This window comes from Acomys russatus, chromosome 8, assembly GCF_903995435.1.
Source record: "Acomys russatus chromosome 8, mAcoRus1.1, whole genome shotgun sequence".
NCBI classification, from domain to species: domain Eukaryota; kingdom Metazoa; phylum Chordata; class Mammalia; order Rodentia; family Muridae; genus Acomys; species Acomys russatus.
The window spans coordinates 51,323,200-51,395,288 of NC_067144.1; positions in this window are offsets into that span (position 1 = coordinate 51,323,200).

Genomic DNA, 72,089 nt, shown 5'->3' on the forward strand with positions numbered 1-72,089 from the left:
ATAGAATGAGCTTGGTAATGTTCTTTCTGTTTCTACTGTGTAGAATAGTTTGAAGGTCTTGGAAAATTCTGTGCTGAATCCAGCCTGGGCTTCTTTCAGTTGGGGGAATTTAATGACTGCTACTATATCTTTAAGAGATATAGGTCTGTTTAATTTGTTTACCTGATCTTGATTCAATTTTGGTAATTTGTAGCTACCAAGAAAATTGTCCATTTCATTTAGATTTTCAAATTTTGTGGCATATAGGCTTTGAAGTAAGACCTAATGGTTCTTTAGATTTCCTTGGGGCCTGTTGTTATGCCACCCAAAGACCAACACTAAACAAAGAAAGAGAATTTTAGACTAATTCCCTTATGAACATTGATGCAAAAATACTCAGTAAAATACTTGCAAACTGAATGCATCAAAAATATCATTCACAATGATAACGAAGTAAGCTTCATCCAAGGCATGCAGGAGTGGCTCAAAAACAGAAATCCATCAATGCAATTCATTATATAAACAAACTGAGAGAAAAAGAAACATACATGATCATCTTCTTAGAAGATGAAATAGCATTTGACAAAATCCAATACCCATTCATGTTTAATGTCTTGGAGAGAGCAGGGATACAAGGCACATTCCTAAACAGAAAAGGTAATATAGAGCAAGTCTATAGCCAACACCAAATTAACTAAATGGAGAGAAATGTAAGTCAATTCTACTGAAATGAGGGACAAGACAAGGCTGTCCACTGTCTCCATACCTCTTCAATACAGTACTTGAAGCCCTTGCTAGAGCAATAAAACAATTAAAAGAGATCAAAGGATACAAATTGGAATGAAAGAAGTCAAAGTATTACAATTTGCAAACGATATGGTACTATACCTAAGTGGCCCTAAGAATTCTACCAAGGAAATTCTACAGATGATAAACTCCTTTAGCAAAGTTGCTGGATACAAAATCAATTCCAAAAATATCAGTAGCCTTCCTTTATACAAAAGACAAACAGGCTGAGAAAGAAGTAAGGGAATTTCTAACCCATCATAATAGCCACAAAAACATAAAGTATCATGGTATAACCAAACAAGTGAAAGACCTGTATGAGAAAAAAAAGTTTGAAGAAAGATGTTGAAGAAGATATCAGATTAACATAGTAAAAATGGCCATCTTACCATAAGCAATCCAAAGATTCAATGAAATTTTCATCAAAATGCCAACACAGTTCTTTACAGACCTTGAAAGAACAATTCACAACATCATTTGAAAAAAAAAAAAAAAAAACCAAACAAACAAACAAAAAAAGAAACCTAAAGAGCTAAGACAATAAACGATTTTCTGGAAGTACCATCATACCTGATCTAAAGCTGTACTATATAGCAACACTAACAAAAACTACATGGCACTGGTATAGAAACATATATGTGGATCAATGGAATCTTATCAAAGATGCAGAAATAAACCCGCATACCTATGGACCCTTGATTTATGACAAAGAGGCCAAAACCATACAATGGAAACAGATAATATCTTCAACAAATTGTATTGGTCTGGTTGTCTACTTGTAGAAAAATGCAAATAGGTTTTTATTTATCATTCTGCGCAAAACTAAAGCCCAAGTGGATTAAAGACCTCAACCGAAAATCAGAAACACTAAATTTGTAAAACAAGAAGTGGGGAGGAGCCATGAGCTCATTGGCACAGGAAAAAACTTCCTGAATAGAATACTAATAGCTCAGGCTAAATGGGACCTCATGAACTGAAAAGCTTCTGTAAGGCAAAGGACATTGGTCAACAGAAAAAAAGGACAGTCTGGGAAAAGATCTTCACCAACCCTATGTCTGACAGAGGGCTAATATGCAAAATATATAAAGAACTAAAGATGTTAAGCACCACCAAACCAAATAATTCAATTAAAAAATGATGCACAGAACTAAACAAAGAATTATCAACAGAAGAATATTGAATGGTTTAAAGAAGACTTAAAGACTTAAAGAAATCCTCAACCTCCCTAGTCATCAGGAAAAGGCAAATGAAAATGAATCTGAGATTCTATCTTACACCTATCAGAATGGATAAGATAAAAAACTAAAGTGGCAGCACATGCTGCAAAGGGTGTGGAGGAATGGGAACATTCCACCTTTGCTAGTGGGAGTGCAAACTTATACAACTACTATGGAAATCAATCTGGCATTTTCTTAGAAAATTGGCAATAGTTCTACCTCAAGGCCCAGCCATACTACTCCTGGACATATACCTGAAAGATGCTCCACCATAAAACAAGGACATTTGCTCAACTATGTTCATAGCAGCCATTATTAGTAATATACAGAATCTAGACACAAACTAGATATCCCTCAACCAAAGAACGGACAAATAAACTGTGATAAACTGTGTTACATTTTCACAATGGAATCTATTCAGCTTTTAAAAACAAAGAAATCTTGAAATTTGTAGGCAAACGATTAAAACTAGATAAGATCATCCTGAGTGTGGTAATCCAGACCCAGAAAGACATTAACCAAATAATACAGGATAACCACACTACAATACACAGACCTAAGAAACTAAATAAAAAGGAGCCTAGGGAGAATGCTTAATTCTCATTCAGAAGGGCAAATATAATAGACATAGGAAGCAGTTGAAAAGAAGTAACAGGAAGAGAGCATACCATAGAGGTCATCTGAAAGACTCCACCCAGCAGGGGATCCAAGCAGATGCTGATATATACAGCCAAACTGCAGGATGGAGCACAGGGAGTCATATGGAAGAGGTGGGGAATAGAGGGACCTGAAGGTGGTCAGGAGCCCCACAAGAAGACAAACAGAGCCAATAAATCCAGGCAGTGGAAGAGGGTGATGCAGAGACTGATGCACCAATGAAGAACCATGCATGGTATGGACCTAGACACTCTGTTCAGATATAGTCTATAGGCAGCACAGTCTTCTTGTAGTTCCCATAATATGTGCAGGAGGGACTACTTCTCACATGGACTCTGACTCCCATAGAGTAATCACTTCCTCCTGTTGGGGCAGCCTTACCAGGAAACAGAGGAAGAGGATACAGACAGTCCAGATGAGACTTGATAGGCTGAGGTCAGAGGTTAGGCAAGGAGAGTTCTTCTCTCTTAGGACTAGGGGAGGGGTGGATAGGGTATGAAGGAGGGAAGGAGAGTGGCACTGGGAGGTGACGAGGGAGTAGGCTACAAAAGGGATGTAAAGTGAACAAACTTAAAAAATTAAAAAAGAGAATCTATAACAAAAAATATAGTACACTTACACAAAGGAATATTCCTTAGCTATTAAAAACAAGAAAATCAAGAAATTTGCAGGCAAGTGGATGGGACTAGAAAGAATCATGCTGAGTGAGGTAACCCAGAACCAAAAAGACACACATGGTATATAGTCACTTATAAGTAGATATTAGCCATATTACAGGATAACTATATTACAATTCACAAACCCAAAGAAACTAAGTAATAAGGAGCACCCAACAGGGGCCTTTCTTAATCTCACTTACATGGGAAAAGAGAATAGACAGTGGAAGTAGGTGGAGGGAGGAAATGAGAGCAGATGATCAGATAACTGAGAAACTTTATATTTTATTCTACCAGTTAACTACTGGAGCTTAATACCCTAAAAATGTACTAAATCACACAATATGTGCCAGGTCCTGGTACAAGGTATTTCTATGCCATTACATTTATTCCTAAAAACAAAGCCTCATGACATCATGAGGCACTGGTAAACATTTCTCTCAGGGGCTATGAAGTGATTAGACACACTGTTAGCTTAGCAGATATCCCACACACACTCTCAGGTAGAATCACAACATAGGCACGCCTCCTCTTCTCTGTAAACTCACTTTTTAACTCCTCCACACCTTTGAAATGTTATATTTCTATGAAGAAAAAGCCATCAGCTAGTCATGTGCAATGAAAGGTAATTCAGTTGTCCCACAGTGTTCTTCTTTTCTCCTTCGGATATAATGTTTCATTTATTATTAATTTCAGGAAAAAAATCGATGGCTCCTTACACCTTCTATCATAAGAGATCTAACATTTAGCTAGTACAGACTTTTTAAGAGAAGGAAAACACCTACTCTTTTGGCTGTAAAATTTGGACAGAATATGTAATCATAAATAATCTCAACATTTGCCAAAAAGTGCTTTGTCTTAAAAAAAAATGCTATCCTTTTACCTCCATGAAAAGCAAAGAGTATCTGTCTCCTTGTGATTCATTTTGCAAACTGTAAGTCATTGCCCTTCACAAAGGAGGAAAAAGATGTATTAAAAAAAAGGCCATGAACACTATTCAAATTCATTGCTTCTTCCAGGTGTTCGTAATTGAGTTGCCTCAAGATCAATAGGAAACTGCCTAGGATACAGAAAGTCAATAGCTACTTCCAAAGTCAGCCCTCTCTTGTGTAGGTGTCTGTAAAGAAAAAATCAGCTGCTGCTTCAGAAGGAATCTGCATCTGCATCGCAAAACTTGGAGACGAATCACAGAGCTTTGGATCTATGATAATCTGAATTTTACACGAAGATTCCTCTTAGAGGACATGTGTTAAGCAAATAAGGATCTTTTGATATGTTCCAGAATCTACCCTGATACTGCATGAACTACATAATTGATTTCATCTAAAAATATGAAATTAGAAGGAAGGTTTTCACCCAAGGTTAGCATCATTGCATTCTCGAATGCTGGAATACTAGCTACTGTTAGATTTTAACAAAGGTCATAAAACTGTGCCTTATCTATCACAAAAATTAATTACTCTGATTTATTTTAATGCCAGAAATATTGAGTTATATCATTTAGATTTTGACTAGTAGTTGAGATTAAATGTGGCAATGCACTGAACACCTAAATAAAGATAGTGAAATTCTGATATTTGTGAAAGCCTGGGTCATTTGTAAGTGTAAGAACATTACTACTTTCTTAATAAAAGACATCCATCTTCCCAGGAAAAGCAAACCATTTGAACTGTGCAATGCTCACTTTAGTCCCAAGACATCTTTTAGGGTATTCTTGGCAGTCTACTGTAGACCATCCTCTCCTCTGTGAAGAGTGGAGAGAATACAGCTTGCTTGTTTTTGTGTCTGAACCCTGTGTCTACAGAGGAAATCATCATTCCCCAGTAGAGTCATACTTTTAGAGAAGACAAGTCAAAGCAAGGAACATAAGTACAAAACACGTGGACCAGCACTGTGATAGCATGTATTGGCATCCGTTGTGTTTCCTTTTTGAAGCCCCTTAGTTCCATTTGTCTCTAATTCTTACCTGAAATTAATTACACAGCATGATAATATATCATGTTTTACTTTTTAAATGTATTTGTGAAAGACACACACGATTTAAAACTTTTTTATTTTTAAGTGACATTTTCTTATTGTGTTTATTTGACGAATATCTATTGCTTTATTATTTTTCTTTAGTTTGGGCACAGTTTTTAGCTCAGGTTGACTTACAATTTTACATATTACTTTGAGGTTCCATAAAAGTTCTGATTTGACTGCCACAATCTTCCATATTCCCTGATAACAGGTGAATATCACCTAGGTAAGATCTGAATATCAAGGTTTTTTAAACAACAGACTAAGGCCTATTTATATCTTTATATTCACCATTGCTTAATACGATGATTTTATTTTTTGTGTTAATTTACTGTGATAACTCACAACTTAAAAATATCATGTTTTTAGTCTTTAAAAAGAAAACATTATCAAGTGGGACTGTGGGCCTGGTCCCCATCCCTGGAAATGGATAAACTATATCATCAATGCACAAGATACTTCTGCTTTAGAGTGGTAATATCAAAGTAAGAAACTATTTTGATTATGAGTTATGGAGATGAATACATGGATAATGGGCTTGCTGAATAAGCACAGAGGCCTGGGTTCAGGTCCCAAGAAACCACAAAAAAACCAGAGGATGTAGTTGGCATTCAAGTAATCCTGGCACTTGACAGAGGATACAGGGGAGTGCCTGGGGCTTCAGTTTGCTGGCCATTCTGTGAGTCTTTCATGTAATGAGAAAAATTGCCTCTGAAAGTTAAGATGGAGAGCAATAGAGGTAGACTCCCTATATTAATACTGACACCCTATATTGACCTATATCATACATATAAGCATGGTCACATGTTCCTGCACAAATGAATCTACACACTCAAGGACCATAAATACACATACATATACAGGCACATGCACCCACACTCACACACAATCGCATAATATTTTTGCAGTTTTTACTTCCCTCCATCCTTTCTTATTACTTGCAAATACTGAGGCCCCATGAAGTGAGAGGATACCATTTTTTATGAACATGTGTGATCTAAAATATGAATTCAAATTGAATTATAAAATCTCATTTGGACTTAAATATTTTAAAAAGTTAAATTGTATTTCTGGGTTTCTTTTTTTTTATTTTTATTTTTTATTAATTTATTCTTGTTACATCTCAATGTTTTTCCCATCCCTTGTACCCTCCCATTCTTCCCTCCGCCCCCCCCCCCACACTTTCCCATTATTCCCCTCCCCTATGACTGTTCCTGAGGGGTATCACCTCCCCCTGTATATGCTCATAGGGTATCAAGTCTCTTCTTGGCAACCTGCTGTCCTTCCTCTGAGTGCCACCAGGTCTCCCCCTCCAGGGGACATGGTCAAATGTGAGGCACCAGCGTACGTGAGAAAGTCATATCCCACTCTCCACTCAACTGTGGAGAATGTTCTGACCATTGGCTAGATCTGGGTAGGGGCTTAAAGTTTACTGCCTGTATTGTCCTTGGCTGGTGCCTTAGTTTGAGCGGGACCCCTGGGCCCAAATCTGCCTATCATAATGGGTTTCTTACATAGAGTTAAAAAGTAGTATTTAGGGGAAAAGAAACCTGGCCTTAGGAGAGGCCAGTTCAGAGAGGATAAGAAATATGTACTAATGAGTACTGAAACATAAGGATGTTCTGGGAATATAATAAGTTTCAAATTATCTTCATCCTTCCTGATATGGTGTGTTGTAAACTATACTGAAAACCCAGGAGAGGGAACCCACTTTAGCTACTCTTTTTTTCTTTCTCTTTTTAAATATTCTTCTCTCATACAATATATCAGGACATCAACCTTTCCTCCCACTCCTCCAAGCAGTGCCCTTTCCCCTCTCTCCACATTCACAGCTCCTTCATTTCTCTTTAGAAAAGGTCAGTACTCCCAGTGATCTCAACCAAACACAGTAAAACAAGATGCAATAAGATTAGGCACAAACCTTCATATCAAAGCTAAATGAGGCAAGCCAGTAAGAGGAAATGGAACTCAAGAGCAGGCAAAAGAGTTAAAGACAGCCCCCCACTCCCATTGCTAGGAGTCCCACAAAACCTCCAAGCTAAACTACCACAACGTGTACGAAGAGAACGTACCATAAACACATGCAGACTCAGTCATTGCCTCTTAAGTCTCTGTTCGTCCCTATGAGCCCTGCTTAGTTGATTCTGTGGGCCATCTTCTCCTGGTGTCCTCCACCTTCTAACTCCTACAATCTTTCCTTCCCCTCGTCTACAGAGTTCCCCAAGTTTCGCCTAACGTTTGACCGTGGGTCTGTTCCCATCAGTTGCTAGATGATGCCTCTCTGTTGACTACTGGTCAAGGCATTGATCCTATGAGTACAGCAGGCTATCATTAGGAATCATTCAATTGCCTTGCTTTGTTTTGTTTTGTCAGTTGTGTTGGTTCTATCCTGGGTCTCTGGGGGGCATTCGGCTTCCAATTTCTAGCCATCTCGGCAGAGCTGGTATAACAGCACAAGAAAGCTCAAAACAAACTGCTTCAGTGTTGCAGATAAGTTCATGGAAGACCCAGGCTTGCTGTTGAGAAAAACATTCAGGAAAAAAATCATCACCCATGAAACAGTGCTATTAGCACACAAAGGATGACAAGAACAATTGAAGATGTTCCTCAGACTCTTCTCAGAATAGCTTATATAACACTGTGTTAAAAAGTTATAGCTCACCATACTAGGATTTCTTCTGCTTTTAGAAAAGGTAATTTATCCTTTTTTGAATTCCCTTGCATATTATTTCATATTGGAAGCCTTTACACTATTTTGCTTTTCACACAAAGAATACCTTTTAAAAATTGCACAATTGACTTTGGTGAAACAAATGGTCACAATACTGTAAAATAAAATAGAAACAATTATAAAGAATCAATAAGAAATGTAATTAAAACAAACATTTATACAAGATAATATGTAAACAGTAAAACTACTTTCCAATATAAGCATTTAGAATAAATTATAATTCCTCACAACTCTTTTAAAAATCAATGAAATTATTTTATTGTACTATTTTATAACTTTTAACTTTTAAATTTTATTACCAATAAGAATCATGCATTTACCGAAAAATACCCCTTTTCCTTAACATTCTTTATTCTTCATTTTGTAAACAAAACAGGAGACCCTGGAGACTAAATTATCTTAATTAGATACAATTAAAGGAGATTGCTTTATCTGTTAATTAACAAACTTGGGATTTAGCAATATTGCTATAAGCATCATGTTGTGTCTTTCTAAGATATTGTTATATTTGTATATTATTCATTTAAATCTGCTGTGATTTCCACTAAATGCTAACCTCTTTTCTGGTTATGGTCCGATCCACATTTCAGCAAAAACAATTATCTGACCAAAGACTTAACCTTTCTCACCCCGATGGAAGTTTGCATTTTACAAAATGAACTATATGAGAAATCTGCTTGGAGAAAAATAAGCTCAGAAATGCTTCTTGTATCCCGTGTTTCCAATGCTGTTTGAATATAAGCAATATTTCAATGCCTTATATTTCATTAAGATAAGTGATCTCTCAAGAAGCCATGATCACTGTTCTCAGTCTGAGACTTAGAGTTAGCTCACCTTCTCTCCGGTCTAAGTTACCATCATTGAGCTAAACACAGGCAGCACAGGGTCTCAGGATCTATGAGGCATGGTGAAGAACTGCTTCAACATGTTAGCAGTTCAGTGTCTGCATTGCGTTTCTTTACGGAACTGTCTCTGATTTGTTTTACTCTATTTCCATGGAAAAGGAGTTCAGTATTTTAAAGCATATGATAAAATCCTTGCCTGGAAGCCACTTATTGACTTTTTAGTGAAATAATGCTTACATACTCACAGCCCGTGGGGAACAGCAGTGCCTTCTCTGATCTTATTGCCACCGTCCTCTTATGGCCTGAATCCTCTTCACATTCTTTCCACAAAATCTATCTTCTTAAACACACCTTTCTTCCTGTCATTCCTCTCCTCAAAAGCCTTCAGTCATTCTCCAGCGCCTAGAGCAGTCATTCCCCAGAGTCTTACAAAGGGTTGTAAATCCAATGGAGACACCATGTACTGAAGGTAGAATAACTAAAAACCTTGCAAAAATACTACTACTATGTTCCAAATAAATCCAATGGCATTACTGTAATAGTAATTATTTAAAACAGCTCAATTTTGATATTTTTAACACTTTATATATTCCTCAGAAAATAATGTTAGTATGTTATTGTTTTAATTATTTAATTTTTGTCTAGTCAGTTTTACACAAATTAAATGACTCTTCAATAAGATACATGAACTCACACATGCAGAAATATATCCTCTTAACACATGCTTATGCAGACACAGCATACAGACAAACACACATGCCCAGGCAGACACAGATTACATGCAGACACACACACCCAGCAGACACAGCATACAGACACACACAAGCCCAGGCAGACACAGCATGTACAGACAAACACACATGCCCATGCAGACACAGCATACAGACACACACACATGAGGTTGCACTTAATCATTGTTATTATGGCTGCAGCTGGGAAAATGATATAAGAAAATTAAAGGGTCACCTATTTTTTCATGTTTGTAGAAAAATCACTATGAACTTGTATAGACAATGCAAAAAATTAAGAGTAATACATAATTATTTGTACTACATTGATTATGCATGCAGTGAATTTTACCTCAGGCTCTTCCACCATAAAATATGACTGTTTCAGCAGTGATACTAAACAGACATTTAGATACTAAGAAATTATCTATATTATGCATATATGAGCCAAATTCTATATTAATGCCATTTAGAATATTTTAATAGGTTGCATGAATGAGAGCACAAGGAAACTTAATTTATTTAAATAATAATAATATATCAAAATCACAAATTATGAATAGAAATAACTACACTATCTTAATTTGAATGGAAATTAACCTTATACTTAGTTTTAAATGTGTTCTATATGCTAATATATTTATCTGAAACAATTTTAGTCCCTCTAAAGTTGGAGATTGGGAAGAATTGTAAGGGCTTGTTTAAAGGTTGTGTTCACAATAAACAATAGGGAAGTTTCACCTAGTTATTATAACTTAACAATATGGCTGCACTCAAGGCAAAAGAATATGAAAAGGCAACTCTCACAGCATTCCATTCCCAAAATGAAGAACTGCAAGCAACAGAGGAGTGCAGAGAGCAGTTAAAATAGTTTTTCCCTAGTTGGTTTCTTTTTTTAAAATATATTTTGTTAATTTATTCATATTACATCTCAATTGTTATCCCATCCTTGTATCCTCCGATTCCTCCCTCTCTCCTGCTTTCCCCCTACTCCCTTCCCCTATTACTGTGACTGAGGGAGACCTCCTCCTCCTGTATATGCTCATAGGGTATCAAGTCTCTTCTTGGTAGCCTGCTATCCTTCTCCTGAGTGCCACCAGGCTCCCCATCCAGGGGACATGGTCAAATATGAGGCACCGGAGTACATGTGAAAGTCAGTCCCCACTCTTCACTCAACTGCAGAATGTCCTGTCCACTGGCTAGATCTGAGTAGGGGTTCGAAGTTTCCAGCACACACAAAGACATATGCTCAACCATGTTCATAGCAGCCTTATTCATAAGAGCCAGAACATAGAAACAGCTTAGTGTCCCTCGGTAGAAGAATGAATAAAGAAACTGTGGTACATTTAAACTATGTACCACATAGTTTAATAAACCACATAAACTATTCAGCTATTAAAAACAAGGAATTCCCCAAATTTGTGGACAAATGGATTGAACTAGAAATGACCATAATGAGTGAGTTAACCCAGAAACAGAAAGAGTCAAATGGTATATACTCACTTATATCTGGACACTAGCCCAAGGGGCATGCCCCATGAAAATCTTCACTTACCGGGAAAGTGGGACAAAGGGGAAGACATCATATTGTGACTCTAAGTGAGAGAAGCATGGGAGAATAGGGGAAGTAGAAGCATCCAGAGGGTCCTAGAAACCTACAAGAAGAACACTATGATGGGTGGATCTGGGCTCAGGGATCCTTCTCAAACTATGGCACCAGCCAAAGACAATACGTGCAGTAAACTTCGAACCCCTACTTGGTTTCCTAATACCCAATTGTTAGTACAGCAGTCATGTAGAGCAGTGGTTCTCAACCTGTAGCTCACAATCTGTTTAAGACCATTGGAAAGCACAGATATTTACATTATAAGTCCTAACAGCAGCGTAATTACAGTTATGAAGTAGCAACAAAAATAAATTTATGGTTGAGGGTTACCACAACATGTGCAATTGTATTAAAGGGTCACAGCATTAAGCAGGTTTCTATCTACGGATGTAGACTAAAGAGATTGGACAAGATATATATATACATTAGATAGATATACAATAGATAGGTAAAGACAGACATAGATAGACAGAAAAATGTATAACTATAGCAAAGAAAAGCAAGCTGTGAATTTGAAAAAGGAATAAGATGCCTGAGAACTGGGAGTGATGGAGGGAGGAAAGGAGAAGGGAAAATTAGTAAAAATATCTTTTAACTTCAGAAAACAAACAAACGAACAAAACCAAAAAAATAGACCTGAATACGTATTGCACATAAATTTTCCTTTCTAAGCTATACACTATAAATTATCACAGGGGTAATAGATTTAAACTCTTCCCTTTTCCCTGAAACAAAAAGTGAGTTGGCCCTTATTTTGCCTTGCTTATAACTAGGGGCTGCCCGATGTAGCCCACGCTAGCCTTGCACTTTGCTTCTACTCCTGCCTAGGTCTCCCTAGTATTGGGATTCCAGGCACACACTGTTACATCTGGCTTGACTTTTTCCCTTAATGTCTATTCACTTAGATGTGTTGATGGTAATATATCGTCAAAAATGCTTTCTGAAAAGGTGGTAAACAATACACGGCTAATCTAGTAGAATCAATGTTTCATTTGTTTTTCCATGTTCATTGAATTTCAGTTTAATGTCTTAGCACTTGGAATCTTTGGCCTTTAGGTGATGAAAGCCAGTATGTACAATACATGCCAGGCAGCCTGATGAACACAAATCATAAAGAAACAATTAAAACAGCTTGATTGCCTTATTGTTTAAGTCAGATATATGAATTTTCTTCCATCTTTCAATGCAATTGCTACAAATACAATTTCTTGAATGCATTGAGTAATCCTATATTTTTCTTAAGAACACACATTAAAAGCCTTTGGAGTCTTTTTCTTTGTTGTTTCAATGTTGTGGGCAGTAGAATGCTCATACTAGAAAGCCTTTTAATACTTAAATATAAGGAGGCACAGTAAATGGCCACTCTCTGTTTTTCAGACTAATAGAAGGCTTTGCATGAGGAGGAAAACGCCACCCACGTGCTATTGTCTTTTGCCTGCAGACTAATCATTCTTGTGCATTGTCTTTCCTGATTGATTTGTCATTTGGTGGCAGCAGAACTGTGTGTTTGAAGCTCTTTTGTATAGATTTAATCAGGAGATGGAAATCACACCTTTGATTGACACTAATAATTTATAATCATTTGCACTTGCTGGGACAGCTGAATCTCTTTAAGTTTATGAAAAGAAAAGCCCTTTACATTTCCTGATCCTATTCATTTCAAATCAATTTAGGCAGGTAGCCACAGGGGGAAAGCTGACAGTTTGGAATTATGTATTACTGTATTCTAAATTTTCTTAATAGTAATGTAAAAACATATTAATGCTTATGCATAAACATGCCTTTAATAATTCCATTAAAATTTCAAAGTAACATTTAGGACTACAGTATTGCAATGCAGGTTGTTAAAGAGTACCTGATAGTACAAAAAAAATGACAGTTTTAAGCTTCTAAAGGATTGATGTCTAAAGCAATTTGGTGTCTCTAAAAACATGCAGACAAAATGTCGACCCTTCAAAAATGACCAAAATATGACAGATAATTACCACTGATCTGTCACAATGTACAGTGCGGCATTCTGCTAAGTATTTTGCCAACTTGAGGTTTCTAAAATGTGTTTAGTTATATTAAGTAAAAATTGTTTCTATTTGTTCACTCATATGCTACTTAAAATATATACTGAGTATGTTTGGCTGAATAGAACACTACATTAAGATAGATAGTACATCTGAATCTGTCTGACATATAACATAAATTTTTTCTTTTCTTTTTTGAGATTATTTACATCTTTTCTACTTTTTCATGTCTCCCTTTAAACTCTATAATATAGCCCTCCTGCTTCTCTCAAATTCATAACCTCATGTTTCATTAACTGGTTTTATATACATATGTGAGTATGCATATCCATATATTGCTAACTATGTAAATTCCAATGCATCAGTCTGTGTAGTGTATATGTATGTATGTTCTCAGAGATGACAGTTTAGTATTGGATAGCCAGATGTGTTCTTTCCTGAGGAAGATTATCTCACCCACTGTCAGAATTTCTTATTTGCTTATAATTACTTGTGTAATGTTGTCATTGCTTTCAAGTTTATCAGAGAATCCAGTTGTGTGGATTTTTGAGTGTATGGTTGTTACTACTGTTCCCTCTACTAATTGCTTGAGGAAAAAGGTACAGGGACAGGTAATCCCCCTCAGGAACAGTCATAGGGGAGGGGAATAAGGGAAAAAGGGGAGGGAGGGAAGAATGGGAGGACACAAGGGATGGGATGGCCATTGAGATGTAACAAGAATAAATTAATGATAAAAAATTAAAAAAAAAAAGAAAAAAGGTAACATGGATAGCATGATTTTTTCCCTAAAGTATGCTGATCTCCCTCTGCTATCATCTTTTAATTCTTTCATTGAACATAGTGTTTCCTCAAGTGGCATTTTCATATGTGTCACAGTCTGTTTCCGCAGATATTTAGATTTCCTCATTTCTGTTCCCAGGGATCAAGCCTATTTTGCTTAGTTTTGACTTTTTTGCATAACATAAGACATGTCTCTGAATACTGCAGGTAAGAGGTACTTATTTTTAAACAAATGATAGCATTAATAATTCTGTAACAACTTGATGGTATGGAGATTTGCAGATTTCCAGACACAGTTGTGAAAAAAATCACAATTGTCCAAATCACCAGAAAGCTACCCTAACTGAACGAAGTCTTGGAGTGGACCCTGTTTTTGAGATCTCATTAGCTGTCGTTCCACATGCAATTGAGAAGAGGTCATATTTTAAAAGATTAAAGGCTTATACTTATTATGTGGATATTAGAATATATCAGTACATATTCAGGAGAAAGTCATTTTTTATTAATTTATTCTTGTTACATCTCAATGTTTATCCCATCCCTTGTATCCTCCCATTCCTCCCCCCCCCCCATTTTAGAGACTTGATACCCTATGAGAATATATAGGGGGACGTAATTCCCCTCAGGAACAGTCATCGGGGAGGAGAAAGTCATTTTATATCGGAATTATAATCAATCTTTCTTCTTCTTTTGTTTTTGTTATTGAAGGATGAAAGATTTGCTGGCAAACAACGAGGAACCATGATTACTTTGAGAACTGAAGGTGGGTGCTGAAAAGGATTTCTATACTTCAGGTATAAAAAAGGGGTAATAAATAGCCATATGATTTAAAAATAACCACACACTCTCATCAAAAAACCTTGTCATAAGTTGCTTTTATTTAAATCATTATAGGGTATATGAAACATTCATAGTTTCAATACATTTCTATGGGTATTTTCTAGCTCTCAGTATCTGTATTTTCATCTTTATCTGGCTGTATCCTTGAAAGGATCATTTGATTATTCAAGAGATGTAAGTGACGCCTCACCTTTAATTCACAGATGCAACTCAATCTAACAAATGCTTAGCATAAAAAAATATTCTTAGGTCCGAGACCTCTTTTCCATGGGGAATTTGGATGAAATGTTTTAAGCTCTTATGTAAAATCTGCTTTTGCAGTTTCAGGCTGTTTGTAAAACTTTTTTTTTCTTTTAATTTCACAGATAGAGGGTGCTTGGGAAATTTTCACTAGATACTGTGAAGACATGAAGTGAAAAGAGAAAGTTATAAGAAAACAACCCATAAAAATATGGTGGTGTAATGTATTATTCCTACCAAATGCTTTGCCCTTAGTGAAAATGAAAATGAATTCTTTATCACTATCCCTTTAGTACAGTAAGCATGAATCTCTTTCCATGTATGAAATTATTGTGGTTTTGACAGTATCTCATAAATAGAACTTTATAGAAGACGACATTTTGAGATTGACTTTTTTATATCCATATCATCTTCCTTGGAACTTCAACTCCATGAATCACTCTTTCTTTTTATTTATTTATTTATTTTATTATAATGTATTCAAATTACATCCCTATTGTCAACTCCTGGCTCTTATTTTCCCTGTTCCACCCTCTCTCTTTCTTCTACACTGTTTCCCTCCCCTAGACCACAGTCTATCAGGTCTCACCAAGGTTGTCTGCATCCTAATCCTCTTTGTTCCCACAATGCTGCCCTGCCAAGGGGGCAGTGGTCAAATAACAGGCACTAGAGTTCATGCCAGAGGCAGGCCCTACCCCACTCCCTTCCTGCCGCACATACATGGTGGAGAATGAGCTGTCCATTGATTATATAAGAATAGAGGGTCCAGGTACTTTGCATGCATTGTCCTTGATTGGTGCATCAGCTTGTGCAGGTCCCCTTGGTCCAGATCCTCTAGCCTTGGTGGTCTCCTTGTGGAGCTTCTGCCCCTCTGAGTCTTTCCATCCTACCCAGACCCAGAAGAACATGCATGGTATATACTCACTTATAATAGTCATCCAACATAGATGTCCTCTGAGAGACTCCACCTTGCAGGGATTTGGCACAGATATTGGGGCTGGCAGCTGGACTCTGGGCTGAGAGCTGAGAGTTGTATGGAATTGTGAGGGGTGTGGGGGGGATGAAAACAATTGTTCTTCCATATATTTTTTTCTTATTATTTCTTTTCATTCATGAGGAATTCATAGGATAAGTCTCATACTTGTTAATTCTATTTTTTTCTAATAATGCTGTATTTCCCTATTTTTCTCAGACAGTTTCTCTAATTACAGAATCCATTATTGTGAGTTCGTTGCTTTCAACACTAGAGCTAAAGTTTATATGGGAAGTCTCCCTCTGCTTTTCAATCATCCTTTATTTGGAATATATTTTCTTCTGCCACTTTTTTTCCTTTCTTCTTGGATTCCTGGAGTGTTGGGAGCATATGGCTTCTCTGTAGAACTTTGAAGCTTTCTCTGTATCTTTCTTTTTCAATTTTATTTTCCACTCTTAATTGTTAATATTAAATAAATTCTATTATTCTGCTTTAAATTTTATTAGTTTTATTCTTTATTCTGTTTGAAACCACCATTTAAATTTTCCTGTCGTTCTTAGTTTTTCACTTATATGCTTCCAATTTTGTTCAATTTATGATTAATAAGTCTTTGCTTATATGATTTTTTATTTAAAGAAAATTGCAATTGATTATAGAAATATTTTTGGTGACTATTGTAGTACTTTTGTCTGATAATTTTATGCTCTGAGTGAAATCACCAATGACTTCATTTAATTGTCCACTCTGAAGGTGTACTTATCTGGGTTCTTAGATGATGTGTGGTTTACAACTATCCACTTGACATTTTTGTGTTATATTAAGATTATAAATTTTTTTAAAAAATTTGTCAATGTGTCACACAGATGTTGGCCAATTTTTTTAACAGTATAACTTTCAGAACAATGTAGTATTGATTCAGTCCACATGTTTTGCTGATTTAAAATGCAAAAACACTAATATGAGATTTAAAAATCATAAAAATCATATATATACACATGATATTTGGGATCATTTGTGAATAATATAAATGTTTACATTTTTGAATTTTATTTAATTTTAATTTTTATTTTTACATATACATTTATATTATTACACATATATACAAGAAACTATCTACAGCAAGAAGAACCACAAAACAATCAGGAATTATATAAATGTTACATTTATAGTGTTTTGGCCATTTGTATTTGGCAACCTTGAAGGAAACATCTTTCCTTTCTTGATGCATATAAAAATTTAATCATTTAGTGTTTAAAACATCACAAAAAATTCATTACTGTAAAAACCTTCAAAATCCTTTTGCCCAGTCCTTTTAAAATGCTTAGTACATGGCAGTTATTTAACCACCCTGAAGAACAGTAGAGATCATAATTTCTTATCCGTTTCTAAATGGGCATTAGGTCTCATTGATCAGGCTTTTTTACCTTCTTGTCCTCATTTGCCTTTACTCCTTTTTGTTTAAAAAATAACTTTTCATCCTTGTAGTAGCCCCATCTCTGCTCACCTCCCAGTGCCTCCCTCACTCACTCCCTCCCTCTCCCCTATCCCCCTCCCCTGTTCCTCAGAAGAGGAGAGCCCTCTTCTCATTCACACCAACTCATCTAGTCTTATCAGGACTGAGTGTGTCCTCTTCCTCTGTGGCCTGGCAAGGGAGTCCTGTCAGGGGGAGGTAACTGAAAAGTTGGCAAGAGAGTCCATATTAGAGAGAGCTCCTGATCCTTTTACTAGAGGACTCAAATGAAGCCTGAGCTGCCCATCAGCTACATCTGTGTAGGGCGCCTATGTCCAGTCCATGCAAGGTCCTTGCTTGGTGCTTGAGTCTCATCAGGTCCCCTCTGGGCCCTGGTTAGTTGGCTCTGTTGATCCTCTTATGAAGCTCCTGTCACCTCCAGGTCCTTTACTACTTGCTCCTACTTTTCCAAAATGTTCCCTATGTATCACCCAATGTTTGGGTGTGAGTCTCAGCATCTATTTCAGTGCACTTGGTAGGTAGATTGTCTTTACTTTGTACACACGAACTTTCACACATCACTTATGAGATCAACATTGCTACTGTTTCTCATATGAGTAAGAGAATGCCTACCTTATTTTAACGTAATATTTAGTACTGTTCATTTTCTAGAACAACATACATTTTTATTTTTTTAATTATATTATTTACTGTGTGTAAATGGCACTGTTACTTATACAGCCATCTGCTTATTGTGTAGTTAACTTATATTTCTTGACTATTATGTATAATGTGGCAGGGACACAGAAGTGGACCTATTTCTGTGATATATTCTTTTAATTTCTTGATGTACATTAAAATAATTCTGGGTCACATTATAGTTTTTCATTTAATGTTTTCAGGGAACTGCAGTACTGTTTTTTACAGTATCCATATGTATTTGTGTGTGTATGTGTGTGTGTGTGTGTGTGTGTACACATACATATGTGAGAACTTAAATGCTTAACTATAGGATGTACTAAGCATTAAAAGAGCTGGTCAAGAGGATTTTGAATGTTTTTATAATAAGGAAATTTTTGATATTTTAAACTATAATATTACCCAGAATTATTTGAATTTACATCAAAAGAAATTCTATTGTTTCTAGAATTTTCTTAAACTTTAAAAATAAATTCATTGACAAATACGTTGTTTCCAAATATTTTCTCCCTCTTTGTGGACTCTGTCTTCAGAATGCTGAGGGCTTTTTTTTCTTTTGTTTAGATGCTTCAGAGTCCACTTTACTCTTTATTCTCAGTCATCTTTTTAAAAAATGCTTATTCCCATAATTGTTGGTCTTGTCATAAAAGCCTTGCCTATTCCAAGTTTTTGAAATAGTTTCCTGAATTTTTTATAGCTCTAGCACTTGTACTTGTTTAAAATTTTGATTTGATCCATGTAACAGTTTATAGATTATGATTTTAGCTGTAGTTGTGCCTACTACGTGTTGCTCTTTAATTTTCCTCTTTCTATTTAGTGAAGACATGGCCTTTCTTCAGTTTTCTCTTAGCACCTTGCATGAAAAGCAGTGATTGTTACATCATATCTTTACCTTTGCTTTTGCTATTCTTACTTTTATTTACAGGAAGGAAGTTGCAAGACATTTTCCTTAGTTCTACAACAAATTCTATTGATGTTTTGATGGGTATTGATTATATGATTATGAACACTTTAACAGTGTTTATATTTCCAAGCCATAAATTTGTGAGTGCTTTTTGCCATTTTCAATTTATATCCTCAAATTTTAAAAATTGATTTTTTGTTTAATTATGGTTTTTAATATTAAATATTGGATTGATAACTTTTTCAATTTAATCTTACTTAAAATTTTTCTTCATAGAGAGCATTCATCTCCTCAGTTAAATTTATTGTGCCAAATCTTATTTCATACTGTTATTGTAAATGATAATTCATTTTTGATTTTTATCTCAAGTAATTGGCCTTGGCTGTCTTGGAACAAACTCTGTAGAACCTGCTGACCTGAAATCATAGAGATCTGCTGGCTTCCGCCTACCTCCTGTCCCAAGTGCTTGGATTAATGGTATGCTCCACCACCAGCCATCTACTCCTATTTACTGATCTCCTCATTTATTTAGACAGTTTGTATTATTTAGAACCTAAGAATCATGTATGAAAACTGATTTCAGTGCTTTGATGTGAGGAGGGAAAAGATTGCTTTAAGAGTGCTACTTTTCAAAAGAAACTGAGTTTGTTCCTGGTATTCATTGCTTTTTCCATTGGTGTGATAAAGCAGCATAGCTAAGGCAATTTGTAGAAGAAAAAAACAGTTTCCGGGTTTACACTTCCAGAGAGCAAGAGTACACCAATAATGAAGCATCATCAATAGCATCAGCTGAGGCGACGGGAGCAGTAGCAGGGGAGCTTCCATGTGGCGACAAACTAATTCAAGGCCCAAGATTTATGCGTGCACCTCGTATTCAAACCATCAAATCCTGCAATAGTTTGTAGTAACTTCTAGTTTTTCCATGGAAAAGGGGTCAGATGTTCTCATATTTCCCCCCAAAATGGCTAAGAAATGGAAGAGAACATTAATGTAGGAGGAGTGATCAGTGAGCTGCCATTGGCTTGAATTAAACTTCTTAGGAGAAGTGACGAAGCTGGTTCTTATGGCCTGCTGAATTTTGTGGTATTGCATCATACAGAAACACAGACTAATCTTTTCTTTGAAAACATGGTCAGTAGTATTTGTTGGTTTGGATTTTCTTTTTAGATTTTGTAATATATATATATATATATATATTATAAAAACTATGGTCCATGTACATCATGTGCATGTCTTGTGAGAAACTAGTTTAATAAAATTATTTTTGCATCTCTATTTTGACAGTGATAATATATGTAAGAAGAGACATAATATTTTCAATATAATATGATGCTGACATATCAAAGCTTTGAGATTTTAGATCACTTTATATTTTATTTCCCTGTTTAGATACATTGCATTGAATACTCATGTTCATGTGCAGTTGAAAAATACTGTGGAAGAAAAATTTGCACTTCTATGTCATGATTGAGATTCAGAAGTTGTGTCAATGCAGCTTTTGTTACTTAATATTAATAAATTTAGAAAAGAGCATCCCATGTTTAGGTTATATGTATAACTATATAAAAGTAAGGAAGACATTTTTAATAATTCTCATTCTGCCAAGGTGTCTAAAGTGTTTCAGATTTTCTGCACTTTGAATTTTTGACACATTCCTATTCAGTGGGACCAATTAAAAATAGAAAGGGAACACATCATAACTTGCCCAATTAGGGAACCATGATACTGTTTTCCATTTGTTGATTATGTACATGGCAATGTCATCTCAGAAATAGAAACAATGATTTGTCAGAATATGTCTCCACGTTCTGTATTCATTGCTTTCTTTTTCTCCACATGTATGGATTCCTTATGTACTAGTCAACCTTTACCACTGCACATGGAAAGTAGAATATAAAATCCTAAAGCACAGAATCATTATAGCACATATGTGTATTTAGCTTACTCTAATGCAGTTCATAGAATTACTTCTTTTCATCAATAAAGGTAAGGAAATTCTGGTTCTATCAACTATAGAATTATGCATACATAATATTGAAAAAGAATGACTTCAAACTCAGTTAAAAATTTTAACCATTTTTTTTTATCTTTAATATAGCCTTATATTGTACTCTGTTTAGTAGTTCTTGCTTGTAGCAATATTTTAAACCAGCAACATGGCAAGATATCACATGCAAAGTCCTTTTGGTCTATGTGATCTGACTGGGATGCAGATATGCTCTGGATTACAGTATGATCTAGCTGGAATACAGATGTGCCCTTAATACATATCCCAAACAATGAAAGTAAGGTTAGTTTATATAAGAAAGCAGTCATGTTTGATAGTAACCCCTAATTGAGTAACAGGAAAAATAGTAAATCAGAGAATGGTTTGACAGAATGAGTCAGAGATTAAGATACACACAACTCTCACAAGTACAGGACAGGAAGGTGAGGCTACTTAATAGCAGGAAAGGTGGGGAGAGGGAGGCAGGTTTTACTGAGAGTTTCTTACCAGAACAGTTTTACAGACACATTTTGCAAAGAGTACAGGCTAGACAAAGGTGAAGACAGAATGAGCCAGAGAATGAGGAAACAGAAGATTAAAACATATTACCAGAGTTAGTTTAAGGCCAGGCAGAGTGATTCAGTCAGAAGCCAAGAGGAGCTAGTTTGAATCAGTCAGCTTGAAGAGGAATTTAGGCCAAAAGAGCTGAATTGAACCGGGCAGCAAGAGTTCAAAGAGAATGAGAACTGTTTGTAAACAGCTCTCATCCCCTCATCCAAGGAAATAAAAATAATGGTCTATAATTCAATCTCATATATTAGAAAAAGATTCAGACATCTGAAACATTTTCTTGCTTGGATAATCTGATAAATCTTACTGATTAACTAAAAAAAATCTAATTTTCAGATGGTAGGGAGAAACACTGCTTCTTTGTCTCCAAGATTTCTACCTACAAATTCTTATAGCTAATGCCTTTACTGCAGCATATATATATATATATCAAAGGCGATTTTGCATATTTTAAAATTTAAAACCTTTTAAATGATGAAGAATGCTTTGTATTATTATGAAAGGCAATAATCCTTTCAGGAGAAAAATCAAGGCAATTAGGGAAAGAGAAAACATGGCAAGAGAGTTTGAAATTCTGTTATTAATAAAAATTCACAAGGATCTAAGAAACATGTTAGAAGTCCAGGGAAACACGTTGAATTCTGGAAATCTGAAGGAATCAGATTATCGACACATGACCATTTGCTGATATTTACTTCTGAATTTTACAAATGAAAGTGATAAGTAGTGTTATTATAATGCATTAAAGTGATGATAGTGCTTCATTACCAAAAAGAAACTAATACCAAGGAAGTGGATGGAACAAGGTGTTGGCTAAATCTCTCTCACCATGAGGCCACTTTACGTGACAATAGTGTATGCACTGGTTGGCTTTTTATCAGCTTGATACAAGCGAGAGTTCCTGGGAAGAAAACAATTCACTTGAATTTCCTCCATCAGAGTGGCCTATAGACATGTCTGGGTGGTTTGTTTTGATTAATGACTAATATGGGAGGCACACACTCAACTGAAAGTGGTACCAGCCATAGAAGATGATATTGAGTTGTATGAGAAACAATGTCTATTACCTATGCTGCCATTAGAGGCCATCTGAGTGTCCATGACCCATGTTGCAGTGAAAGCCAGGTAAAAGTTGTTTTAATTTCCACTGATGAGATGAGAACCATACTCAAGCTTCACAAATACATGGCTTGGGCTAAGCCTTCACATTTCTAACTATCCCTAGGCCTGGAAGCTTGTAGCCTCCATACAATCTAATCTTCTGTAAGCTCAGATCTTAAAGGCTTCAGCTTCCAGACTCTATTTGCTAACTTGAAAACATTAATGCTTTCAACCACCAAGACCTCCTACTGAATAAGCGCACCTTTTCTACTTCTTTTTTAACTCTGGCTGGGTGGTCCATCTCAGATGTTATTGCCCAAAACTCTACTCCAAGCTGACTGATTTTAATCGGCTTTTCTCAGCTTCTCACTGAACTGCTCAGTTTGGAAAAAGGGTCTCTGAACTCCATGACCTGAACTGCATGAACTCAACTGCATTTAACTGAACTGAAAAAAAATTATACTGTGCTCACTAACTCTACTGTACTGTCTCAATGAATTTCCCGCTCTTTCTCTCTGCTCTGCTCTTAAGTAACTTCTTTTTCTTGTCTGTTCCTGTCTGAGAAATGGGAGCATCCTATTTCTGACTCATTCTGTCAAATCTTTCTCTGACTTGTCATTTTGTTTGCCCCTCCATCAGATGTCATTGCTTGCAATTAAAGGTGTGTACTAAATTCCAGACAGAGGGATTAAGAATATGTAATCCATAGTATTAAAGCTGTATACTAAGGGTATGTCTGTATTCCAGCTGGATCACAGAGGTCTAAGATTTTGGATGTGATCCATTGCCAGAGTAGCCATGTTGCTGGATTAAAACTCCTCTACCAGGCCTTTTTGGTGTCCACATTCTGTGCTCTTGTCAGATACCATGTTGATTTCCATGATCCATGTTACCACCAAAGACCATGTTAATGTCCATGATCTCTGCTGCCATCTGAAGTCATGTTGATGTCCATAATTCTGGATGCTGCTGGGGAATAAATTGGTGCCCATGGCTTGTATTGCCACAGAAGTCATGTTGATGCCTGTGGCTTGTGCTGCTACTGAAAGCTATGGTGGTGTCCATGGCTCAAGTTGATGCCCATGGTCTGTCATGCCACTAGAGAGATGCTGATGTTAGAGGCCATGCAGATGTTCGTGATCCATGCTGTCACCAGAATGCACATAGAAGTCTATGATCTGTGTTCCCACTGAGTAAAAAGGCCAAGGACATTTCTTTTGTCATGATCATAGTGACTGCAAACTCAGTTGAGAAAGAGAAAATAGAAGGGATCTATAACAATAGCTGAGTAGGTATAACTATCAACTATGAGGAATAGCATTCAGTCCTCTCTGATTCTGTTTATGGTCAGTACTATGGGGCAAAACAGAAAATAATATGAAATTGGCTCTAGTTCAAGATAAATAGATTGACTTTCAAGCAGAGCAACTCATTTCCCAGAAAACTGCCTATCTTTTTTTCAAATACAAAATTGACTATTTTATAATATTTGACATAAGAAAGGACAAATATGACTTCTTCCTCTAGATAGTCTTAAATTAGGACCTCACAACTGGAAAGTGGAAGAATGGACTATTAGTTGCATGGTGACTTGCTGTAGAAGGTTTGGTTTATATATTAACATGTTTTTGTTTTAATCTCAGATGTGAGATATGGCAGCTGCTTCAGCTTGCCCACAGCTGATAACAGCCTCTTGAGAGGTTATGTGATGTTTGTCAGCTGTGAACTACCTCATGTGGGGGCATGGTCCTTGTCAAGGGGATAAAAACCAGATCTAAAGAGAGACTGGAGGCTTGGAAGAAGAAGGCTGTTGGTGCTTCCTTCTGCTGCTCCTAGTTGCTGTTGATGCAGAGAAACAAGAAAAAATCAGAGATATCCTAATGAGGATTGGACTTGCCCCAAAGAACCCAGTGGCCCTAACAGAAGGAAGCATCTAAGGAAAACTATGTCCCTTCTCCACACTAATCTTCTTTCCCTCCTACCTGGAGTGTTGGAAAGGATTGGAGTGGAGAAGGAAGAAGGAGACTTAAAGAAACCAAAAATAAATATAGTTTGTTAAAAGCACACTAACAGTGATCAAATCTAGAACATGGTCTTTATTAATAGGGGTAGAGGAAGTGATCTGTGGAAAGCTGTGTGCTGTGGGTTGTCTTATTGTGGTCACGCTGTGGTAACACAGCATATAATTTCTTAGAGATATTAAAATAAGAGGCATGGCCCCAAAAAAATAAAAGTATGTAAGTGAAAACCTGTGTTGTTGAATGATACTGGAGTTTAAATTTGCAACAAATGAAATTTTGGTTTATTTAAGAGAATGTGTCTTTTCACAAGAAAAGCAATACTTAGTTAATTTTTACCTTTTAGAAGGAACAGATTAGTTTTGTATTATACTCACTGAAGTGTAAAATTAGTTCGTGGTTACAAAAAGTTAAAAAAAAGCACTGTGAACTACAGTGGAGAGAATAGTAATTAATCGGTACACTTTCCTTTACTTTTAGAAAGATAAGGCACTTCAAAAGAAAATAAAAGAATTAACACTGTGGAAAATAATCTATAGAGTAAGGCCAGAAGGACTCATTTCCTTTATAGTAATGCTGTAAGTTATGTGATTTGAAGCCAGGAAGGAACTCAAGTGTTGCATTGCTAATAAGGACTCTCGTTTTTTATTTAAATTATTTCAATTATTAATTGAAAGTATTCCTAGAGTACTTATAACTAAACGGTCATAGGTAATATTGAATAGCTACTTAGGAGGTTGACACAACTAGCTGATAAGCTACAGATGAACTTTTTGTTCTTGGATTGTACAAATAACAAAATATTGGTTAAATTTAATGAGTCAACATAGCCATGCAACTATACCCAGATAATCCATCAAACATTATTCTGGATGTTTCTGTTACTGTATGTTTGAATTCACGTAGAAATTGGTGAACTTTGAGTAAAGAATATTAACCTTGATTATGTTAGTTGATCCTCATCAATTAGTTAGTTAAAAACCTAGAAGCAAAATATTGATCTCTGTCAAGGAAGGGAAAAATTTCCAGCAAACTGTCACACTTTATCTCCACTGTGGCCGTTGGTTTTCGTGTTGACTACTGGTTTTCTTAGCTTTTAGTTGAGCGACCTCTCATTTTTGAAGGGTGGACTCCTCAAGCATCTACCACAACTGAAACAATTATTTTTATTTAAAAAAAAAAACCCTCTTCCTATCTTTTTTTCCTTCTCCTCTCTTATCAAGCATCTGTGTATTATTGATCTGCCTACCACCTGTGGTTCTCCCCATCTATCTACCCACCTGTGTGTTCCAGACACCATGAAACTGTTTCCATATACACAATGACAAATAAAATAACAAAACAAAAAAACCATCCTTTCTTGTCTACCTCCAGTTTCTTGTTCAAAATGCTAGAATCAGAAAATATTCCGAAATGTTAAGAAATTCTCATTTCTCTTGTACTACATTAGAGCTACAGAAATCCTTGCTCACCCTAACCATTTCTCTATATGATTTACAGATGACATTCCAGTGTAGATGGGGAAAATCTCACAGGTCCTCACTCCAGATAAAGACTTACAGGCAATTAACACTTACTGATAACAAACAGTCAGCCTTAGAAACAAGAGGGATGAAAGGATTCAGCAGACTGCATTTATATGTTGATTCATTTGTAAGACTGTGTTATGGAAATGGTTAAAGACCATGAAATCAGGAGGAAAGTTGGTAATGTGACTTGAGACTGGGAGGAAGGAGGGAAGAGATATAATTTCTCTTTTAACATATACATTTATATTATCACACATAAAAAAACAAACTACATACAGCAGGAAGAACCACAAAACAATCAGGAATTATATACATGTTATATTCATAGTGATTTGGCTATTTATATTTGGAAAACTTGAAGTAAACATCTTTCCTGTCTTGTTGAGTCTGAAATTCTGAATGAAAATCAATATCTATTATATCTCATCTCTCTTAACCTAAAACATATATCTAGATCTAAAAACATCTTAACCCCTAATCAATTAAGTTTAGTTGTAAGACTAAACTATCTGGTTTTCAACCCCTCAGAGACTTGAGAAGGAATAAAACTTAATTACCTGAGTGAACTGGAAGTGCAGGGTAGCAGCTTTCAAAAAGAAAAAAGAGAGACAGAGACAGTTTACTGCCTGAAGAGTCACCCAAAACTGTCTCTGATGTTGGAACATCATCATCTATGCAGAAGAACCACTTGCTAAATAGTTATAACAAAGCATGTTAGTATTAGTTTTCTTGTTGCAGTAATTTTAAATCTTTCAGCTTATACTAAATGTAATATAAATGTAAAAATGATACCTAGAACTTTGACACTGAGTAAAGAAAAACTGATTAAAACTCTTTGTCCAATGTTAAAATTTACTTTTGATAATCACAACCATCTAACAGGGAAATGACCAACTCACGGAGCTCTACCTCCCACCATAAGACACTAAGTAAAACTGGGTTTCCACAATGCCCCATTAATTAGTATTTTCACCAGTGTTTTTTGATGACATTATGATAAACTTTCACAAATATAGTACATTTAAATCAATATAAATATATTCCCTTACAGTTATGTAAATGTCTACCATGGTTGCATCAGGGTGAAGATAATTGTCGAGTCAGGGATATGCTCCTTAAAAATTAAAGGTAATAGCAGTTTTCTTCTCCTTTAAACTTCTAAAGGTTATGCATTTCTCTGATCCAGAGAATCTTTTTTTTTTTTTTATTAATTTATTCTTGTTACATCTCAATGTTTATCCCATCCCTTGTATCCTCTCATTCCCCCCCCCCCATTTTCCCATTATTCCCCTCCCCTATGACTGTTCCTGAGGGGGATTACCTCCCTCTTTATATTCTCATAGGGTATCAAGTCTCTTCTTGGCTACCTGCTGTCCTTCCTCTGAGTGCCACCAGGTCTCCCCCAAGCCAATGTTTCTAATACCTGTTGATTCTTTAGGAAGCACATCTTAAACTCTAATCGTAATAGGAATATTCTTTAAAGGAGTCATGCCCTTAGGATGTGCCCACACAGAGTCAAAGATGGTTTCCAAACCATAATTTTCTTTACCTTAATTATTATTATGGTCTCTCCTTTTAGAAAACTTTGAAAAGGCTTCATGGATGAGTACATGAATATCTATGGGAAGCTGTTATTCTGCTTCTTATATACAGAAAATGGAAATACATAAAGCTATATAAACAATGATTGTGTATTAAATGGCACTTCGGAGATATATTTAAACACACACATGTATATGTGTGTGTGTGTGTGTGTGTGTGTGTATTCACTTATGAGATAAATTAATGGCAGTAAAAAGAATTTAAGTTTTATAAGAAACAAATACTCTATTTTAATACATTTCTTTAGTTTTTAAACCAAATAATTTCTACATCTAAACTTCACATAAAGTACACATATATGAACACATATTTATTTTTTGTTAATAATAGCACCTGATAATGTTAATCATATAATAGTGATAATAATTATCATTTACCAAATTGTTGATTAATGATAAAATTGTATTCAAATTATATGTCATCTTTAATGTTACCAAATCAGTTGCAGATATATGATCATCACTATCTATTCAGACTACTGCATTTTTTCAGAGTGTATGAATACTAGTTTTTATATTTTAAGTTTTTAGAATCTCAATTACAAAACTAAGAACAATAAGTAATAGGAAAAATAATTTTAAAAATTAAATAAACATCTTTGTTTTAGTTACTCCTATTAGAGTTGGAATGGAAACAAAAACATGATTCCACATAAAAGAGAAAATACATGGAATTGCATTTTTCTTTGAGATTGCCTGACATTGCTTTATATTAAATATTCTACATCAATGAATTTCCTACAAATTACTGAAACAATTTTAACTTCATTTTTCCTATCATTTCTTCTGTGTCTGAACAAATTGGCTCATTATTTTTACCATGTTATACCTCCCTAATTTAATAGCTGTAAAGTTTTTATATATGTAGAATGCTCTTTCTTACTTTGGCTGCAGAAAATATCTTCCTATGTTTAAGGTTGTTTGTATTTGTTTTGTTGTGAATTACTTCTCTTGGAATTTAGAATATTTAATCAGTTGTACAATAGGGAGTTTCTCAATCAAAACAAAGTCTCTAAATATGATCCATATAGTCTAAAGTTTAAATATTTTGGTTAATTGAAACATGCATGAAATGGAGGAATTAATACCATTGAATAAAAAAAATAGTTGTAACATGCTGAAAGTGACAATAGCATATACCTCCTCACAACAACTGGTGAGGATGGCATGACTATGAATGTGGAATAGGAAGAACATGTGATGTTTACCTTTTTGTTACTCATAAATACTCTCCAGCATTAATTAAATCTAGTAATAGTGATTTAGGAATCAGAATAGAAAAACAAAACTTCAGAAGAAGAGAAATGCATTTGCATTTCAATTAAGATAAGAATTATAATATTTTATAGGTTCTTAGTTAAAAGCTATGATCTATTTTAATTAATCTGCATCGATATTTTAATAGACAAAATAAACTCTTTGAAGACGTATAGTACCAAACATGATGGTCCCCTACATTTTCCTTTAGTATAATTCATTTCTGTTTAAGTGTGTTCACATATAATAGAAACATATAAAATTACATTTAAATCTCTATGAGAGATAATGGGCTTTTCAATTTGATATAGGGCTGAATGGATTACCTTAAGAGATTTATATTACTTGGGATAAATAGCCTTTTACATAAAAGTCATTTATTTGTTTTCTTCCATAGAGTAGTCCCATGAGAGGAGTGTACAAGTCACTCTTCTATTGCACCATGGTCAATTCATTTGACTCCATTGTTCTCCACTTTCCTTGTCTGTAAATACCTATTTCTCCTTGACCTTTCTTTCAATAGCAGTCGACTGAGTTGGCCACAAAGGAGACATAAAAAGCACAGGCACAGATGACTGCAGCTTGACTGTGAGAATTCTGCTAACAGTTAACAAACCTCTTCTCCAGATTACTTCAGCTATGGTTCAGTGAGGGCTCTAGATTAACCTTGATACATTTTTTCGATTTTTCTACCATCTAAATTAAAATTGGTCAGCAGCACATATGAGAAAGACTTTAATATTTATAAACATAAAGTTTTCCTTATGAGCTATACAGTTTTACATTTAAGCAAAGATTGATATGTTCTAATAATATAGAATGAATTTTCAAATTGTGAATTTATCGAGTTAATTACTATGAGGGTAAACTGGAAAAATGATAGCGTGCATGTGTGCACGCGCAAACACACACACACACACACACACACACACACACAGATACACACACACACACACACACACAAACTAAGACCATGCTTTGAATTATTTAAGTATTTATAGAATCTTGATGAATTTCACATCATGCACCACAATTCGTCTCATCATTCTGTTCCTTGTATCTGCTATCCCTCTACCCTAGCAACTTCTCTCCCCCCACCCCCTGCAAAAACAAATACATAAATAAAATTTAAAAAGAAACAAAGCAAAATAAAGCAAAACCAAAGAGAAGAACATCTTGCTTTGGAAGCTGCGGTGTTTCAGTGTATGTCACACAGTACCCCCTTTTGTTCAAATGTCTTTACTTGCCAATATTGCTCTATGTCATGGGTTTCCTGTAGTTCTGGTTCTGCAGGTTCCATCCATTTATGCTTTCTAGCAGGTCATAGATGGGGTAGATGTTGATCCTGGATCAGGCCCTGCACCATTTTAATATCTTTACTACCTCATTTACTTAACAGTTAGTGAAGTGCATACTATGAACATTATATTGTAATCTATTTCAAATTCATTTTATAACACCTAGAAATATTATTCTTTCTATAAAATAGTCTTATTTGGTTCTGGTTTTTCATACATATAATACTCATATTTATATATAAACAATGCTTTTCTTAATGAAATTGCATATATATATATATATATATTTGCATGTAGCTATGCAAGGAGGAGAAAACAATGATGTTACTGTATTTTTAAATCTCAAGAAGAAATTATTTTTGCTGTAAAATTGTCTTAGCAGGTTCATGTTTTTTCACATATGTCCATATTTATATATAAAACAAGCAATGCATTTCTATAATTAAATATAGTATGTATATCTTTTACATGTAGCAATGTTAATAGAATAAAGAAATTCTATATATTTATAAATAATTGTAAATAAGATCCCATATACAGGTATTTCTATATAGTCAAATTTCCATTTTTATTTAGATCCAGCATTGTGAGTAAGATTGCTGGCATTCCTATCAAAGATAGCACATTTCTCAATATATAAGCTAACATATTTATATTTATATTGTTTTAAATAATTGATTTTTAAGGAATGTACTAACGGGACAAAGAAGTATGGCAAGCATTTAACCTTTCATAACAAATTACTATAATTAAATATGTCCACAGCCACCTTTTTCCCAAGAGAAATAATTTTTCCTGAGAAATTATTTCCGTATTTCACATGCTTTCATTGTGAAAAGTTTTTGTTTTATTTTGTTTTGTTTTGTGTTTGTGATTGATAGGTTAGTTGGCAACTTTGAATATTCATATTATTACCTCATGGTTTCCCATGTTTCTGATAAAATTCCAACTTTAAATCTTACTATAGTCAATTGTATGTAGGAAATGTTTTTACATTTCTTTCATTGTTTTCTCTTAGTTTTTATATCCCAGAACTTCAACTCTTTATGTTTTTATACTTATTTATTTATCATGTGTGTTTATATGTATATGAGAGAGAGAGAAAGCAAGAGAGAGAGAGAGACAGAGAGAGAGAGAGACACAGAGAGAGAGACAGAGAGAGACAGAGAGAGACAGAGACAGAGACAGAGACAGAGAGTGTGTATGTTGCCATGACATGATAGTGGAGATCCGAGAGCAGTTTGTGGGAGTCTCCTTCAAACCAGTAAGGTCTATAAATGGTTATAAACTGCAACAAGGATCTTTATGTATTTGCCCATTTTGCCAGCCTTCAACTCTCTTTTAAATGAATTCAAAATTCTTGTGTTTCTATACTTGAAAATGATAGAACTTTGTGGATATTTACAGTAACAGTTTGCATCAAGTTTGTTAACTGCAGAAGTGCTTTCTCCAGATCTTTTCTTTCTCTCTCCCCTCTCTCTGGCTTTTTCTCCCTTCCTTCCTCCCTCCATCATTCCCTCCCACCCTTCCTGCTCCATTCTTTCTATCTTTCACTTTTTCTAATTTACAGAGAAAGCGTGGTTTGAGTTCACTAACTACAAAAAACAATGGACTGTAGTTCACCACATGGGAAAATCTGAAGTTCCAGCAATTCCAAATGGAATGGATGAAACTCACTATTGCATGTTATGGGAAAAAACATCTAGATCATAGCACTTCACCTGCCAGGTAAATATTTATCTGCTCTCTTTTATTCTGACATCACCAAATTGATGAGTTAATGCACTTTATATCTCTTATCTGGGTTCTATTAATCTTTAGAATTTTTTCTTTCCATTCGCCAAATACACCCACACCTACACCCACACACATACACACACACACACATATATATTTGGAGATACATGGATATACATATATGCATAAATATGTGCATGTGTCTGTCTTCATGTTTGCAAATTATTTCTTCCGGAAGTTCCTGAGTTTGTTTAGATACTCTGAAGTTTTTAACATGTTACTCTGGTCATTTAGAACCTAGAGTGAAGTGATATTACTTTCAACAATTAAACTTCTCAATAATATCTTTTTCTATTCTTTGCTATATCTTAAAACTCTTCATTAATACTCCAGAATTGATGAGACTGTAACACTCTTCCCATCTACAGGAATGAAATTATTCTATGGCTTGATCACATGGTAGATGATCTCTATTCTAAATCATTGTTAACTCGTTGCCTGTTTTAAGGAGCACTGTTAGCTTTTTCCTGTGAAGTTGCATACTTTCTCATATTTCGTTGTGAAAGCAATTATTTTACTCATACACTGTAGCGTCTTCACTGAGTTTGAGAACACAAATTCTGGCCTAAGTTTGGCTGATACTTTTCTTTAGTCCTTAAAAGCTTTGTTTTACCAACTTCTGCAAAACCTGTTTTTGTAAAGAGTGAGGCTTCCAGGTTACTGTTTACAGGATGACAATTGAGGCAGGGATGGGTTAATAGTGGGTGACAGTGATTCAGTAGGGCTCTCTGAGCCTTCCTGCCAGAATCCTCTAAATCTAGTCAGCTATCTATTTGACTTATACCCCACATTTTGTCTCTACTGTCATATAACTCAAGGCAAAACAAAAAAAGACTTCTTTGGCTAAGTCTTCCAGAGACTCAAAAAATTAAATTTAGATTCTTGGAGGTGGATTATGGAGGCCAGACTTCAGGCTTGCACTGACATCATGAAGGTTCCTCTTAGCTCTCTGTATGGTTCTCTCATTTAATTATACACTTTTAAAGGTCAAGCTTGTAGCTGTCAGACAACTTGTAACAACATCTTACAAAAGTCCCTATTGTTTTATAATATAACATTTAGTTTGATTTTCTCTCAAAAGAATCAAATGACAATAGGACCCTTACACAAAGCAACCAACATGTCGTTCCTCCCAAGAATTCATCCATATTATTATTCCGAAGCTCATTGGAGGAAAAGTACTCCTTTTCTCAGAGTGGTATCTCTTCTTTATGGCTTAGCCACTGGATTGGGTCAACAATCCTCTCTTCTCATTTTAATCTGACTTGAATATAACCTGGGTCCTGTGACAGGGAATTGACAAGAGTGACTTGAACAAAAGTTCTTATTTTAGGCGTTACTAGTTTCATCCTCTAAGGGAATATATAAGGCAACACTATCCTCTCAGCCACTGCATAGGACATAACTTCTGTATTATAAATATGTAAAAACAGTTGATGAGATGAAAACTACACATCTTTTAATTTTATGGTGATACCAGGATCTTAGACTAGGAGCAGAGTGGGATGGAATCTCAGTTTGAATACATTTGATTAGGTTGTGTCTGTTCTGTGACAGGAGTTAGAAAGAGCAGGTTACCACACACAGATACAAGCCACTTGTTCTTTGTATTAAGCTATAGAAAACTGTCTTTTCTATTTGCTATATTTTCCTACATTAGAGAAACCCAATTCCTTTATATGAGTGTTAACATGCACAAAAATGAGTTTGGTTATTGCAATTAGAAAGTTTTGCTTATAATAAAAAATCATTCACAAAATCCTGGGCTTCTTTTTCTTTTTCTTTTTTACATTTTTGAATGTTGTTAGTATTTACAGTCAGTTTTCTTAAAGAGATCCGAAGTGCTCAAACATGGCCCAGGGGAACCGAGCCACCAGGGGATAATGTACAGATTCCTCAATTGCAGAAAACACTCTCTGAACTATAAATCATAATTCTAATGAATATATGTGGACTCCATATAACCAGAAACACTTATATGCTGAAATGTATACATCCACCTGCTCTTATAGTTCAACCCAGGTGTACACAGAGGATAAATTTCATATGCAGCTTTAATGAGAAAATAGACACTTGTACAAAGGATTGCCAGCGGTTTGCAGTCTAAGTCAATAGTCGGTTACCCAGCTTCACATATGTCTGATACCTGAGATCAATGTAAAATAGCTCTAGCACTAACTGCCATGTTACAAGTCAGAAAAACCTACTAGACACAGGTGCTTGTAGACTTGTAGAAAGAAAGTCAGTACATAAATAATTGATTGGTTGTGATTCTCTTTCTCTCCCTCCCTCTCTCTCTTTTATTGGAGGTTATTCATCAGAATGAAGTCTGGAGAAAGTAAGGATAGGGAGAATATTAGATTGTTTTCAATAGACTGTCATGTGTTATATTAGAAGTTAACCAAATAAATGTTTGCCTGTCATTGATTTGTTTTGAAAAATATGACAAGGTGTTTCAACTGTATTTTCTGGGTATTTTAGATAACTATCAGTTTTCTATACCTGGTTATTAGAAATTATTGTTCATCATTCATTCAAAATAAAATTTTAGCATCTTATCTGGATTTAAGAATCATTTTAAGCATATACGCACAAACATACACACACATACATACAATGCTTGCTAGATAATTTGAAGGAATGTGAGACAACTGAGACAAATATGTGTATTCATTTCTATTTCCTCATCAACTATAAATAGTTGCTTAGATATCATTTAAGGGTTAACAAGTGACAAATATAGAATTACTCAATCCAAAATGTATTTTGTATCAGAAACAGTAAAAAAAAAAAATTTATTGCTTAATTTGGAATGCAAAGTCTATTATTCCCTTAAGGATTTTTAATTAATTTATTAAATTGTAGAGAAAATAATATTAAAGTTATATATTAATTTAATTCCCTAACAGTTCCACAGTTAATTCAACCACAGCATTATTACTGTATGCAGTAGAACAGGTGCTCAATACTTTTACATCAATAGTAAAACATCTACTGGGATCATTACCTAAAGGACTGCTCATTTAAATGCAAATCAATTCTTTTGAGATAAAGAACATTGAACAATTAAATTCTACTCTCTGACAAAGACTTTATACCAACATAATTCACTCACCAGACATAGGGTTATTATGTGGCTCCTGTAGCCTGTGTGAATAGCAATGCTTAAAAAGGAATTATCTGTAAGTATCTTACCCAGTATTTCATTTCCACTTTGATTCTAAAAAGAAATAAATGTGAATTTTTGCTTTTCCTGATAGAAACAAATTTTTCTATCAGTGCTATACAATATGCTTTCTTATATGAAGATATTTCTTGTTAAGTTTTACTTTTGTTTTAGGAACCAATTTTTTATATTTGTAAGATTTAAGCAAACCAAAGAACTCCAGAAGATTTTTCTGCTAAGGCTAACAAATATAATAAAGAGGAGCATACAAAACATTCATCTACTATTTTGGTGGTTAGGGACACCCAGGGGAATTTGGGGAAATAAGCCTAAACCTAGGCTCTTGTGAGCTTTGTGAGACTTATCCTTTACAGTCTCCTGAGCTCTTGAATTTTCTCTGAACGATGCATAATATTACACTAAAAACCTTTTGTGACCTCCTGTGGTTTGTCTCCAGTTACATTCTGAAGTGAGTCCCAGATGTATTTTCTGCCAGCTTCTTCACTCATCCCCAAAGTGCTCTCCTAAAACCACCATATTACTCTATATGGTTTTTTTTGATTGCCTTACTAAAGAGCATGCGTTATTATTACAGGTTTTTATTAAAGCCCCTAAGAAGTTGCACGGTAGGTGTCATAAGCACTGTACATATTTTCTGAACTAGCTTAAAATAAAAGTTTTACACATTCTACATGTTAATCCTGTTCATTCATCTTTTTTTTTTACATATAAGAGATGTGTTTTAATTTTAAATATTTTTCTGTTAAAATGTTTTGATGCACATTTTAACAAATTATGTTTTTATTATTTAAACAAAGGTTTTCTAGCATAATAATCTTACCATTTGATAGTTTCACATAATGTACCTGATTATATTCTTTTCCCAGTCCTCTCAGGTCCAACTCCCACCCTTGTAACCTACTACTATTTCAAAAAAAAAAAAAAAAAAAAAAAAAAAAAAAAAAGATAATAAAAAGAGAAAGAGGAAGAAGGAAAAGAAGAGGAAGAGGAGGCAGAGGAGGAGGAGCAGGAAGATTTGTGCTGCTCACATGATCACTAGAACATGGTCAGGATCGTACTTCACTTTTTTAAAGACAGGTCTTTAAAGTTTTCCACGTTGCATAATAGCATTAAGCTAAAGGCTAAAGCATTAAGCTAAATTTGCTCATTTTTCTCATACTACATTACATCTATATACATTAATTTCAATATGGTAAGTGTGTAAATAGACCACAATTGGAAGATGTATATGTATACCAATATTAATATTGGTAATATTGCCTTAGTGCATAGCTATTTTGTTTCATAGAGCTGGCTGGAGGCGAGGAAAAAAGTGGAGAGCATTGGTCAGCAGAAGAAAACAGCTATTGATTGTCCACCAATGCATATCCTTTTATTATGATAACTTTCCTATTTTCCTTCTGGATGTTAGTATATCAGAAAATCATTTAAAATAATAATGGTTAAGTGGAGGTTATGTTCTGAATGTGATTCTTTTTATATATGGGTAATATTAGTAATCAAAGAAAAACAGCTTTCAAGTTGATAGTGGAGGACATGGTGAAGTTGGAGGGAGGGTAGTTGTAAGAGGCTGAAAGGAGGAAAGAGAGGAGGCAACGTGAAGAAATTCTGTTTAAATTAAAAACATCAAAAATAAACAATATTTAAAAATTAGTATGATTCTTTATAGTTAAGATGAAGGATTACTTCCAGTTGTTTTATTCTCTTTAAAAGTGCTTATCCCCACAGCCCATGACACGACACAAAAGGATGGCAAAAACTTCCAGAGAGAGAGAGAGAGAGAGAGAGAGAGAGAGAGAGAGAGAGAGAGAGAGAGAGAGAGAGAGAAGAGGAGTGAGAGAGAGAGAGAAGAGCGAGAATAAGAGAGAGAGGGAGAGAGAATATAGAGAGAGAGAGAGAGAGAGGGAGGAGAGAGGGAGAGAGGGAGAGGAGAGAGAGAGGGGAGAGGGGGAGAGAGAGAGAGAGAGAGAGAGAGGAGGGAGAGAGGAGAGGAGAGGAGGAGAGAGAGGAGAGAGAGAGAGAGAGAGAGAGAGAGAGAGTGCTCCAGGTTTGGTCCATGGATGGTGCCGCTTCTTCTGTTGAGTAGATGATCTGCTAGACTCCTGAGGATTATCCCAGGGGAAGAATTGCCCCGCAGAACTGATACCCATAAGGTTTCATTCTTCTTCTCCTTTCCCTCCTATTTAGGATAGTCAGGTTGTAAGGGAGGTACATGCCTATAATAAATCCCTAATAAAATAGAATCATTAAGGAATCGGAACCAACACCTTTGTGTTTGATATCATTTCCCTTCTTAAGTTTTTGGTTATTTTTTCACAATAAATTGTCTAATAGAATTGAAAGTGGCCTAGGCATACAATTGAGTAACAGAAGGATATACATAAATAGAAAGCCTCACAAGTAAAGATTACAGATTATTTAAGGACCCCACATGTCAAGGTGAGAGACTCAGTGAGAAGAACTGTTTCCTCTGTGTCCTCTCAATAAATCGTGAGACACCTCAGTTAAAGAGTCTAAGGTTTGGCACCAGTTATGGTGAGCTATGTGATTTATACACATTATCTAATTTTCCACTTATGCCTTAATCAGATTAAAAAGCTAAATCAGTGCCAGGAGAGTCTATAGCATGTTCAAGGTCACATACCTAGTAAGCAGCAAAGTCAAAATTAAAACAGAGTTCTGCCAGATTCCAAAGTACCTGCTTTTCCCACAGTGATAGGCTGCATCCTTTCAGAATGTATTCTTTAATGAGGAAAGACTCCTTCAAATGCAGTATTCAATTAAATTAGTAAGAGAACTGCCTGAGCTGGAAGAAATAAAGGTGGAGGTTTTCAGGATAAAAAACAAATTCAATTGTCAATTCCACCGACAACATTAAGAATAAAAAATAATTATCATAATATTTCTAATTGAATGTTTAATAACCAACCCTTCTTAAAGTGGATTATACAAAAATTGGCTATTATCAGACTTTTTGTCAGCCACATCCAATATGCAGTAAATAAATTAAGACATATTCATATATAGCTAGGTTTTGGAGACATAATGAAGATTTAACAAAAACATTTTAAAATCTTTATCAAAATCCAAATGCATTTTAAAAAGTAACTTTAATATAATTGTGTCATTAAATCAAAAACTAGAAATTGCATTAACAGCAGGATGCTATATTTTATTGAGGGCAAACAGCAGGGTTGCTGTTAATGAGAACATCATCAACCTAGCAAAAGGTCAGCCTGAAGAGTTCTTATCCAACGTCATCCTAAGGAGTTTTACATTTCCACCAATGTTACAATACTGCAGTGCCAGCTATGCAATGCAGTCCTTGATATGAAAGGAAATACATCACTGCAATATATATATTGCATTTGATGCCCATAACATAGTATTTCTTTTTCTATAAAGGGTATGAGAATCACTTTGAAGACATATTCTTGTTGTTCAGCTATCACTTTATTTTAATGTCATCTCCATTCAATGCCTTCCAAGCTGTGCTTCTATTTTGATCAATGAATAAGAAGATGGGTTTGGATAGTCTTAAGAACAGATAGGCCAGAATATATTCCTATTCCATTTTGAATTGATTCTACTTAGGAAAAGATAAAATAATGATCAAAGTAACAAGAGCAATTTTGTGTGCTTATTCTCAGTTGTATATTACCCTAAGTGTTGAAAATTATCTTCAATTTTAAATTCATGAGGTTGCAATAATTATAATGATTAATTTTCATTTGCTTTTTGCACATACTTGAAAATTGTCTAGGTGCTCCTAAGACTTCACTGATCATTTGATTACAATTGCTTTACTAATGACACTCAATAGTTACATTACAGCCTTTGAAATAAAGACAATGGGAAACTTGATTACACCACTAGAGTGTTTGTTTTAAAAGTGTAAATTACTCACATATAATAGTAACAGTAAACTTAATACTAATTTGCAAAAAAAAAAAAAAAAAACAACAAAAAAAAAAACAAGTCCTAGACATATTTTTGTAGAAAGTGGATATATTTACTCCATGTATCTTAAAATGAAGAATGCAATACCCTGTGAGTAGGCTAAGAGAGAGAACAGTTGATTCATGCTTTACTTTCGTAACACTAGGATGGTTAATTATTTTCAGCTTGTGTTGCCCATGACAATCTGATGTTGGTTTAAGTGACGCCATAGAAGTATCTTTAGATGAAATAAACATTCATACATTTTATAGAGTTTTAACTAAAACACAGAGCCATCTGATGCCTCCTAGGGGTATCTTCTTTGTCAACCTCTTTGCGAAACAAAGAAATACAGGATATACAAGTAGAACAATATGATAGGCAGATTTGGGCCCAGGGGTCCCGCTCAAACTAAGGCACCAGCCAAGGACAATACAGGAGGTAAACTTTAAACCCCTTCCCAGATCTAGCCAATGGTCAGAATATTCTCCACAGTTGAGTGGAGAGTGTGATATGACTTTCTCACGTACTCTGGTGCCTCACATTTGACCATGTCCCCTGGAGGGGGAGACCTGGTGGCACTCAGAGGAAGGACAGCAGGTAGCCAAGAAGAGACTTGATACCCTATGAGAATATACAGGGGGACGTAATCCCCCTCAGGAACAGTCATAGGGGAGGGGAATAATGGGAAAATGGGGGTGGGGGGGAGGAATGGGAGGATACAAGGGATGGGATAAACATTGAGATGTAACAAGAATAAATTAATAAAAAAAAATTAAAAAAAAAAAGAAGTTTTGATACCCTATGAGCATATACAGAGGGAGGAGGTCCCCCTCAGTCATAGTCATAGGGGAGGGGAGTAAGGGGAAAATGGGAGGGAGGGAGGAATGGGAGGATGCAAGGGATGGGATAACAATTGAGATGTAATATGAATAAATCAATAAAATATATTAAGAAAAAAAGAAGTTTGCCCTCAACAACACATAGCTAAGACTTATGAAAGTGAAAGTAACATGCCACAGAGCACAAACAGACTCCTGGACAGAGGAAGGGAAGACCTGGCATTTGTCTAACCTCTTGGACACCTTGGACTTTTATATTCATTTAAATAGTTTATGGACCAGGGCTTGGCCTCCATTCTAAGAATGATGTGGCAGCTCGCATGCATTTTACTGTATGCTCCCTTTAAATGAAGGCAGGATGCTGACTGAATGTTATGAGGGCAAGAAATTTTAAATTCCTCCATGAGAAAGCCTACTCATGTGTTTTTGACAGACCCCATCAAAATCTGTCTTTGGACAGAAACTTAGAAATAAGCCCTTTTGCATGAAAATAAAAGCAGTGAAAGCTCATGTGAGATAAATTATTGTGTGCCTAATATATAGCTTTCTCTATTGTCTATTCTCCTTCATCTTCTAATACTACAGTTGGAATGTCCCTCTTCTCATAACAAATTGAAGATAATGTCTTTTATAGAACTACACATTGTTCCCAAAGAATGTCTTGAGTTAGACTAGACATATCAACAGTTTCCTGTTTTTACAGGGTACTATTCTGATGGCTTGCCCTGCTCTTCTTGGTGCACCACACACCTACCTCAGTGAACTCTCTTCTTTTGCCTTCCACCCCCTCACACATACTTACAAATTGACATATGATGATTCATGAAGGCATAGAGTAAATCTATTTAAAATCACTGACATTTGTCCTTATTTTTATATGCACAATTTAGAGGAGCTCCAACACTCACGGAGAAGCTTATTCATGCAGTGGATACTGGATAATAAAAGGAACTCATACCTGTCAAGTGCTCAGCAAAAATGAGACATCTATATCACCCTCCCTCTCCTCTAGGTCCATGGAACATTCTACAAGAAGGGGAAGAAATATTTTAAGAACTAGAAATTAGGAGAACTGCTGTGAAACTGTTTTCCATATGACAAACCTTCTATACACATGAACTCTCAAGGCCTGTAATTGCATACTCAGTTCACACAAGATTAAGTCAGTCAAAATCCCAGTAAAGAAGGTAAAAGTTTTTGGGAGGTCTAATCCCTATATAAGTACATACTGACATTTGCTGGATGCTGAGATATGGAGAATCAGTTTTATTTAGGAATGTGGCCCATGGTAGATTGTTCAGGTTCAAATAGATGATCTACCATCAAAGTACATAGGGGTATTATTAATTGGACACAATAGGTTACAAAAAGTGGACATAGAAATGCAAGGAAAGTGTGGTAGAGATGGGTGGGCACATTTGGAAGAAGAAAGTACAGTCATAATATCATCAAACTACTTTGTATTCATGTATATAATCCTCAATTAATAGATAAAAATGAATTAAAAAATTTTAAAAATGCTTAGTGTGAGCAAAAGAAAGACATTTGCTAATCTTCACTCATGCCATACAAAGAATGGCATTTAATAATAAGTCACAGAGAATCTGTGATCAACATGGAGCCTTGTCTGTACATGTACATTCATGTCTCAGCCAGTATCAGAGCCATTCCCATGTAGTGGGTTTAGCACTGCAATTTACCTGCTTGTTTTGTAATTTAAATTCTTTACATCCCAATTGTAGTCCCCTCTCTTCCTCATCCCCTCTACATTTGTGCCCTAGTCCTCAGATAAGGGAGATCTCCTCCCCTAACTTCTTACCTCTGCCTATAAGGTGTCATCTGTAATTCTTGTGTCCTCATCTTTTGTGGCCTGGCAGGGCCACCCTGCTAGAGGAGAAGTGGTCAATGTTGGAAAGCCAAAGTCTATATCAGAAGTAGTCCCTACTCCCCTTATTGTGGGACCCACAAGGAGACTGTTCTGCCTACCTACTAGTTCAGAGGAGGGGGTTTAGGTCCACATCATACATGGTTTTTGGTTGGTGTATCCATCTCTGTATTGTAATATGGTTACCCTGTATTAAGTGGCTAATATCTGCTTATGAGTGAGTATATACCATGCTTGTCTTTCTGGGCCTTAGTTACTGTACTCAAGATGATTGTCTCTAGTTCCATCCATTAGCAGAGAACAAGACTTAATTGTTCTTTGCATCATGTAAACCTCATATATTCATAATTTTAGGACTGTATAATGCTTGTGATAATTTATATGTTTCCAGAACAAAAGATCAGATACTGAAGCTAGATCAGACCTGACAGGATTCATTCCTCTCAACATGCTGAACATTGATATATTGCATCCTTCATGTTCCAGCCCCAAGTGCTTGTGTCACTGTTATTCATTAGAACACGACAGGCCCCAAGACAACTTCAAAAAAGCCTCCAGACAAACTGGTCCAGTTTTTTAGACTGTCCCATGTAGGAATTCTACTAAGCCTGTAATTTCTCGACATTTGGAAAGTAGACCACAAATGCTATTACTGGCTTGATTAACCATGTTCCCCAATTTTATTCAGACTACTAAAAAGGGACTATTTGCCCCAAATCAGCTAGAAGAAGCCCTAAGATAACAATGCCCCATTTCTGCTAAGGTGGGGCTGGGTAGGTTTATGTTTGATCTCATTGGCTACAGATGCTTGTTTCATTGGGAGTTGCTTATAAGTTATCATTGGTCTTACTCAGAGAGGAAAAAAAAAAAAAAAAGGTTGGACTCAGGAATTTCTCTCTTCCTCTAGCTTTCATTCATAGATATAGAGATAGGCATTAAAAAGAAAGAAGGGGGAATATTGAAATGTATAGGGTTAATAGAATAAAAAGTAGATTATTAAATCTATTCCTCAACCTAATGCCTTATTTGTTACTAACAGAAAAGGTTATTTTTAATTCATTGGTATTAATTTTGTATATTTATACAAAATAAGATTAACTTTGATACATTGATATAGAATTCAAATTTAAGACGATTTCCACACACATTATATATATTTCTACTCTAATATGAGACATTGCACCCATTCAACTCAATTATAATATAAAGCTTAATTTCAATACCTGGAAAGGGCTATTGCAGGATGATTAGGATAATTAAGTAACACAAGCCAATTGTTAGTTGAGCACATTATGGTCATGTCAACTACCAACCTATTTTTAATCATAGGAATATACATCCTAGGTTTAAGAGATAGATATGATCCTATAGGTAGATAAGATAAAATACTTAAAGTCTTTAAAGCCTCAGAGACCTACAGAATATGGCATATAAGAAACTTTTAATATTTTAAAGACTCTTTGACAAGAAGGCAGGCTAACTACTTACAATTAACCTAAGCTGTTTATGGGTTAAGATATTTTTAGGTATAGATAGAGGTTTTCAGTTGGCAGAGATGATAGAGGATAGATATTCATTCTCATTCAGAGTTTTACCTCACCAAGATAGGAAAGATGTTTTCTACAAGGTTGACAAATGTAATTAGACAAAACAACATGAATGTTACATTCATATGACCCCTAATTCTTTCATGGTTCTTCTTGCTGTATGTATGTTTTCTACTTACATGTAATAATATAAATGTATATGCCAAAAATAAAATAAAATGTTAAATTAAAAAAATTAAAAATGTATGTCAGAGTAAGCCTTTTTAGAGTCTGTTTTCTCCTTCTACAACTATGAGAGTTCTGGTGATCTAAGCCCTGATGTGTCAAGCACCATTACAAGCAGAGTGGTCTCAGCAGTATGCTTTCTAGTTTTGCGTGTCTTTTCATAGCTCTTTTTAGTTCTGTGAAAATTCAGAAATAATATATGGCAGAAAATAAAACCTGCCCTAACTCAAAATTACAATTAATAAATACTACGTAGAAACATTTTACATTTCACCAACACAGTATGCAATATGTAAAATGTAAAAAAAAAAATTAAATATAGATCCTTGCTTTTAGGCTTTGTCAGTACTAGTAACCAACCCATGTAACAGTTGTTGAAATGGTCTTTGAAATAGATGCTCAGATACAGTGTTTGTCAGTAATACTTCAGTTTCTTAAGAAATATTAATATTAAGGCGCTACAGTTGTGATGGCACAAAGCTTTAATCCCAGCAAGTGGATCTCTGTTAGTTCCAAACCAGTCTGGTCTACAAATGCAATATCCAGGACATCCTGGGATACATAGAAAAACCTTGTCTTGAAATACAAACAAACAAAAACACCAAAAGCAATTAGGACAGTTAAAGATTACTTTAGAAATTCCAAAATGACCTACCAGGACTGGAAAGATAGTTCAGCAGATAAAGGTGCTTTCCAACAAGCCTGATGACCCGCAGCCAAAATCTCTGAGCCACATAATGGAAGGAGAAAACCAATTCACTTCACTTCACTCATTGTCCTTTGATCTCCATATATGGGCTTTGTGTACACACCTGCGCATGTACACACACACTGTAAATAATAAGTAGAGAAACAGAGATTTTTATTAGCACAAGTTCTTCTATCCAATCCACAGGTGAGAAGTGATTTAAATATACTTTGCCCAGGTGTTGGGATCTTTAGAAAATATTCCAGGCAGTTTTCCAAAGAAATATAATAAATCCTTATAATCTTTGTGTAAACATCATTATCTTTTTTACTAGCAGAGAGGCCTTTCCCTTTCATGGTGCATGAAAGGAAACAAACATTCAAGTTTCATACCTAAGGCACTGATTGCTACCTGGGAGGTGTCAAGGCATTTGTGATCTGTTTGACAATAAAACAGACCTGTTTCACAATGCCTCGGAAATCTCTAAAGATATTGCTTCAAAATCAAAGTCAAGTATCTGCTAAAACAGATTCGCTACAATAACAAGAATTTCATTGTAACATTTTTGTCTTGTTATTTCCTGATTTGAAACATATTCAACAAAGATTTTGATTGGCACTCAAAATAATACTTTTGAGATATAAAACAATTAGATTTTTGGGAGATGTGTGATACTTAGTTTAATTATAAACCATTACCATGTCTATTTTTTATATCTCCAACAATTATTGCAAAATTCAGACTCATCAAAGAGAAATTTAAATCTACAAACAGCTATCAAGTATCTATTGTCTGCCAGGCAGTATTTTAAAAGGTCAATACATTTTGGAGATCATATTCTATTAGGAATATTCTATACTGAGAATATAGTTGTTTTAAAGTTAATTAATTGATTTACTTGCGAATTCTAATGTAACTCAAACTATATTATCAGGATATTTTAGAAATAAAGGCATGATGTAAGAATGATATTTATAAGGATAGACAATGTAGCATTAACAGATAATTTTTTTAAAAACAAGAATGGTCATGACTAATATTGAAATGTATCTTTCAATGGAGACGAGGAGTAAGTAATAAGAATTCACTCAGGAAGGTATCTGAGCAATCTTCCTGAGGAACAACTTATGTCAAGAGCTTCTAGCTGAGAGTGAGTGGAATATGCATGAATTTGGAAGCTGAGTCCAGTGGTCTCAAATTACACAAAACCACATGACCTTTAAATGGAACAAATGGTATTCAAACAATATGCATCAAAGATCTGCACAATAAGTAATATTTAGACACAATTCTATTTACTAGCAAAAAAATTAACATTTGCCAATAAGTAGAGAAATTAGGACTCCTCCACCCTATCTTTAGGGTGTTAAGATACTTTGGATCACTGCTCAGGCAGCAAACTGCCTCTGTCATTTTTTTTTCACTTTGGAAGCTGCTAACCTGCACTCTGGTAATTAATTCTATTTCTTCTCAAGACTTTGATGTGGTTGAAGACCGGATAGTTTAGTTTTACAATTAAGCTTAGTTGTTTAGGGGTTAAGATGGTTTTAGGTCTAGATAGACATTTTACGTTGATAAAGATGAGATACAATAGATACTGATTTACATTCAGAATTTTAGACTCACCAAGACAGGAAAGATGTTTCTTCAAGGTTGCCAAATACAAATAGCTAAAACACTACGAATGCAACATTAATATAATTCCTGATTGTTTTGTGGTTCTTTTGCTGTATGTAGTTTATTCTATATATGTGCACTAATATAAAATAAAAAAGAAGAAAATCTGAGGTCAAATGAGAATCTCTGTAATAGGAAGGGTTCTCTGTCCTGTAATGTGGCAGACTCCACCCTGTGAGGAGGAGTACTTATACGTAAGAGAAGAACTAACTAGAATTGGATTTCTTGCATAAATCACAAAGGCTGGGAGTGAGAACCTACAAAGATCAGAGAGCAGGAGTACAATTGTTGAAACCCACAGGTACAGTAGAGGTATGACCATTTTGACTATCGATCACAATTATTCAGGTTAAGTATATATTCAGATAAATCCATATACAAGGAAATTATTGAAAGCGTTCCCTGGTTCCTCTTCAGAGCTTGTAATAAAGTATAGAAAAAAAGGATAATAATAAAAGACGGTGGGTGAAAGCAAAGATCCAAAACACTGTAAGCCTTTTTATACACTAAAAGATAAAACAAACTATTAAGTACGCAATGTATTTTTGAAAATGAAGGTATTTATCCTTATTAATTATTGGTGATCTATTACTAAAGATAATGCCACAGTCACTCATAAGAAATACTAGGATTAGAAGTTTGATGTCAAAGAATGTTCATAGTACCTGCCTAATCTCAATATGCCTTATTGATTAACAGCAGATCTTACTTTAAGCTGCCCTGTAAGTGATTTCTCAACTTCCTGCCCTAATATGGCACTCACTGCATGCAGCAAAACTGCGATATATGGGTAATGCCTCCACCAAATTTCCAAATGATGACTGAGAGAGGATGAAAGGGAAATAACCTAAGAATTCTTATTCTATGTAATTGAAGTATAGGCAAGAATGCGGATGATCATTATGGAGCACATAGAATAGGACATGCCCAGTTGTGGGAGTAGCACTACTCAAAATTTTAAAGAAGGCGAAATAAGAGTTGACTGTGTGATTTAAGCCATATATAGAAGAGTTGCAGGGGTAGCCAGGCAACATGATCTGTCCTGAAAGGTGGAATTCCCCAAACTAGAGTATTTAGAAAATGGCATTTCTCTCTGTAGGTGCAAAGTATAGAGCATTGAGCAGAATGATTAAGATTTAATATACAATGCTGCATTAATGAGATGTGAACTTGTAGTTTTCATGTGGGGCCTGCTTTAATGTATGTTGTATTGCTCTGACTTTGAGGCCACCATGAGTTCTTGTATTTAGGCAAATTCTGTAATGCAATACTATATGAAAATAGGATTTTGGAAAAAACTTAGTTCTTCAAGAACATTAGTGCCCTTTTAGGATATTCTTATAGATTTATTCTGTTCCCGAATAATATGAGAACAGATAAATAATAGTCATTGAAGGCTTAGACAAGCAAGCTAGATTTTTCTTGATTTTGCATTTTCACTTCTATAGAACCGTAAAATTTAAATACTCCTCTCTCCCCACATCCTCGCCAGCATGTGGTGTGGCTTGAGTTTTTGATCTTAGCCATTCTGATGGGTGTAAGATGGAATCTCAGAGTTGTTTTGATTTGCATTTCCCTGATGACTAAGGAGGTTGAGCATTTCTTTAAGTGTTTCTCAGCCATTTGATACTCCTCTGTTGAGAATTCTCTGTTTAGTTCCAAGCCCCATTTCTCAATTGGGTTATTCGGTTTGGTGGTGTTTAATTTCTTGAGTTCTTTATATATTTTGGATATTAGACCTTTGTCAGATGTAGGGTTGGTGAAGATTTTTTCATATCTAGCCAATGGTCAGAATATTCTCCACAGTTGAGTGGAGAGTGTGATATGACTTTCTCACGTACTCTGGTGCCTCACATTTGACCATGTCCCCTGGAGGGGGAGACCTGGTGGCACTCAGAGGAAGGACAGCAAGTAGCCAAGAAGAGACTTGATACCCTATGAGAATATATAGGGGGACGTAATCCCCCTCAGGAACAGTCATAGGGGAGGGGAATAATGGGAAAATGGGGGTGGGGAGGAATGGGAGGATACAAGGGATGGGATAAACATTGAGATGTAACAAGAATAAATTAATAAAAAAAAAAAGAAAAAAAATTTAAATACTCTTGTTTCCATTTTACACAGTTTGTGATGATTTCTTACACTAGTGTTTGTGGATTAAGACACATACCATCTCTCAAAGCATCTAGGAATGGATATAATTGGAGTGGTGAAAAATGTTCAGAACCTAGTTGATATCAGAGATGACTGAAGACTTTTGAGTCACTTTCATAGGAAGACTGGCGCCATATCAGGAATCTTTGGTACAGTAATGGATAAAAGAAAGTAAATGAAAATAAAACAAATAAAAATAAAAAGAAGGAAGACAACAACAAATATGCCAATGTGAACAGGGAAAAGCTAGAAAGACTATGAGGTCACAAACCTACACAAAGAACTACAGGAAACTAACGAATGAGGAGAGTGGGAGAAATATTCTATGCTATGAAAATGCACAGCAATTGATTATTCAATACAAATGACAATTTCTGAAAAAATACCTACAAATGATATGTAGACAAAACTGGGTTTATGTAGGAATTCTCTCTCTCTCTCTCTCTCTCTCTCTCTCTCTCTCTCTCTCTCTCTCTCTCTCTCTCTCCTCTCTTCTCTCTCTCTGTCTCTCTCTCTGTCTCTCTCTCTCTGTCTCTCTCTCTGTCTCTGTCTCTCTGTTTGTCTCTGTCTCTCTCTGTCTCTCTTTCTGTCTCTCTCTCTGTGTCTGTCTCTCTCTGTCTCTTTCTCTCTCTCTCTCTCTCTGTGTGTGTGTGTGTGTGTGTGTGTGTGTGTGTGTGTGTGTGTGTGCACTTAATGAGAAAAAGGGTCCAGAATTTCAAGAGAGCAAACAGAGGAATATGGGAGGGTTTGGAGGGAGGAATAGGAAATGGTGTAATTATATTATAACCTCAAATATTAAAGAAAATGTAGAAGGTAATACAGAATTGAACTTTTTGGTTATGTTCTTGCTTTCTCCATCATTCTAATTAATTTACAATATATATATGGATTATAAATAGTATTTTGATTATTTGTCTGAGCAATAGCTAGTAAAGTAGTTGTTATAATACAATAAAAGTCTTTTTTGGTCCTGAAACACTTGAGAAGTATTATATTTAGTGGATTGATATTAGGATGCTGTATAGTCCTCCAAAGTTGGTTGTAAGGTGGGAGCCGAATTTCAGTTCCTTAAAGAAATATCATATTCTGTCTTTTAAGATTCCTTTCTCTGAACATCTTTTATTCAGTTCAACTGAAGGACAGAATGGAATGAAAGAGATAATGAGCTAGCTATGCATAAAACTAACCCTTCTGAATAATAATAAAGTACATTTACTCCCTTAGGTTATGTTTTAACAAAAAAGACATGTATCTATATAGTCAAGGAAGACATAAGAGATTGCTAACCATCAAAATAAAATATTTGTGTGCATTCCAACTCCAAGAGAAAGAATCTGGATAGAACATTGGTATAAAATAAGTGCATTATCATATTAACAGAAATTCTGAATTCTGGTGTAGTAGCTTTTGAATATAGAAATAGTGAAAAGGAAAATGTTAACAATGAATTGACAAAATAATGCAGAACTTGTAGCAGTAACTTAATACCTAACTTAAAGCAGAACTCAGTCAAATTATTAAGTTTAAAAAAATCACAAAACAAAGGCCACAGAAAAAAGTCATAAATTCCTTACGCAACATTACCAGCCAAAAGGATCAATTTTTAACAAGATGTAAACATTCTTAATGTAGAAGAAAAACAATATATCAAAACAACTTGTAGAAAATTTAGCAAATATTAGTATAATTATTTAACTGAGGAAGTCACAGATAATAATTAATTGTTTTTGACTTATATTATTGACTTTCCTGAGACAAGTTTTTCATATGCATGTCAGGATGGCATTGAACTCACTCTGTAGTTAATGCTAACCATGAATTTGAGTTAATCACTTACATCAGCTTCTCACATGGTAGGGTATATATATATATATATATATATATATATATATATATATATATATATATATATATATATATACTAATTGTTCAGGTAAAATATGATATTTTAAGAACAGTAGTCATTTCTACTAGAAATGCCACATGTTTAGATTTTTACAATATAGATCATTAGACTGGATTATAGGAATGTCTATAAATTCTCCTCAATACTACTTCCTGTAAAGTGATATATTTCTAATAAATTGCGTTATTTGTAATACTATGATATAGTGAAATTATGAACAATGGATAATTAAATTTCCTATGGCAAAATGCAACAAAATGGTGAATTTAAAAATACTTCTTCATAGTGAGCACCATCTCAAAGTTATTTGGAGGAGAAATTTGTGCCACAAGTAGGGCAAAAAAAAAAAAAATCACTAGCAAAATTAAAGGAGAAACAAGATTCCAGTGTCATTTTTCTTGCTAATGCTCTTTCCTCTCATGTTTCTTACAGTGACTCTGAATGTGAATAATTTATAAATTTATAGTGAGGTGAAATATTCATAAAGAACAACTGTGCCCCCAAACTTAAATTAGGAAGTGGCAGGGTTGATTGTGTTACTCTCCTGAAACAATTAATGCAGTGTTCTATGAAACTGCTTTTCATTTGAGAATATCTAGAATAGAAGGAAAATTGAAATAGATATGAAATCTAAAGTAACTCAATTTTATGTAAATTTATGTATGAAACAAAAAATAGCATAGCAATGAAATCTTCTGGGCTTTAATTTGATTTGAGGTCTGATACATATTTTGACCATCTTTCCTTCATGCAAAAAGGAAAATACTCCAGATAGAACAAGTCATTGACTGCCTAATGTACATCAATCAAACTTGCTAACTTATGATGCTTCCCAAGGGCATTTGCTCTTTGGTAGTCGTCAGAAATATAAATGGACAACGTGGTGTGGGTCTGTTGTGCAATGGAGCAAAGAAGCATGATATTTGGTATGCCATATCCTTTCACTTCAAACAACTAATTAATGGGCTGCTATACATCCTGTTTCTCAGGGGTCAGAAGTATTGTTACGAATCCTCAATGTTGCCTGTTTAAATTAAAGGAGATGACAGACAGATTCATCCAGTGTGTTAAGCATAAAGAACAGGAAAGTCTTATCTGTCGAGAAAGCTCTGCCTGTGACTCTGAGCAAGTAACCCACAGGAGTTGGTTCCCTTAACAAATTTCATTTATTAAACTTTAACCTCTCAGAGAAGAAAAATTAAAGGTAATTTATTCTAAGAAAATAATTAATTTGATATATTATGTCTGAGAAGCCACTTTCCCGAATCAATTTCCTGATTAAACCACTTGTAGTTTAATCAACAGAATAAGTTAAAAAGAAATCACATTTCTCAGAACACTGTCTCCTTTTGCAATTTTTCCTTCTTGGAAAAGAAAAATGAATTATTTTATCATTTGAATACCAAATGTTTTGAATTTAGGAGAGAAAAATATATCTATGTTATAAAAGTTTATATTCTCCTGTAAGAGAGAACATACAAAATTCAAGCAAATTAAAACTGAAATTTGAATTGAGATTTTATTTGCTTGCAGCATATTTTTAATATTTTCATATAATGCTAATTTTGATTGGCCATATGTTATTTATTTTACCTGCTGAATTACCTATGAAGACTGAGATAATTCCCTTCCTCATTCTGTAATCGTGATTCTTTAATGATTAGACAAGACGAGTGGAGGATGCATTACAAGGTGGAAAGTGGGAAGAAGAGGTGAGGCTAGTATGTGTGGAAAACAATGGGGGAATCTCATGAAAATAAGAAAATGGATGAACTGCAAATGCCAAATCTTCCATTGTGATTGTATAAAGCATCTTTTGTTTCCCTCTCTGTAGCTGAATGGCAGCCACCAGAATGTATGTGAAAGATTGGAAGCACATTGGAGTTATATTTAGAAGTCCACATGGATAGTTTATAATAAAATTAGAGGTTCAATGTGTAAAAAGAGGAAATACAGAGCGAAGGGTGACTATCAGGAGAGAAACGGGAAGGCCGTGCTTATTGTTATAATATTTCATATCTGATCACACATCCTATTTGATTTTTTTTAGTTACAGGTATTGGTTCCACTAAGTACTACAGCCTAAGAAGGCTATGTTCAATCATATAATTTCTCATGTAATTGTCAGGACAACTCAACAAATTATGGCATATACTCTTTATTTTAACTAAGGATTCGGAAAGGTGAAATAGCTCAGTATACATTACAATGTATAACAGTAAGTACAGGCATGTTTAATGGAACAGACAGCCAAATTCTAGTTTTTGAATTTTTGTGCTCTGTTCTGCTCTATTTAAGACATTACTTTAGAACACACACAGACACACACACACACACACACACACACACACACATATAGTGTATTTGCCCAATATATATTAGGAATATAAATTAGGAATAGTATATCGCAGTAAATTTTCTATAACTGTATTTTTTACTACTATATTTAGGATCTTGATCTTTAATGTTTATACATACATAGAAAAAACTTAAAAGCAATTTTTACTTTATTTTATTAAAAGTTCACTTATATTTTTCTTCTGCTTCTTTCATTCTTCCCTTTAATCTCTAATTGTCTCTATCTCTCTATCAGTTGTTTCCTTGATTTTTTCCTTTGTTTATTGTCTTCTCACCAGACATCAAAAGATACCATTATAGTTAAGTGAAAATATAATAATAATAAGGGATTTTAAAACTGAAAAACATAAATTTTCTACTTTATTCAAATTTGTTTTTTTCTATTACTATTGTAAGTTTATATGTATTAGATAGCAAATAGTAGAATTGACCTTTTCTCTAGTCTTTGGATCACAGCAGACACACCATAGTTTCATCACTCTCTAAGTCCCTTTTTATAATCACTTTTTGGTAACCCCTTTCACACACACCATTCGTAACAATAGATTATTTTTCAGAGGCGGGAGAGATGGCTCAGTGGTTAAGAGCGCCACCTACTCTTCCAGAGGTCCTGAGTTCAATTCCCAGCAACCACATGGTGGCTCACAACCATCTATAATGAGATCTGCTGCCCTCTTCTGTAAAGCACTCATATGCAATAAATAAAGTAAATAAATCTTTTAAAAAAAATAGATTATTTTTCTTTCACTAGAGTTTTAATGGTACAAAATCAGGGTTGTCATGTCAGTGAGATCTCATAGTATGTAGCTTCCTGGGCCTTGATTTTTTTCATTCAGCATAATCACTTTAAGATTTATGTCAGTGTCCTGAGACAACGGTTCTTTTATGTCGAGTTATTATTGCTTATGTGCTAAGGCTATCGTATGCTCTCTCAGAATTATAAAGGTCTTACAAATAAAAGGGAAACAGTTGTAGACTTTCTACTAATAGTCTGTAGTATGGACTGGTAATGACTACTTGTCTTTATGAAAATAAACTTCCAAACTCCACTTAACATGTAAAGATGTTCAAAGGTAGAATGAGTCGAACAAGTCTTGTTTAATATTTTTCCCAGGTTGTATCTATTTTATGGTCTTCTTGAGTTTAAAATCACAAACAAAGGACCAAGTATGAGAGACAATATTGATGCCTGTATGTTTAGTTTTCATCCTTTGAAATCTCCTTCCTAACAGAGATAAAAGAAGTCACTCTAAATTTGCCTTGAACTCAACCCTCTCAATCTCTGACATTATTCATTTTGTTGCAAAGATAAATGAAGGGGGATAAATTGTAACATCACTTCGATCACTTTATCACTGTCAACTGAAAACAAAATTATTTAGTGAGGTTTTATGAGAAAATGTAATTTATTATAATATTTTATGTTGCCCACTAACACTTAATTGCTAAAATGCATTATAATATCAAGTTGTACACCAAATGAAGAAAACATTCAATTTTTTGTTAAGTAAGATTAAAATGTTTTTCTAAATTTTCCCCTGATTTGATCCAGTTTAATTAATTTAATGAATATTCTTAATATTCTATTTTCATTTGACTGAATCAGTAGTTATTACTTTTTAGTTTTTTTCCCCCGCAATGGAAATGTTATTATTATATAGTTGAGATGGCATTTTTAAAAGTTGTTTGTGTCTAGAGGGAATAAATTTTGTATATAGGATGTCCTTATAGCTAAACATTTACTTCGCTTTCCCACTTTTACTTAAGTTCACTGTAATCAAAGAGAGTCCATTAAATGCTCGCTATAATGAGGATGAGTAAGAATATTAATGAAAAAATTGCATGAATTTATTTAAATTTTAATGAAGTCTCTTACTACATTTCATAATAGAAAACCAGAATTTGACTGATACATGAACTTTTTCATGCGATTTTACTTCCAGACAGTGGGGCAGTTAAGCTAGGGGCGTCATGTAGCACTACTAAGTAAATTCTGCTCCTTCCGTTATAAAATCCCTGACACAAGCCATGAGAAGCTTGGCCTTCACCAAGGAACACCCAGAATTCTGGGTCCTGTGGGAAGAAAACTTTCAGAAAAGAGCGGAACAGAATCTTCCTGATCTCTAATGCCATGACTGAGTTGAACTGCCATGATCAAGTCCTCCTTTGTTCTGTGAGATAGACAGGAAATCTTTGACATGGAGTTAGGGGCTGCAACTTGGGGTAGGAAGAAGGAGTTTGGATCTAAAATGCCCCCTCCCTATTGCTCTGTCAACATCTTGCATTAATCTGGAAGATGAGTGAAGACAGAGAAACAGAACAGTGGCTTGGAGACCTTTATTCTCACTTTCAGAGAGAATTTACCTCTTTCCAAACTTTTGCCATCCTAAACATTCTTTCTGTATAAATCTCACTGAGATTCATAATACAAGGTACTTCCATCTGTTTCATGCACTTTCATCACCAGTAAGCAGGATATGGAGAGAAATCTAGGGATACATTTCGTGTGTGCTTAACTATCTACCTGAAAAGGAATACATATTCAAATACATGTCCATATAAGCTAAGTGCCACACACATTTGTGGATACACACTGTACACAAACATAACACATACACACACATACTCAGTGTTTCCTACAGGAATGTGCATGGCTCAGAGTGACCTCTTCCTTGGCTCTCTTTTTTTGTTTCCAGAATTCATATGTACCTGTTTTAAATCTTGCTGCTGTTCTTTCTGGTCATCTCCCTCTGGGACCCATTTGGAGCTCAGCATCACATTTGTTTCCTGCTTTTCTTACCATTAACCACTCGCACTGTATCCTTGTGGGTAGTGAGTTGTGCTTGAGGTTTCAGAGTTACTGTTAACGTTAATTTTACAAAACTGTATTTGTTTCTCAACCCAGCGATCACATAAACAATTGAGACTCTATTATATTATTTTTTAAAACTTCACAGGATAAGACCTGAGCAGTTATTATTCGATTCTTAACCTTCCAAGCTAATCTGGTTTCCTCCCAGTGCGCATCCCAGAGATACTTGCACTTTGTTGCTTTCATTACTCCAGCTCTTAACCAATGTTTGTTGGACCTCTCCCATGCCTGTGTCCCCCCACTTCCTGTGTCCCCCACTTCCTACTCTAGCTCCTCTTTCCCCCACTGGCAAGAAGTCAAGCAGTATTCCTTCCCCTGGTCAGGAATTGGCTGTAAGATGCTTTATTGTCAAATCAGGTCACAATTGGGGAGCAGAGTGTATAAAACATTGAAACAAGAGATTCTCAGAACAAAGCTTGCAACCAAATACAGGTGATACAGAATTACACAATAACCTTATGCCTACAGGTACAACTTGTTACTACTGCTATCAACTGTCTCATCTTTCTCCCATCCTTTCTCCTGAATCCTCTCTTCCCTCTTCTATGGTCCAATTCTTATGACTCTGTGCTAACAACTTTGTCACCAAAGTTGGAAATTTATTATTTAAGTATTCAAGTCATTTCATAAAAAGGTGTGTTGTGGGGATTGATCTGTATTCTATTTAAAACATTGGCTTTTATTCTACAACTAAGTCATAGGAATTCTGTGGTTATTTAAACACAAACCGAATAACCCCACTAGGGTAACATTTACTTAAGTATACAGTTCAAAAATTTTACTAAATTTGTGTACTCAAATATCATTAATTTACTTGATAAATGGGATTTTCAAATTACTTGAAGTTTCCTTTTTGCCACATTATAGCTGACCCAGTGCTATCAGCATCACTAGAACAGGCAACTACTACCCTTCCTTGTTATCTGCATTAACTTGTCCAGAATCCAGTCGATGGGATACAGAGGGTCTTAATTAGTATGTCTGGCTTCTTTCATTCAGCATCTTGTTCTTGAGAATCATTTGTGCTTGAAGCATCAACAGCTCATTAACTTTTATTGTTTATCAGTAATGCAGATGACAGAATGAATTGTTTAGTTATTCACCTACTGAAAGATATTTGAGCTATTTCTCAAATATGCCAGTTATAAACAAGGTCAGCATTAACATATGTATACAAATGTTAATGCTGATAAGTCTCATTCCTTTTGACTGATTATATAATACAGGAATTTTTTGATCATATACTAGATTCTTACTTAAATTTACATAAATATATGAACAGCATTTCCAATATTAATAAAGGCAATGCATGGACATTTTGACTTCTACAGTTCTTTCTATGCCAAGTTTTGTCATCTTTAATGTATCTTTTACAAATGTATGCATGTGTACATCTTTTTATGAATATTTAAACATTTATATATTTTTATTAGTCCATGTAAGGGCCACTTTATATATGATGATACATACATGTATATGTGTGTCTGCTTTTAAATATTTATTTTAATTTTTATTATATATACTGCTGTACATGTATCCATGTATAGGTGCCTGTAAGGGTGATAAGAGGACTTTGGCTAACCTCATAGCTGGGGATATGAGCAGTAGTGAGCTGCCTGAGTTGGATTCTGGAAACTGAATTCTAATCCTCTGCAAAGGCACCAAGTTTTCTTAACTGCTGAACCATCTATCCAAGGCCATGGTGTATTTTAAAAGGAGGATGTTATTTTTAGTTAGTTACTTTTGTATAAAATTATATTGACTGTCTTAAGAAGTATTTTGCCAGTTGACTATGTAGTATCTATTTATTCATTGAGAAATGTAAAACATTCACCCTTCACTTTATGAATATGAAATGAATATGATATGGCTCAGACTGTAGAGCTTAATGCAGCTTCTGAGAGCTTCTCTCAGCCTTGTAACATTTATTTGGAAGGAGATAAAAGGAACTTTCGTTCCATAGTAGTTGCATCAGTTTGCTTGGAATATTCTAGAAATATAGACTTATTTTCTGTACTAAAGTATTAGTAACCCTTGCCAATGGGTTGACCTCCTGCCACATTTATTATTGCTGAGTAGTGTGCAAAATCTTTTACCTTAAGGAAGCAGAATGTATGAAAACCATATGCTTGTGTCCACAGCTAAATGAGATGTGCTTATCAGTAGGCCGATGGTTACCACTGAAAGAGATCTTTCCTGCCTTTTCTCTGAGAAAGTCTCATTCCATATGGTATTCATGTGAGTAGGTTTTTATTTTCTTAGTAGCCAGGATATCTGCATACCATCTAATAGCTTGTGAGGTGGTAGGTTCTGTTAACTTCTTTCTGTTCTCCATAGTGGACTCCTACTTTGAAAATAATACGTGTCATTTGTTCTCAAAGGCTATATTGTAAAATTATTCCATACATGTTTGCAAACAGAAGGTTCAATTAAATGAATAATACATGTATTTTTTGTCTATGAAGAAAACCTGTAATAGAACATTTATCGAGATATAGGTAAACACATATTTTAGTACTCAACTTCCACCTTCTTGGTTCTATAATTAGAACTCAGGTCACAAGGATTGGTGGCAAACATCTTTATGCACTGAGCCATATTGCCATCCCTATAACACTTTAAAAGTGTTAAGACCTATATTATTTCATAGATCTATTGCAAACTGGTTTTGCCTTCACGCTCATTAGATTATGTTTTTACTGCCAACTGTGTATTTGTAGGCAGCATGTTTCTCTCATTACAAAACTTATAAACATATTATGTTTATTTTATTTTGGACAACATGAAAAGAACACACTATTTTGGTATTTTTATCTTTTTCATAATTTCTTTGAGGAAAATATGTATATAAAGTCTACATATGTTCACTAAAATACATGGGTATAGAGAGCACCAATAGGTAGATAAGTTGAGCATAATAAATATTCACGTGGCTAGGAGAAACTAGAGAGCAATGATTAATATTTATGTTTCCTGAACAACGAATAAGCTTTTGAAATTTGTTATTTAGTTACATGAAAGGGTCTTGATTGAATCAGACTTAATAAGTGATAAAATAAACGAGAATAGACAGATTTCTAAGACACCAGGCATTTTAATCTAGAAAAAATAAAATTGAATTGCTCATCAAATCATTCCTGTCTTGAAGGAAATTAGTATTATTTAATCTAAGAAGAGTGACTTATGTAAGTCATTTTAAAATAGAATAAGATATGAGCCATGAGAAAAGATGAAAGTAAAAATGTGTAGCCACTTTGCAAAGAGATATAAAGGTCACAGGAATCTCCAAGAAAGGACACTAAAATCCCCACAGTAATATGCTCTAGTCCACAAACTATAATTCTATAACGGTGTCATAGAATTTAATGACTCATCAATCAGAACGAATTTTTTGAATTAATCATTAATAAACGTATAAAATTACAACAAATGGAGTTTCAAGAAGGCTGTCATTTAAAATTCATTCATACTAGAACATTCACAGTAATGAAGCATTACCATTCTATAATTAAAAGAGGAAAATCAACAATCACCAATAAGATTCCAAGGATAGGTAAATAGCAAATGTATCTGAAAGGGATTCCTAAATTACATTTTGTGTCCTCTCATCCAGGAGCTGCTGCATAAGAAATCAATTAAATGGAGAGAAATTCAAAGCATTTCCAATAAACTCAGAAGTAAGATAAGGTTGTTTACTCTCTTCATACTTATTCTGTCTTATGTAGAGCAAAAAGACAACCAACAGAGATCAAAGGGAAAGAATAGGGGAAATGATATGATAGTATATATAAGTGACTCTAAAATTTCCAACAGGAAACACCTAGAGCTGATAAACACTTTCAGCTAATTATCAGGACATAAAATTGACACGCACATAAAACAAACAAACGAATAAACAAACACAGAACCCGGTAGCCTTCCCACTATATATAAATGAAAAGCAGACTCATATCTAAATCAGGGAAACAACAGCATTCACAATAGCCTCAAAAATGTACAATAGTTTGGGATATAGCTAACCAATCAAGTGGTAGACCTACATGATACAAACTTTAAAACATAGAACAAAGAAATTTAAGAAATTATCAAAAGACTGAAAGATTCTCTTTGATCATGGATTGGTAGGATTAATACAGTAAAACTGAGCATCCAACCAAAAGCATTCTACATAAAACTTAGAACAATGAAAACATTCCTGGATGATAAAAGAACCACTGGAGGCATCACCATTCCCAACTTCAAAATGTCCTACACAGATATAGTAATAAAGCAAGTATGGTATTGGCACAGAACTGGACATGTTGATCAGTAGAATAAAATTTATTCAGAAACCAATACACCCACATATGGACAATTGATTGTTTTGATAAAGAAGCAAGAGATACACTCTGGGAAAAGAGCATTTTCAACAAATGAGGCTCGTCAGCCACGCATGATGGCAAATGCCTTTAAGGCCAGCGGATCGGATTGCTGTAAGTTCGAGGGCAGCCTGGTCTACAAAGCAAGTCCACGACAGCCAAGTATACACAGAGAAACCTTGTCTTGAAAAACAAAGAATCAAAACAAAACAAACAAATGAGGCTGGTCAAACTGGATGAATGAATTGAGAAGAATACAAATAGGTACACTATGGAACTGAGCCTGGTGGTTTGTTAGACTTACAATGTTGACCTGCTAACAACTGTGCTGTACAATATTGACACAAAGCTAATTATTAACTAAGGACCATTCTATGCAATGGAGCACATACCCAGCACTTCTTGGGAAGCTAAGGACCTGAGGTCATCGACCTAGTAGAAAACAAATACTCTAGCTCTGCTAAAGGCATGTAACAAAGATGTGACTCCTAATGACATTTTGATATGCTCAGATCAGTGCCCTGCTCAACCACCATCAGAAATGATTGCTCTTGTAACAGAAGGGAACAAACACAGATCTTCATCTAGACAATAGGCAGAGAGTGGGAGACCTTGGAATGCTCAGCCTTAAAAGGGATATCATATTTCAGGGCTCACAGAATTCTGTTAAAGAGGAGGCAGGAAGAGTGTATGATCCATAGGGGATGGAGAACACCAGTGAATCAAGGCCTTCTAGCCACAGCAGTCTGCTGTACATTTGAATTTAAAGAAATCAAGGCAGCATGCAGAAGGTCTGCATGGGTCTGGACATAAAGGAGTTTTAGAGTGGAAATGGGATGCAGACAAAAATCCCCTTCCCTAAGCCAGAAGATAATTTCAACTGACAGCCACTTGCAAATGAAAAATTCTTTGTCTCCAAAAGAGTTTCAGTATGGGAACAAACCACTCCATTTTTTTCTGTTTCTTTATTTGTATTTTTACATTAAATTTATTTTCTTCGTTATTTAATTTATGTCCCAATTGTAGCCCTCTCCTTCATGTCCTGCAGGTCCAACCTTCCCTCCTTCTTCTGCCTATCCTCTTCCCCTAATCGTCCACCAGGGAGAGTCCTCCTTCCTACCAACTGACCCCAGCCTATCAAGTCTCATTAGGATGACCAGCATCCTCTTGCTTTGTGGCCTGGAACAGGGGAAAGTGATCAATGAGCAGGCAAAGGAATCTCTCATTGCAAAGAAATCCTCTGTTCCCCTTACTAGGAGACTCACAAGAGACTGAGCTGCCTATCACCTACTTCTGAACAGGGGGCCTAGGTGTTTTCCATGCATGGTCCTTGGTTGGTGCATTAGTCTCTGCAGGCCCCTCTGGGACCAGATTTGTTGCCTTTTTTGGTCTTCTTGTGGAATTCCTGACCGCCCCCCCCCCCAGGTCCTTTTATCTCCCAGTCTTCTATAAGACTTCCTGAGCTCTGCCCAGTGTTTGGCTGTGAATCTCACCATCTGCTTAGAACCCTTGCTGGGTGGAGTCCTCCAGAGGAAATTTGTGGTAGGCTCCCATACTGTTCTCTCTGTTGAACTGCTTCTAATATCATTCTATTTGCCCTTCTGAATGAGAATTAAGCATCATCCCTAGGGTCCTTCCTGTTACGTAGCTTCTATATGTCTGTGGATTGTAGTATGGTTGTCCTGTATTATGTGGCTAATATCTGCTTATAAGTGAATATATATCGTGAGTGTCCTTCTGGGTCTGGGTTCCCTCACCCAGGATAATCTTTTCCAGATCCATCTGTTTGCCTGAAAATTCCATGATGTCAGATGCCAAAACCATACAAGGGAAAGAAGATAGTATCTTCGGCAAATAGTGCTGGTGTAACTGGATGTCTACAGGTAGAAAACAACAAATAGACCTATATATATCACACTGCACAAAACTCATCTAAGCAGATCAAGGACCTCAACATAAAAACAGGAATAATAAATCTGTTAGAATAAAAAGGGGGAAGAACCTTGAACTCATTAACATAGGAGACAACTTTCTGAACAGAACACCAACAGCTCAGGCTGTTAAGAGTAAGAATTAGTAAAATGGGAACAAATGAAACTGAAAAGCTTCTGTAAGGCAAAGGACATAGCCAATAGAACAAAATGACAGCCTACAGACTGGGCAAAGATTTTCACCAATCTTACATCTGACAGAGAGCTAATATCCAATATACTTAAAGAACTCAAGAACCTAAACACCAATAAATCAAATAATCCAATTAAAATGGGGTCTAGAGATAAACAGATAATTCTCAACAGAAGAACATAGAATGGTGGGGAAGCACTTACATGTTCAACATCTTTTGTCATCAGGGAAATGCAAACAAACCACTCTAAGAGCAGGCCCCAGTCCCAGTAGTAGAGTACCAATGAAAAATGTACTCTGGTATCTTTGGAGGTTCTTTGTCTCCTAATGTTGAGTCAGAGTGTTTTATTGTTGTTGTTATTGTTTGTTTGGTTGGTTGGTTGGTAGGTTGGTTTTTGTTTTATTGTTGTTGCTGTTTTTGTTTTTCCTAACTTAGAAATAATTCACTCATATATTATGGATTCTGTTATTGTTTTTCTATGGAATTTGTCTGTGTGTGAATGTGTGTATATCTGATTCTATATGCATTTGTTGTGGGTTTTTTTTTGTTTTGTTTTGTTTTGTTTTTTTTTTTTTGTGAAGGTGCTCTTTTTGTATTTAGTTGTTTTATCCTATTCCAGTTTGTTTGTTTTATCTTATTTTATTGCTATTTCTGTTCATTTACTAATAAACAACAGAAAGATTGTGGATCAATATGGGAGGGGCCATAGGGAAAAACTGAGAGGAGAAGGTAGAGCAGGAGCCATAAACAAAATATATTGTATAAAATTAACTTTTTTGACTAAAAGATGAAAACATCAATTATTTCTCATCCTCATATTTTATCTCAAAAATTTTTATATATAATCAATATTTGATTTTATAATAAGCCCCAAATTTGCTAGTAATATTGTAGCTTTTCGGCACCATGGCAGGTCATCAGTTACTGCTTTTTTTTTTTTTACATTCTTCTTGATTCGTGGTATACTTACCTCTTAGGTGAACTTTATAGATGCAAATAATGAAATAGAGCACAATGAGCTAATAGTATACTCAAATTAAGCATCAGTTCTACATAGTAGCACTGTATAATTGATAATATATTCCAGTTATTATATTGACATTAAAGTTATAAGGCAATGTAGTATAAAGTGTACCAGTAAGTCTTCACTGCCAGTTAGACATCTATATTGTCAGTAATCTCTAGGGAAATCTATCTTCTCTTATGTTTAAGAGAAGCATAAAAAAAGCAAGCTATATTCCTACTTGCTCATATTTAGAACAGTATCTATACTAATATATATTTAAAAGGTCATTAAAGTCAATAAATGATTCATTGAATAGAGGCTTGTTCTTTAAATATGTAGTGTTAATTAAATAAAACATGCTTAAGTGTCATTAAGCAATACTCCTTTAATTGCTGACATCCCTAATTTATCCAGAATGTTTTCAAAACATATAAAATCTGCTTTGGGTGAAAACTGAACATATTCCCTATATCTAATAATTTATTTAGAGTCGTTTTAAAATATATTTTATTAATTTATTCATATTACATCTCAATTGTTATCCCATCCCTTTGTGTATGATTTTACACTGTCCTTTAGTCATCTTGCCATCTTTGTTTTGTGGAGGTAGCTTCCGGAGTGAGTGGAGGGAGTCTGAGGATAGAGTCACACATTTTCTCATGATTTCCCTAGGCCGGAAACTCTGATGCTTCACTGGTGTGGATGGCAGGAGGTCAGTCCTGTAGTTTGGGTCTCTCACAGCCAGTGATCCCCAGCTCCTCTGTACTCCTCCTGGGTCTCAGAATGTGTGCTGGGTCAGGCCAAAGTGTCCACAGCCTTCTGCATCCCCTTGTGGCACTAGAGCTCTCCAGTGACTGAAGCAGGTTGGGAAGAGGGTGTTGATGGCCACTCTACTCCCTGTCTCCCTGAAATTTCCTTAGTCCCAGAGCTCTCATGCTCAGCTGGTTTGTGAGTTCCGGTAGCATTTTGGGACCCACAACGCTCACAGAGTCCAGGTTAGTGTCATGGTGCCCAAACCCACACTGAGTCCAGTTCGTGTCTCTGGACCCAAGCCGGTGTCGGGGCCTAATCCAAGCACTTAGCCCAATTAGTGCTGAGTCCAACCAGGGTCACGGGCCCAAACTGCACACTGAGCTTGCCGAGTCCAGCCTGAGTCTCACGGCCAGGACTGTGCTCCAAGCTCACCTAGGTTTTCTGGCCCAAATTGCCCCCTAAGTTCAGTCAGGGACTCTGAGACCAAATCGTGTGCTGAGTCCGCCAGAGTCTCAGGGTTGGGACCGTGTGCAAAGCTCGGCTAGAGTCTCTGGGCCCAAACTGGCCACCAAGTTCAGGTAGGGACTCTGAGCCCAAATTGCACGCTGAGCTCAGGTAGAGTCTCTGAACTCAAACTGCCTGCCAAATCCAGGCAGGGACTCTGGGCCCAAACCATGCACTGAGCTCAGTTAGGGTCTCAGAGGCTAAACCATGCACTGAGTCCAGTTAGGGTCCGAAGGGCAGGAGCCACACACTGAGCTAAGCTAGTGTCGTGGGGCCCAAATTTTGCACAGAGTCTCCTCTCCCACAGGAATTCCCACTGGTCAACATGCTAATTGCCTCTGCTGGAGGGTTCCCAGCTGCAAACTTCGGCTGCCAGCTGCTGCCACTCTGGTCCCAGAACATCCACGCTCTTCCCAAGTACAGGGGTACGCAGGTTTTCTGTGTTTTGGTCTTTTCAAACTGTGGAGTACTCCTGCTGTAGTGGGTTGGGTAGCTTGGTGTTCCTGGTTAAGAATTCTGTGCAATTCCCTCAATCATTTACTGGAGCTTCTAAACACGGTCCATGCTGCTTGCTGCCATCTTGTATCTCCCCTTATTGAGGATCTTTATTAAGAATATTACTTAATAAAATGCTGAGACTACACTAGAATTATAAAATGTACTGCCTTCAACACAGTTTTCATTCAGAGTTCTGTGACTACATCATTGTTAATTTGATAGGATTTTTTTTGTTTGTTTTTTGTTTTTTGTTTTTGTTTTTGATAGGATTTTTAAATAGAAAAATATACTTGGTATATAACTGATATAACAGGAAGTTTCTCAGTGGCAGAAGTTTCAGTGAATAAGCTAATGCTTTTTGCAAATTAGCATTTCACCTCAATTACCACTGCAATAATCATACAAACGTACACTAAAGAAGATTAAAACCTCCTATTCATATTTGAATAATCTAGGTATTTCTTACTATATTCACCCATAAATATTTGCAAAATTTCTTATAACTAGAAGGCAAAATGTTTACCACTCTAGTGTCTTATTGGTATTTGGTTGAAGACACTTTTGTCCGACACACTTGTGTGTATGTGTGTTTGTACATAGAGGACTGAGTTAAATGTCAACTATGAGTGTGTATGTACCTTCCACAAGAATCTTGAAACGTGGACTCTCAGTAGCCTAATGCCCCCCAAGTAGGCTAGTCTGTCAGGGTAGTAAACTCCATGGAGCTATCTGTCTCTGCCTCCCCAATTATAGAATTTCAGACTCATTTCACTACTCTTGGGTTTTTAAAAGTGTGAGTTCTGGTGGTTAAACTCGGATCTTCTCACTCTTATGGCAGCACACTATCTTGACCAATTTATCTCCTCAGACTGTATGAAATCCTTTCATTGCACAATTTCATTTTGTTAGTTCTATTTGAAAATTACAAGGACAACACTAGGTGTTTTGTATAAGTGACTCCCCGGGATTATTAGCTTGTCTCAGGAATGGTTATAAAAACCATTCTAAGCACAGCATACCTTTAACCATCAAATTAAAGTATACAACACAACTGGCTTGAAAATTTCACATCTGAAATAATAAAGAATCTGACTCAGGACATCGGATAAAAAGACATGCTCATGATGTGAGAATTTAAAGCAGTCCTCCTAAAATCACCACTTTGTACTTTCTATTATTACTTATTCTTAATTTATAGTTTAAGTAAATGAAAAAGGTTTGCAAAAGTAAGCTCAAGGGCATCCATATTGCCAACCAATATAATGTTTCAACCTCTGTCTTTGTGGTGAAGAAAAACATTTACATTATCCAATAGTGTCAAATCACACTAGTTATTTATCAAATAATATATTGACTTCATATATTATTTGAATAGTGGTATTCTACAAGGCAGGAACTTTCAAACTAGATATCAATTATCTGATTTTCTCCTTTTAATTTATTATACCATGTCTTACTTCAAATTGAAATGGAAAAGTACCTCTTTCTTCAATAGCTGTAGCTTTTTACCTAATGATCCGATAAATTAGTACTTGTTTGATGGCTGTTTGTATTACTTCTCCAAACTCAATAGGAAGTTGTCAGTGCTTTATGGAGATGCAATATTTTCTCTTGTTCTGAATTTCTCAAAGGATCAGCAGCTAATATAGCATTTTCTGTAACAATTAAATTAAAGTGCTAGAGATTTGTTTCTCCATATGTTTCAATTTGTTTGATTAAGTAATGCCTTAAAGGGCTGTTTTAATAAGGTAAGTGCTTTACCTGCATGAGCCAGGCTTTACTTGCTAAGTGGTGAGTGGCTTCCCGCCACTACATTACATTTTCATGCAAAAATGACAGCAATATATGCCTCATGCAGGAAGAGAAAAATAAGAAAACACTTGCATCTTTATAGACTAATTCTCAAAAATAAACACCAGAAGATTGCTTGTGTTATTATTCAGAAAATATTCCTTAAATTACAGATAATGAGTTGCAGAACCTACAGAAAGTTAAAGGTTACTATTCATGAGCCCAAATGTTGAATATTACATGTGTCATTATCTGAAATAAAAAGCTACATAATGTTGTAGTCACTTGAAAATTCACAGTGTATTTTTTAATCTGAATTTAAGGGAAATATATTATGCCAAAGCATGGATAATAACTACCTCCTTACACTGTAAGTTATTAACTTCTAAATCCAACCTAATATTAGAAATGTGGAATGTTCTTCTTAAAAAATATATGTGTGTTTACTGATAACACTTCACTATAGAGGATAAGATTTCTATGAAATCTATCATTTAAATTTCTTCTGCTTTTGGATAGGATGGAACTTTTAGTATCATACTAATCTCCTTCAATACACAAGTATACCACGTATAAAACAGCCTTTAAAAATTAAATTCATCATAGCAGGAATCTATAATTACTGCAAGCAGGGGATGTTTTATGTGCCAGAGATAAATTCAACATTTCCTTAGCTTTCAGCCTGATTATTGCCTGGATTCACAGTGCATGAGTAGTTTTACCGATTCAGGAGATCATTGGGATTTTAAATTTTAGGCGCATTTAATAGTTTCTTGGCTATACAAGACCAGAGTGTCAGGGTGGTATTATGTGACAGAGTTTCCTGAGGATACCACACACATGGCTTCAATGATCACAGAAAAGAAACTCACCACAGTCCCACATAAAGACTAAACCAAATGCAGCCTGGTGAACAAGGAGTTATTACTGGGATTACTAATGACAGTTTGAGTATTGTTCTCAACCTTCTTAATATTACTAACTTTTAATATAGTTCTTCATATTGTAGAGATTAGCTCAAACTTCATAGCTGCATCTTTGCTACTGTTATGAATAATAACGTAAATATCTGATATGCACCAACTGCTCCCACTCCTACCCCAAAGGCATCCTGACTTACAGGTTGAGAACCACTGTGATGACTCAAAAACAGCTGTGTCACAGAAAAGCCCACATTAACATGGAGCAAGAGCCATGAAAGATGTAAGCCTGGAACTTACTGCATAGCTTCAAGGCTTTTCTAGTCTCTGCATTTCGCCTGCTCAGAGTTACTTCTCCCTGTAGTTGCTTACTGGGAAATGGCCCTCAAACATATTGCAAGCTTAGAGTCCCCCTACATTTGAACTTTACTTATCTTCATTAGCCCAATGAACCTCCTTTTCCATACAAAACAAATGAACAAATTAAAACAACACCAAGAACAAACTGCTTTAATTAAAAGAAGAATGCCTTATAACTGGTAGGAAGAACATAAAACCCCAAAGATTAATGGATATGCCTTTGGATCTTTTGTGTATTGATGCACTGCACAAACATACGTCCTCTTTTTTGTTAGACATGGAGATGCAATTTCAACAATTTCCAAATATGGCACTGAGCTAATACATTCTTCTATTCTGAATAGTTCGTTAAGGCACTCAATGAGTACCTTGTTCATATAGTGGGCAAATAAAAATAATTATCTTTGATTAAAAAAAAGTCTTAATTGCTCATAAACCAGAAGCAGATCTATAAAACAATAGCTTTGTTAAAAGAACCATTTAATTAAGTAACAATTTACTACAAACAATGAATTTTATCATTTTTTGGAGTGTTAATACTCATTCTTTATAATCAGATCTGGAAAAAATTCATTTTCAAAAGGAACATACAGTACACCAGTGTGAGAAATCATTTGCCTTTGTACTTTTATTTATTGATTTCACAGTTGTAATAGAAAACTGAATGGTAATTTTTTTCACTATTAATGTGAGGTTATTGAAAGAAGAGCTTGTTAAACAGTAAGCTCAACAGGAACTGAGATTGCAATGCATGAGGCTGAATTCTAGAAGCATACTTAAAATCTTACTTCTGAAATGATGAAGCTTCCAAGCGTGAGTAGCCCTAAGGTAAGACTGGAAGCAAGAAACAGAGGCTGCTAAAAGGAAACGTTATCAGAAGAGCTTCTTTGCCATCTTTGTTTTGTATGAGTACCAATAATGATCAGCACCTGCCAGGAACAGACAGGCATCTCCCAGCAACCAGGCTTCTGAAAGCACGTATCTCCCATTGATCAGAGTTTACTATATCTGAGCAAAGATGGATGCAAATTGAGGGTTCTGGCTGGTAAACAGATGAGCAGAGCCAGTAGAAGACAGTGTGGAGCAATAATTCTGAGAAAAGACTCTGGGCACTTCCGATTTCACACTGAAAACAAAATAGTTTCCCCTAAGAGTTAAAGGAATTTGAAAACAGTCAAAGGGGTAATAAATCCTGGAGATTGGTTACTGTCTACATCCATCCGTGGAGACATGGAAAAAAAAAAAGATGTATTTCCATCTGAAATGAAATACAGCTTTAACTCTGCCTGCAGAGTAATTTGTACATAATATCTTCCACGTTATCAAGAACAATGAGACACAAAGTTAAGCAAAATTAATTATTCATTGTGAAGAGATTAAATGGCCAAATTGAGCAAGGATAGGTATATTCAAATTCTGATAGTACCTTCAGGAAGTTAACAGTAATAAATACGGTAAAAGATGTAATAAAAATTGTGGTGCTTACATCACAGTAACACACAGTTTACAGAGATAAAAGTTAAATGCTTAAAATGAAAACCATGTTATTAAGAATTTCTTTGGTCAAATAAGAAGAGACTTGATACCTATAGGTCCCCCTCATTCACAGCCATAGGGGAGGGGATTAAGGGGAAAATGGGAGGGAGGAAGGAACGGGAGGATACAAGGGATGGGATAACAATTGAGGTGTAATATGAATAAATTAATTAAATATATTTTAAATTTTTTCTTTGGTTGCATTCTCAGCACACTGAATATACTTGGAGCAACAATAAGTAAACTTGATGACGAATCAAGAGTGATTATAGAACCTGACTCTCGTGGGTTAGGTGATGGAAACAAATTAACAAAATTGAAACATGATTGCCCAAATATGAGCTGAACAAGGATGACAGCAATGCACGTGCCATAGTAGATGGAGCCCACTCCACCCACCGTGAGGTCTCAGCTCTACACAAAGAACCACAGTTAGTGAGGGATGCTATGAACAGAAGAAATAGTCTGCCCCAAGGAAAAACACACGTAGTGGCTATTCAGTATCAAATGTTTTCATATCATTCAGTGAACAAATGTCTCAGGTGAGCCCTGAAAACATATATAAAAGTAACATTACATAGATCAAACAGATTGTATTTAGGAATATATGTATATACATATAATATTAATTAGTGAAAAAGAGACAATGAATTTAAGAGAGAACCAAGGAAGGGTGTGTGATAGGGCTTGAAGAGAGGGTAGGGTTAAATGTTCTAACTATAATGTAATTGAAAGATTAAAGAAGAAGATAAAAGATTTTCAAAGGACAATATCAAATATATCATAAACACGTAATTTTAGTCTCAAAACCAAAATATATAGATAGACAATGAAGAAGGTAAATATAAAAGATAATTTGAAGATAATAGAGTATTTCTCCTTTAATTGAAAACACCATATTTGAGAGCCATGAAACTGAAATCTTAAAAAAATATAAATATACAGAAAATTAAATCAAATTATATCATGATAACATAATTAAAATGGAAAATAGAGATTCTTTTCAACAAATAGCAGCAATAACTACATATAAATGAGCAAAAATACTGAACTCTGAGTCTTGACCGAGTTAAAAAAATAAATCTTGATTTACTGTACAATTGGAAACAAAGATAAAAGTAAGGTAAACTATCTGAAACAAATACATAAAAAGAACTAAAATTTTTCCTTTTTTTTTTTATTTTTACTAAAAAAGTAATTGTCTTCAAAAGAAAAGAGAAAAATGAGGTTGACATTGCAATTACTTCTACTTAAGTTCTAATTTATGATCATCTGATTATCACTGAAATCTATAAGGTAAAATTGCTAATTCCTGGTTTGTATACATTACATCGACTTTGGTACAGCTTAAACAACTTTCAGTTCAAATAGCCGCTGCAAATAATGTATATATCATCAATGGCTGAGTGGATCTAAAAATAGTCTTTGTCAACCTCTAATACTTCCAACAAGGGAAAAAAAATCTCAGTTACTTTTCCATTCCAATCTGTAGAAAACACATCACCTGACCCTCAATGAGTCCTTATAACTCTATGCATGATATTATATAACAGTCATTACTTGCCCACACACAATTACAACATATAAACCTGGGAATGCACCCACCTTTGTGCTAAGAAAAAATATTTGTGCTTCTAGCTGGTGAGTCAGAAGTGCCAGAGGAGATGCTTTGTATTCTAAATGCTTTAAGATATAAGAGAAAAGGAAGCCAAAGGAATACTAAAAAGGCAGTGCCCTCAAATTGTTGATAATGAGCTAGCCATTGAAAGATCATGAATTTCAATGCATGTCGTGAGGACTAAAAGGTAGACAGCATTACTTTCAGAAGAATAATAAGCCCATTTAGAATCATAATCATGTTATTGAAAATGATTTGCAGATATTGCTTGAAAACAATCTATAAGGATAAGGGACACTTTCTTATTTGTGTTTAATTAGTTTTCGTCTTTTTATTTTGCTTAAGTAATAAGCAGTAGAAAAGAGACATATTTATGTATTTAAATATTTTTCATAAATTTGCTAACAAGGTACAGGATAAATTAGTTGTGAATGGGACAACAAAAATAAACATGGATACCAAATAAAACTTCGGAGCTTACCTCAAGGTTGAAATGAGCATTAAGTTATAATGGAACCCACAGTTGTAAATGTTATGGCCAGATCTGGAGATCCCCGAAGACCACACAGGAGTCACTTAGGATGCAAGTGTAGGAAGGTTATTTATTCAAGTAGATTGGGAATGAGAGCCCTGAGCTTAGAAAATGTGTGTTTTTTTTATAGATTTTTAGACAAAGAAATGGGTTTTACAGTATATGATTGGATGACATTTGAACAGACAGACAAGTCTGTCCCTCATTGGCTGTTGTTATGTGTCAGACTATTTAGGGTCAGTTTGAGCAGCAGAAAATCTATTTGGATTCTGCGTGCTTCCCAAAGCAAACTGATTGGCTTTTGCTAGGTGAGCACCTAAGGAATGTAAAGCTGGGCTCATTTGTGGTTGAAGTAACTTGGTGCAGGGACTTTTATCCAGACTTGGGGGTATAAACAATTTTTTCCTAATAACAGAAAAATTGGCTCTTAGTCAGCTTGACCTCATGCTCATCCAGGGAGTTCTTTCTGGGCTAGTTGGAGGCCTTTTGTGATACAGTGGAATCTGGTAGCCTTTTTAACAAAAT